At 45.1% G+C, this 72,089-nt stretch overlaps 3 protein-coding genes across 4 annotated transcripts in view; all 3 read right to left on the bottom strand.

The window, feature by feature from the left end:
- The window catches only part of hpx (hemopexin), a 26,779-nt gene extending 5,765 nt beyond the window's left edge, over positions 1 to 21,014 (bottom strand). Inside the window, exons 1-7 of the mRNA XM_062974357.1 lie at positions 20,856 to 21,014; positions 13,010 to 13,095; positions 12,170 to 12,247; positions 7,287 to 7,429; positions 7,017 to 7,170; positions 5,375 to 5,587; positions 625 to 741 (exon numbers count right to left, since the gene is read on the bottom strand). Coding sequence (XP_062830427.1) covers positions 625 to 741; positions 5,375 to 5,587; positions 7,017 to 7,170; positions 7,287 to 7,429; positions 12,170 to 12,247; positions 13,010 to 13,095; positions 20,856 to 20,923 — 859 coding nt within the window. The 5' untranslated portion in view covers positions 20,924 to 21,014. The remainder of the gene's footprint in view (positions 1 to 624; positions 742 to 5,374; positions 5,588 to 7,016; positions 7,171 to 7,286; positions 7,430 to 12,169; positions 12,248 to 13,009; positions 13,096 to 20,855) is intronic.
- A 16,233-nt stretch (positions 21,015 to 37,247) lies between these two features.
- On the bottom strand, positions 37,248 to 63,702 carry trim3 (tripartite motif containing 3). Of its 2 annotated transcripts, none has more exons than XM_062974355.1 (12): positions 63,398 to 63,702; positions 54,287 to 54,485; positions 48,917 to 49,160; positions 48,083 to 48,234; positions 47,781 to 47,961; positions 43,379 to 44,102; positions 42,973 to 43,076; positions 42,700 to 42,867; positions 41,331 to 41,511; positions 40,467 to 40,537; positions 39,400 to 39,540; positions 37,248 to 38,642 (listed from the first exon to the last, which is right to left on the bottom strand). In XM_062974355.1, the coding sequence occupies exons 2-12, from the start codon at positions 54,415 to 54,417 to the stop codon at positions 38,490 to 38,492; spliced, it is 2,250 nt and encodes a 749-aa protein (XP_062830425.1). In that variant the 5' UTR covers positions 54,418 to 54,485; positions 63,398 to 63,702; the 3' UTR covers positions 37,248 to 38,489. The 2 variants fall into 2 exon arrangements, with proteins under 2 accessions (XP_062830425.1, XP_062830426.1); XM_062974356.1 differs by having other exon boundaries at positions 41,343 to 41,511; positions 63,398 to 63,700.
- A 7,068-nt stretch (positions 63,703 to 70,770) lies between these two features.
- LOC103281637 (FH2 domain-containing protein 1) overlaps positions 70,771 to 72,089 on the bottom strand; it is a 14,411-nt gene continuing 13,092 nt past the window's right edge. The window contains exon 10 of the mRNA XM_062974351.1: positions 70,771 to 71,691. Coding sequence (XP_062830421.1) covers positions 70,945 to 71,691 — 747 coding nt within the window. The 3' untranslated portion in view covers positions 70,771 to 70,944. The remainder of the gene's footprint in view (positions 71,692 to 72,089) is intronic.

Here is a 72,089-nt window from a genome sequence, read left to right as displayed (position 1 = left end):
CCTTTCATTCCACCAGAAAGCTCTCTACCAGATGGACGTGAGAGAGAGACTTGGCTCGGAAAGCCCTTGAAAAGTTACCTCTCAGCACCAATTCTGAGGTTCTTACCCTTGAGACCTACGCTTCATGTTCAGGCGCAACCTGAACGACGTTGAGGAGTCTCAAGCGCCTTCAAATCAGTCCTTTGGCAACAGAGGAAGACTGTGTCTTCAAACATAGGTCACTGGACTGAGGCTGAGTTTGCTCCGGCATTCACAGCCAGAGAAAGAGGGAACTGGAAAAGCTTCGCAGCTTCAGAACTCCTTGGACTTAAAACAACCAAAGACTGTAATGTATATTTTCTTTTACCCCTTTGAAACTTCCAGATAACCTTTTGTGAACAATAAAACCAGTTTTTGAGTTATCTACAGTGTTTTGGTCCTTAGGAGTTCCAGTTTCCCTAAAGGAGGGCAAGAAGCAATCCCTTTGGGGAAAGATGTCACGTCCATGCCTCTTCCGCTAAGAGTTATAGCCCCAGGCGCGACAGCACAGCCCCGCCTCTGCCCCATGACACCCCACAGGTGGAGGTCCCATCACTCCTCCTTCAGAGCTCTCTCAAGAGACACCCATGATCCACCATCTCTCACCTCGGAAGGCGTAGATCCGTCCAGCGTCGTCTGAGGAAAAGGCCCGGAAGGGGAGCCCGCTGCAAGGGTCAAGTGTGGCCTGGAGGGTGGCGTTCTTCCGAGCCTCGTGCCCATGGCCTGCCGGGCAGGGGGGGGGAGGGTTCAAATGGAGGACAAACCCTTCCAGACGCTCCCCCACAATCCCCCTCTTCTTAAGATCAAGGCAGTCCCAGAATATGCTTGCAGACCATGCCTTGTGCCCAAAACACGGCCCTGTCCTTCACCCACAGGTGGTGGTGGGGAGTCTGCCTCTCAGGTGAAGGCCAGGGGGGGCTATCAGGTCATGGCCCCACTCTCCACCATATTCCCTTCCACTTGGGTTGAGGTTCCTCCAAGTCCCTGGTTCCCCTCTGAAGCTCTTGACTGAAGTGAAGAACTATCAACACTTGTTGTCAAAGGCTTTCATGACCGAGATCACAGGGTTGTTGTATGTTTTCTGTGCTGTTATGGCCATGTTCCAGAAGCATTCTCTCCTGATGTTTTGCCCACATCTACACTTGTTTAGAGAGCTATTGAGGACAGAGAGAAGCACGTCTGTTTCCTAATTCCATGTAACTCAAGTTGTTTGGCTTCCTTCTAGCATTTTAAATTATTATTATTATTATTATTGTATGACACACCAAACAAGATAGATATGCTGGATTTCGTTTCACAAAATCACAAGTCGAACTCTTCCCAAATGTCTAGGACTGTGTGATGTATTTTCGGATGATGCGCACAGATCCCAGTAGGGTGGCCTTTTGCAGTTGGCAGATCGTGATTTTGTCAATGTCTATTGTTTCCAAATGCCGGCACGGCACCCAATGTGCCCATCACCACCAGGACCACCTGTACTGGTTTCTGCCAGAGTCTTTGCAGTTCAATCTTGAGGTCCTGAGAGCGGCTGAGTTTTTCCTGTTGTTTTTCGTCAATGCGACTGTCACCTGGGATGGCGACATCAATGATCCAAACCTTTTTCTTTTCCACAACTGTGATGTCTGGTGTGTTGTGTTCCAGAACTTTGTCAGTCTGGATTCGGAAGTCCCACAGTATCTTTGCGTGCTCATTTTCCAATACTTTTGCAGGTTTGTGATCCCACCAATTCCTTAATGCTGGGAGGTGGTACTTGAGGTGTAAGTTCCAATGAATCATTTGGGCCACATAGTTGTGCCTCTGTTTGTAGTCTGTCTGTGTGATTTTCTTACAGCAGCTGTTATTATTATTGTTATTATTATTATTATTATTATTATTATTATTATTATTATTAATGAAAAACAACAAGAAAAATTCAACCGTTATCAAGACCTCAAAATCGAATTGCAAAGGCTCTGGTACAGGAGCGTACCGGTGGTCCCAGTGGTGATCGGCACACTGGGGGTGCCATCCCAAAAGATCCCAGTCAGCATTTAAAAACTATAAACATTGACAAAATTATGATCTGTCAACTACAAAAGGATACCTGACTGAGATCTACGCGCATCATCTGAAAATACATCACACAGTCCTAAACGCTTGGGAAGTGTTCGGCTTGTGATTTTGTGATACGAAAGCCAGCATATCTATCTTGTTTGCTGTGTCATACAATAATAATAATAATAATAATAATAATAATAATAATAATAATAGATCTTTATTTGTACCCTGCCACCATCTTCCGATAGGGACTTGAGGGGGCTCACAGAAGCCCTCCAAGTGCCGCAGATAAACAACAATACATAAGTCTATACACAGTGATATAAGTAGAAAAACATCAACAATGCACATAAACTCCCAGCTAATAAAATTGTAAAATTATAAAATTTCCTAAAAAGCAGTAGAACCTGCAAATAAAGCTGGCTATCTATCTGCAGTAACAAATCAAAGTGCAAAGTGACATAATCAGTGGATCATCGGGCTGACTATAGATTATACAATTTTCAGACAAAAGCTTGTCTGGAGAGCCATGTTTTAAAACTCACCCGAAAGGCTTGAAGAGGGGGACTCATCTAAGCTCTTTCGGGAGGGTATTCCAGAGCCAGGGAACCACCACAGAGAAGACCCCCCCCCCTTGTCCTCACCAACCGCATTTGAGATGGTGGTGGGACTGAGAGAAGGGCCTCCTGGACAGATCTCAAAGCCCACAGCAGTTCAGAGAAGGAGATGCGGTCTCAGAGATAGGCTGGGCCTGAAGTGTATAGGGCTTTATAGGTCATCATTTTTAGAGGCCACTTCCTTTACTTCCTCCCAAAGCTCTTTGGGGCTTTTATCTTTGTGTTTACACGGCCTGCCCTTGTTTTACTGTTTCTTTGATTTCCTGATGTAATGTCTATTATCATTTATTGTATTACTTTTAATTGTGCTATGATATGCTGTTTTTATATTTTATTATATTGTATTGCTCTGGGCATAGCCCCATGTTAGCCGCCCCGAGTCCCCGTTGGGGAGATGGTGGTGGGGTATAAATAAAGTTTTATTATTATCAACACAACGACGTTGTATGACACAGCAAACAAGATAGATATGCTGGATTTCGTTTCGCAAAACCACAAGTCGAACACTTCCCAAGTGTCTAGGACTGTGTGATGTATTTTCTGATGATGCATGCAAAAGGGTGGCCTTTTGCAGTTGGCAGATGGTGATTTTGTCAATGTCTATTGTTTCCAAATGCCGGCTGAGATCTCTTGGCACGGCACCCAGTGTGCCCATCACCACCGGGACCGCCTGCACTGGTTTCTGCCAGAGTCTTTGAAGTTCAATCTTGAGGTCCTGAGAGCGGCTGAGTTTTTCCTGTTGTTTTTCGTCAATGCAACTGTCACCTGGGATGGCAACATCAATGATCCAAACCTTGTTCTTTTCCACAACTGTGATGTCTGGTGTGTTGTGTTCCAGAACTTTGTCAGTCTGGATTCGGAAGTCCCACAGTATCTTTGCTGCTCATGTTCCAATACTTTTGCAGATTTGTGGTCCCACCAGTTCTTTGCTGCTGGGAGGTGGTACTTGAGGCATAAGTTCCAATGAATCATTTGGGCCACATAGTTATTATTATTATTATTAATGGCCTTTGTCCTGATGTCTTGCTCCTGGGCTGCAAGGATCAGGCCTTCTGTCTCCTTCTTCAGGTCCCATTCGTGAGCCAGTTTTATTATTATTATTATTATTATTATTATTATTATTATTATTATTATTATTAATTGCCTTTGTTCTGATGGCTTGCTCCTGGGCTGCAAGGATCAGGCCTTCTGTCTCCTTCTTCAGGGTCCCATTCGTGAGCCAGAGCCAGGTCTTCTATTATTATTATTATTATTATTATTATTATTATTATTATTATTATTAATGGCCTTTGTCCTGATGTCTTGCTCCTGGGCTGCAGGGATCAGGCCTTCTGTCTCCTTCTTCAGGGTCCCATTCGTGAGCCAGAGCCAGGTCTTCTATTATTATTATTATTATTATTATTATTATTATTATTATTATTATCATTATTATTATTAATTGCCTTTGTCCTGATGTCTTGCTCCTGGGCTGCAAGGATCAGGCCTTCTGTCTCCTTCCTTCTTCAGGGTCCCATTCGTGAGCCAGAGCCAGGTCTTCTATTATTATTATTATTATTATTATTATTATTATCATTATTATTATTAATTGTCTTTGTCCTGATGTCTTGCTCCTGGGCTGAAAGGATCAGGCCTTCTGTCTCCTTCTTCAGGGTCCCATTCGTGAGCCAGAGCCAGGTCTTCTATTATTATTATTATTATTATTATTATTATTATTAATTGCCTTTGTTCTGATGGCTTGCTCCTGGGCTGCAAGGATCAGGCCTTCTGTCTCCTTCTTCAGGGTCCCATTCGTGAGCCAGAGCCAGGTCTTCTATTATTATTATTATTATTATTATTATTATTATTATTATTATTATTTTTAATTGCCTTTGTCCTGATGGCTTGCTCCTGGGCTGCAAGGATCAGGCCTTCTGTCTCCTTCTTCAGGGTCCCATTCGTGAGCCAGAGCCAGGTCTTCTATTATTATTATTATTATTATTATTATTATTATTATTATTATTATTAATTGCCTTTGTCCTGATGGCTTGCTCCTGGGCTGCAAGGATCAGGCCTTCTGTCTCCTTCTTCAGGGTCCCATTCGTGAGCCAGAGCCAGGTCTTCTATTATTATTATTATTATTATTATTATTATTATTATTATTATTATTAATTGCCTTTGTTCTGATGTCTTGCTCCTGGGCTGCAAGGATCAGGCCTTCTGTCTCCTTCTTCAGGGTCCCATTCGTGAGCCAGAGCCAGGTCTTCTATTATTATTATTATTATTATTATTATTATTATTATTATTAATTGCCTTTGTCCTGATGTCTTGCTCCTGGGCTGCAAGGATCAGGCCTTCTGTCTCCTTCTTCAGGGTCCCATTCGTGAGCCAGAGCCAGGTCTTCTATTATTATTATTATTATTATTATTATTAATGGCCTTTGTCCTGATGGCTTGCTCCTGGGCTGCAAGGATCAGGCCTTCTGTCTCCTTCTTCAGGTCCCATTCGTGAGCCAGTTTTTATTATTATTATTATTATTATTATTATTATTATTATTATTATTATTATTAATTATCCTCCATGAGGCTCACGCCTGCCATAGGGGACAATGGGGTCAGTGGACCCCTTCCTGCCAGTCTGCTGGGGGCAAAACAAAGATGGTGCGAGAGACCCCCCTCCCAATAGGCACACACCCAGAGACACCCAAGGCGGGGGGGGGGGCTCACCTCTGCCCGGGCAGCGCATGAAGTAGTCCCTGGCATCCCGCGGGTAGTTGGGGGGCACCTCCCCAGTGACCGGGTCGAAGCGCAGAAAGCTGACGCCCTGGAAGCAGTAGTAGCGGCCCAGCCAGCGGGCGGCCGCAGAGCAGTTGGACACGGCCGGCCACTCCCGCTGCTTCGCCACCTGGGTCTTCAGGTCATAGGTCACGACGTGAGGGCCTGCGGGGGTGGAAAGGGGTGAAGATGGCACCGGGTCCGGCTCAGGTGTTGTAGTTCAGCCTTTGATTGTGTCTGCACCTGATGTCAGTGGGGATTTTGGACCTGCAAGCCAGCCTGATGTCACTGGGGATTCTGGGACTGCAGACCAGCAAGAGAGTCAGCAAGAGATTTTAAGCCCTGAAGCTGAGCGTTCTCTGTCTGAAGGCCACATTCCAGAAAGGCTGTTTACTAGGGAAGCAAGGTCAGAAGCAGAGATGAGCTCAGAGGAGGAGAGTCCAGGCGCACAGTCTAATGGGCCGGGCTGTGGCGCAGCTGGCTAGTAACCAGCTGCAATAAATCACTACTGACCGAGAGGTCATGAGTTCGAAGCCCGGGTCGGGTTAAGCCCCCGACCATTAAATAGCCCGGCTTACTGTTGACCTATGCAGCCCCGAAAGACAGTTGCATCTGTCAAGTAGGGAAATTTAGGTACGCTTTTTTGCGGGAGGCTAATTTAACTAATTTACAACATCATAAAACTGCCAGCAAAACACGAGGAAAGGAATGAGGAAGTACAGCCACTAGTGGACGATGAAGCAACAGCTCCCCCTGTGGCCGGAATCGTGAAGCTGGAAAAAAAATGTTAGATGCCTCTGTGTCTGTCTATATATGTTGTTTGTCTGTTGGTATTGAATGTTTGCCATATATGTGTTCATTGTAATCCGCCCTGAGTCCCCTTTGGGGTGAAAAAGAAGGGCGGGATATAAATACTGTAAATAAAATAAATAATAAATAAATGAGCAGTTAGATAGGAGAATTACGTTTTGTCAGCACAGTTTGCGAAGGTCAAGATGCTTGTTAGCCAGAAAGTCCTTATCGGTTACCAAGGAGAGAGGGCATGATTATCTATCTATATTATCAAGAAGGCTTTTTTGCCCGTCTGGTCAACGTTGGTGTTTGAGGATACATCTCTTTCCAAGTCAAGCCTGCTAAGGGATATCTAGTTCCATGTTTCCTGTTGCTCATGTTCCATGCTTCCAGGTTTTAAAGATTGCTCCTGATTCTGTTTTGGAATTATTCTGCTTTTGTATTCCTGGTTTTGGATGCTACTCTTGTACTTTGAATTCTGTGGACTACTTCTGACTTTGGTTTTTATACTCTTTGGCTGATCTGCTTCTCGCACATATTCTTCAATAAACTGCTTTGCTGTTTCACCTTGGACTGGAGTGTGGTGTTAAATACAGAGGTGCTTCCCGGCCGTGGAGTACAACACGGGGAAGTTCCGCTGTGGCCTGGCCAGAGGGAGAGCGCAGGCCAAGCGGGTGGGGGGCCAGGCCACTGACCGTCAGGGCAATTCGGTTTCCAGCAGGACTTTTGCAGAGGCCGGAGAGGATCAGACAAGGTTCATGAAGAGGCAGAGGGCAGGGAACCCACCAACCCTTGGCCTCACCCTTGAAGAAGAGGAGGGTCCCGTCCCTGCATTCCTTGGGGTGGCACTCCACGGCCGCGTCCAGGTCCGCCGGGACCCCTTTGAACTCGTCCCCAATGGGCCGCGGGTAGCCATCGCGAAGCCTGCCATTGGCATAGGCCCAGAGGAGATCGCCCTGCAGAGAAAGGAAGGAAGGGCACCGCTGGAAGATCCCTCCGACCAGGCAACCCCCTGCTTCCCAAATAGGTTGGCCATGATGATGCCCCCCCAACTGCCTCCTCTGACACACACCTTGAAGAGGAAGACGTTGTCGTGGACGTCAGGGCGGTCCAGGTGGTGGATCCTCAGGGCGGCATCGATGGGGCCCTGGACCTCCGGCCAGGAGGCGTTGAGGGGCTCGGCCGCCCCACTGAACCCCTTCCAGACCAAATCCCCTGCGGAAGGAAGGAAGGAAAGTGAGCATCCAGCAGATCATAGAATCATAGAATCATAGAATCATAGAATAGTAGAGTTGGAAGAGACCTCATGGGCCATCCAGTCCAACCCCCCGCTAAGAAGCAGGAAATCACATTCAAAGCACCCCCGACAGATGGCCATCCAGCCTCTGCTTAAAAGCCTCCATAAGGCCAGGAAGCAGACTGTACTCAAGGGGGTGGTCTCAAGCGGCACCCCTTCCTATCCAGCTCCGAGGACAACGCTGACCACTTGAGACAAAGGGCAAACACAGTCCCCAATTACAAACTGTTGGAAAAATGTCATCCTGCACTGCTTAAGTCTCTATGGTTAGATAGGAAGCCTAGAAAAGAGTTAGGGACACCTTCCCCAGTTCCATGCGTGCTTTGATTAGGCTTTACTATTGTTTCCTCCTTCCTGTCCTGTTTAGGTCAACCCCACCCTTTGATGCTTTAGAAATGTGATCTCTCCTAGGGCTTTGATGTAACTTCCTCCAATTTGGCTTTTGGAATGTTTATGGCCCTAGAGAAGAACAGACCCACGAGGCTTGGTCGCCATTCCAGCTTCCTGCTTTGTTCCAGAGAGAGGACGCACTTTGTCCCTCTACTAGCAAGATGTAGCTATCTAGATCTTTGTTATTTTAATCCGTCTATGTGTATTAGATCAGATTAGATAAGTTAGTTAGCTCCAAACCTTTTGTTATGGTTGAGCCTTATGGCTCCGCTACTGGGAGACGTGGTTGTAAGACTCCTCGAGAGTCAGACTCTCTTGAGGAGCGAGAAAGGAAACGGCTGCGGGACATATTTGCAGAACCAACAGACGAAGACTCCTTTGAGGGTTTTACCGAGGGAATGGAGGAAGAGGTGGTTAGCTCAGAGGAGGATGACATGGAATGGACTCGTGTGAGGGAGGATTTGGGTGTCACCGGCAATGCTAGTATGGGAGGCGACTGGCGGGTTGCAGGATCGGACCCGTGGACGAGTTGGAGGGATGGAACGAGATCCACAGCTGGGGATGCTGTGGGGCGTAGTCAAAGGTGTGTTAGCTCTGATGAGGATGATGATGATGAGGCACCTGGAATTAGGGTAACAGCTGACAGCGATGAGGAGTTGTAACTGGCATAAAATGGGGTTTAGAATCCAGGGCTAATTGCGTTGGGCAAGGTAATCTGGACGAACGCTTGGGCTCTTGTTGGGAATTTCCTGAAGACGGGTGTGTTTCGTTTGCTGAATACGTAAGTTACCAAGGACACTGGGCATAGACGGCGGGAGGAACTGTGTGGGCTTTTGTTGTGCAACCTGTGTTTAATCTTATTAGCTTGGACCTCCGTCGTCTTCTTGACGGACATTAATTGCCTATTCTGGATTGACGCTGGACTGACTGACTGACTACGACCTCGGACTACCCCTTCTGTGGCTTTCGGTGGAATTGGTGTATCAAAGACATCTGTACCTGGCTTTCGACCTCGGACCGGACTGGGACCCCGCTGACCGCTGCTACTCTACAGAACGCCTGGATCTGGATTCTGTTTGCGGCACGGAGGAGTAACAACCTTAAGTTACTCATTTGCAGCTTTCGAGTAGCAGAGAGGAATCTGCTGCCAGCTGTTTATGTTTCTTTGAATCCTTGTTTATCAACTTTTGTTTGTTTAAATTGCCGGGCTGAAGTAAGCATTTTCTGTTTAACCCGGATTAAACTCCTGTTTAATCCGGTTTATCTTTTGAACCACTTTTGGTATCAGCGGAGTCTTTTTTGTGTATCTTTTTCACTAAAGGCGAGTGTTTGCCTAGCCCTTTGTTTCATACGGGCACTTTTTAGTTCTGTAACTTTAATAAACTGTGTTGAACTTTATCTGGTGGCGTTCTGTCTCTGACACCTTTACTATCCATCAATGTATTTCTTTTTACCTCAATAAATGCTTTTAAACTTTAAAGCTAACTTTGCATCCCTTTTCCTTCCTGAAGACCCAGAGGCCTTCCAAAACTCACACTGCGAGTAAGTCTCACTGCTGCATTCTACTCTGCTATTTTAATGGGAATTTACCTCATAAAGGGGGTGATTAGAGCTTAACGGCTCTTCAATTCCCAACACAAACATCTGTCCTACAAACAACTCCTAGTTAAGAAAGGGGTTAAGACAACAGAAAATGAAAGGAATCTTCCCCTCAAAAGAAAGGGAAATCCACTCCTGGAAGAGTTATTTTTTGTTGGAATTCAACCCCACACTGCCCAAGTCTGTAGTCCTCAATGAGGGTTAGTTAGCTTTAGAATAGACTGGGTGAAATCCCTTCCCCTCTGTCTCCGGAATGAGTTGCGATGCATCTATTTCTTATCTCCTCTCTGTTTCTGCTCTCATTCTGATTGGTTGTGTAGAATGAATACTTTGCAGGTGCATGCCTTTTGCTTCAGACTTTTCTACGTTTACTTCTTGGTGTGTGCTGTGTGCATTCAGATTTGTGTGTCAGGAGAGATGGAGTGTTTGAAGATTTTTCCCTCTCTTTGAACCCTAGAAGAGATGGGGTTAGTTAAGAGTAGCTCAGACCCAGTTCTTTACTATGAAGAAATGTAGATATTGTTTTTGTCAATAAATCTTTTGTCATTTAAAGATTGAACTCTGGATCTTTGCCTCCTAAGATCTAAATTTTTTCCAGTCGCATGGCACTTCACGCTCTGCTTGCTGTGAGCTGAATGCTCAACTATAAGCCTCCTGCTGCTTTTGCGTATTTTGGGTGCTCTGCTGCTTTGGGTAGTTTCTCCTAACACACAAGAAAATTCTAACAATGATCGGGGGGAAAGGTCTCTCCACTGAAGCTTTATCTCTAATCCTTGTTTCCACAAAAAGCCACATTTTCCAAAATCCAATTCTCACAGGGACAGGAAGGGAGGGGAAATGATCTGAAGAAGGGCACAAAACAATTACCTTCCCTATGTGATCCAAAGCTAATATATCTGTGTATGTATGTATGTATGTATGTATGTGTATATATACATATACATATATACAGTAGAGTCTCACTTATCCAACATAAACGGGCCAGCAGTATGTTGGATAAGCGAATATGTTGGATAATAAGGAGGGATTAAGGAAAAGCCTATTAAACATCAAATTAGGTTATGATTTTACAAATTAAGCACCAAAACATCATGTTATACAACAAATTTGACAGAAAAGGTAGTTCAATACGCAGTAATGCTATGTAGTAATTACTGTATTTATGAATCTAGCACCAAAATATCACGATGTATTGAAAACATTGACTACAAAAATGCGTTGGATAATCCAGAACGTTGGATAAGCGAGTGTTGGATAAGTGAGACTCTACTGTGTATATATATATAGTTGGTGTGACACCTAAAAATGTTCTGACTTTTAAACTCAGCTTTAAAAAAAAAACCTACAGAACCTACCTTGTTTGTAACTTCAGCACTGCCTGAATTGCTATCACTTAGTTTTAGTGAAAGATACACACACCACACATACATATATACATACATACATACATCATACATACACACACACACACATATATACTAGCTGTGCCCGGCCACGTGTTGCTGTGGTGTAGTCTGATGATTAGGATCCCTCTGGTTAGGAAGCAGCCTGACTTTGAAGCTGTAAGGCTGTTCCGTGGTATTCAAGGTGGCCAACAGAGGATCCCTATGGACAGGAAGCAGCCTGGCTTTGAAGCTGCAGGGCTGGTCCACCATGGCAACGTTTTTTAAAAGTGCCGTTAGTTCCTCAGGGTGATGTAGTTGCTTCAATTCCCACACGCGTGGTAAGCAATTGGGGGTTTTCTGTTATTTGGACTTAATTTTTCTAGGTGGTTTTGATTGAAAGACATAGATTGGATGACTATGTCTTTTGTGGCCAAATTTGGTGTGATTTGGTCCAGTGGTTTTGTTGTTTACTCCATGGGAAAAACGCACATTGTAGGTTGTGTTGTCAATTTTCTAGGTTGGGGGCCTTTAGTTTGGTTGTTTTGCCCGGTGGAGTGATGCCATTCTCCTTTTATATATATAGACTAGCTGTGCCCGGCCACGTGTTGCTGTGGCAAAGTATGGTGTTATGGGAAATAAAGTCTTGAGGAATTGGTGGTAGTTAAGGTCAAGGGTCAAGGTTTTCTCCTGACATTAAGTCCAGCCGTGTCCGACTGCGCACTGAAGTGGATTATATGGCAGTGTGGAGTCAAGATAATCCAGTTCAAAGCAGATAATATAAAATTATAAATGGGTTATATAGCTGTGTGGAAGGGCCTTGAGTCTGCACTGCCATATAATCCAGTTCAAATCTGATAATCTGTATTTTATAGGCAGTGTGGAAGAGGCCTAAGTGAGGCCTAACTCTGCCTGTCCCCTAGGCTGCATGGGTTGCTAGGAGACCAAGTGGGCGGAGCTTAGCCTTCTAACTGTAAGCAATTGGATAAAAACAATTATTCCTCTCCCTCTAATTAGGACTTTATTTTTCTTTTTGTTGTATGAACGTAGAGGCATGGGTGAGGGGTTGTGCTGCCAAGTTTGGTGTTTCTGGGATGTGTAGTTTTGTTGTTTTGTCCTAGGCCGAAATTTCATTACCCTTTTATATATATAGATATAGGAGAGAAAAATCTGCTTTTTGGCATTATGTTCTGATTTCTGAACAAAAGTTACTAAACAAGGGAAAGGGGTTCCCGGAATCAGGCCCCGCTCTAATCAGAGGACATCCATGCGCAGGAGGCCCCTTACCTTGGAAGAAGAGCATGGTCCCATTTTCATCCAGCGTGATGGCATCGAAGCCTTCTTCGCCGCAGCGGCGTGCAAGCTCTGCAAGGAAGAGCAAGAGAGGGGTCAGGGTTGGTCTGCTTTTCCTTCTTCAGGCTCTATAGCCCAGGCATGGGCCAACTTCGGCCCTCCCTCTGTAGCGGAACCTTTGTGCTACGGTCCTTGTTGAGCGCAGTGGAGGGATTGGAGACGGACAACTGGAGTATTTCCAAGAAAGCAGTTTTATTTGGCAAGTGGCCACTAGGGTTCCCCCTCGCACAAAATAAGTGCTTTCCCAGGGAGAACCCCCAGCGGCGGGCTGAGTAAATATTTATACACACTACAAGGTTCGGGTTATGCCCGCCCACAAGCAAATTCATTGGCTTAGAGTTGTGACGCTGCTTGACTTGCACCCAATCAGCGCTGACCAGTGGCCCGGCCGCACTCTTTCTGTGCCGTGTTCACAATCATTCAGAGCGCCTGCGTGCGCAGGCGCTGTTTGTTTATCTTTAGCTTTCATTTCTTCAGAAACACATGATTTCCCAGAAATCACATGTTTCTGTGAGTTTATGCACCCGGGTCGCTAGCCGTTGCCATCTCTGCCCATATATGGTATTTCCTGGGGTTCTTTAACCTCCCGCCTCACCTCCAGGTGTTTTGGACTTCAACTCCCACCATTCCTAACAGCCTACCGGCTGTTAGGAATGGTGGGAGTTGAAGTCCAAAACACCTGGAGGGAGGGCCAAAGTTGGCCCATGCCTGCCCTAAAGCCTTTGTGGAAGAAGAATGGGGAAGTGAGGAGAGAGGAGGGGGCCAAGTGCTTACCTGGGTCACTGGGACCGGGATGCGGACCCAGATGGTGCCAGCTGCCGCCGCCGCCTCCTGCTCCGGTGCCGTGGGGCTTGCGGTCCCTGAGGAGAAAGCGCCTTGCTTAGCCCCCGGTCCTGCCAACCCTGGGGAAGAAGCCCCAGAAAGCCCCGGAGCCCACCTCCCCACTCTTATGCTTTTCCCTTTCTGCACTGGGACAAGAGCTGCCCTGCATCCTCCTCCTACACAAAATCCCAGAATACTTGTAAAGTATCTATACCAGGGGTCCCCAAACTAAGGCTCGGGGGCCGGATGCGGCCCTCCAAGGTCATTTACCTGGCCCCCACCCTCATTTTAAAACTTCGCCTCACCCAAAGTCTGAAATGACTTGAAGGCACACAATACCAACAATCCTACTTAACTTGACTTATCTCATTGGCCAGAAGCAGGCCCACACTTCCCATTGAAATCCTGGTAGGTTTATGTTGGTTAAAATTGTTTTTATTTTTAAATATTGTATTGTTCTTTCATTTACTGTGGTAATAATTGATATATTGTGTATACATGTAATATTGATACTAATATTATAATGTAATACAATATAATACCAATAATTATACGATATAATAATATCTAACCTAGCAGTTCGAAAACATGCCAATGTGAGTAGATCAATAGGTACCACTCCGGCGGGAAGGTAACGGCGCTCCATGCAGTCATGCCAGTGGCCACATGACCTTGGAGGTGTCTACGGACAACGCCGGCTCTTTGGCTTAGAAACGGAGATGAGCAGCAATCCCCAGAGTGTGAGTAGATCAATAGGTACTGCTCTGGCAGGAAGGTAACGGCGCTCCATGCAGTCATGCCAGTGGCCACATGACCTTGGAGGTGTCTACGGACAACGCCGGCTCTTTGGCTTAGAAACGGAGATGAGCAGCAATCCCCAGAGTGTGAGTAGATCAATAGGTACTGCTCTGGCAGGAAGGTAACGGTGCTCCAGGCAGTCATGCCAGTGGCCACATGACCTTGGAGGTGTCTACGGACAACGCCGGCTCTTTGGCTTAGAAACGGAGATGAGCAGCAATCCCCAGAGTGTGAGTAGATCAATAGGTACTGCTCTGGCAGGAAGGTAACGGCGCTCCATGCAGTCATGCCAGTGGCCACATGACCTTGGAGGTGTCTACGGACAACGCCGGCTCTTTGGCTTAGAAACGGAGATGAGCAGCAATCCCCAGAGTCAGACATGACTGGACTTAACGTCAGGGGAAACTTTTACCTTTACCTATTATATATTAAATGCAATATTACTAATAATATTACAGTATAGTGGTATAGGACAATATACTAATATATAATGCTAATATTGTGCTATGCCAATAATATTATATATTGTATGTACATACAACTTGTAAGCCGCTCTGAGTCCCCTTTGGGGTGAGCAAATAAATAAATAGATGTTGTTGGGGTTTGTTTGTTTTTTTGCACTACAAATAAGACATGTGCACTGTGCATAGGAATTTGTTCGTATTTTTTTTCAAATGATAATTCGCCCCTCAACAGCTTGAGGGATCATGAACCAGCCCTCCACTTAAAAAGTTTGAGGACCCCTGATCTATACAAACACAAGATAGTCTATGTACAAAGAAAATGTGTCCAAATAACATATATTATTAAAGTACAAAGCTCAATTTGGCCGTAGCAGACAAAATGAAAAGGAGCAACAGCTCTAACACAAAAGTTATTCAAGTCTGGTATTGGTTCCAATGTATATAGGCTTCAGGGATACATTCTATATATATATAAAAGAGTGATGGCATCACGGCGACCGACAAAACAACAAAACTACAGCCCCCCCAACCTCGAAATTTGACAACACAACCCATCATCCACGCCTCTAGGTTGATACAACAAAAAGAAAGAAAAATAAAGTCCCAATTAGAGGGAGAGGAATAATTGTTTTTATCCAATTGCTGCCATCTATATCTATATATATAAAAGAGTGATGGCATCAGGGCAGTGGACAAAACAACAAAACTACAGGCCCCCCAACCTCGAAATTTGACAACACAACCCATCATCCACGCCTCTAGGTTGATACAAAAAAAAGAAAAGAAAAATAAAGTCCTAATTAGAGGGAGAGCAATAATTTTTTTTATCCAATTGCTGCCAGTTTAGAGGGCTAATCTCTGCCCACTTGGTTGCCTAGCAACCAGCCAAGGGACAGCCAGGTTTCAGTTAGGGGACAGGCAGATTTAGGCCTCACTTAGGCTTCTTCCACAGATTATCTAATTTGCACTGGATTATATGGCAGTGTAGACTCAAGGCCCTTCCACACAGCTATATAACCCATTTATAATCTTATATTATCTGCTTTGCACTGGATTATCTTGACTCCACACTTCCATATAATCCACTTCAGTGTGCATTTTATACAGCTGTGAAGAAGGGGCCTCATATAATCCAGTTCTAAGCAGATAATATAAGATGATCAATATACAGTCGACTCTCACTTATCCAACATAAACAGGCCGGCAGGATAAGTAAATATATTGGATAATAAGAAGGGATTCAGGAAACGCTGATTAAACATCAAATTAGGTAATCGTTATACAAATTAAGCATCAAAACATCATATTATACAACAAATTTGACAGAAAAGGTAGTTCCATGCGCAGTAATGCTATGTAGTAATTACAGTAGAGTCTCACTTATCCAACACTCGCTTATCCAAAGTTCTGGATTATCCAACGCATTTTTGTAGTCAATGTTTTCAATATATCATGATATATTGCTAAATTCATAAATACAGTAATTACTACATAGCATTACTGCGTATTGAACTACTTTTTCTGCCAAATTTGTTGTCTAACATGATGTTTTGGTGTTTCATTTGTAAAATCATAACCTAATTTGATATTTAATAGGCTTTTCCTTAATGCCTCCTTATTATCCAACATATTCGGTTATCCAACATTTTGCCAGCCCACTTATGTTGGATAAGTGAGACTCTACTGTACTGTATTTACAAATTTACCAGTAAAATATCACAATGAATTTGAAACACTGACTACAAAAACATTGATTATGAAAAGGCAGACTGTGTTGGATAATCCAGAACATTGTATAATCGAATGTTGGATAAGTGAGATTCTACTTTGATATGAAATAATTTCTAGGATAGAATAATGCAGAACAATATAATCTCTAAACCAGGACAGTAATAAAGAAATAAAGAAAGTAAATAAAGCAAGGAAATTGGAAAATCCACAAAGGAAACAATCAGGGCCAGCTAACACCTCCCAAGAAAGGATTCTTCCAGAAAGGAAGCTGAGAAGGCAGTGAAGCACTATGTATTACCAAAGTCATTATTACTATCATTACTATCCTTACTATTATTATTATTATTATTATTATTATTATTATTATTATTATTATTATTATTATTGTGTTGCGGTCAACCGTGAAAATGAATACAATCTGGCTCCAAGTATTCAAAAACACTAAAATCAGAATATATAAAAATTAATGTGGTATAATAAAACAGAACAATACAATCTCTAAAATCAGAACACTAAATAAAGAACAACACTCTGAAAATAGGGGAATTCCACACAGAAAACAATCAGGGCCAGCTAACACCTCCCAACAAAGGATTCCCATCATCAAAGTCTGGCCAATCCTCTGTTTTCTCAGGGCCACAGACAGTAGAAGCATATAAAATATCGCAAACAACACCACTCTGAAAACAAGGTAATTCCAGACAGGAAACAATCAGGGCCAGCTAACACCTCCCAACAAAAAAATCACTCAGGGAGGAAACAGCTAGGCTTTAAATCTGCAAGGCCATTACATCCTAATCATTTTTCCTAATTGCAGCATTCATACTTGCCTCCAACAGACAAAAAAAAAAAACAATCAGAAATATTGTATATTCACAACCTTTAGGAAATAATGTCCCCTGATGGCACAGCGTGTTAAAGCGCTGAGCTGCTGAACTTCTGGACCAAAAGGCCGCAGGTTTGAATTGGGGGAACTGACAGAGCCCCCACTGTTAGCCCCAGCTTCTGCCAACCCAGAAGTTCAAAAACATGTAAATGTGAGTGCATCAATAGGTACTGCTCCGGTGGGAAGGTAACGCTGCTCCATGCAGTCATCCCACATGACCTTGGAGGAGTCTACAGACAACGCCGGCTCTTCGGCTTAGAAATGGAGATGAGCACCAACCCCCAGAGTCAGACATGACTGGACTTAACGTCAGGGGATAACGTTTACCCTTTACCTTAACTACCACCAATTCCTCAATACTTTATTTCCCATACCACCAGACTTCGCCACAGCAACGCGTGGCCGGGCACAGCTAGTCTATATATAAAAGAGTGATGGAATCCTGGCGACCTACAAAACAACAAAATTAAGTACCCCACAACCTCGAAAATTGACAGCACAACCCATCATCCATGCCTCTAGGTTGATACAACAAAAAGAAAAATAAAGTCCTAATTAGAGGGAGAGGAATAATTGTTTTTATCCAATTGCTGCCATCTATATATATAAAAGAGTGATGGAATCCTGGCGACCTACAAAACAACAAAATTAAGTACCCCACAACCTCGAAAATTGACAGCACAACCCATCATCCACGCCTCTAGGTTGATACAACAAAAAGAAAAATAAATTCCTAATTAAAGGGAGAGGAATAATTGTTTTTATCCAATTGCTGCCAGTTAGAAGGCTAAGCTCCGCCCACTTGGTCTCCTAGCAACCCACTCAGCCCAGGGGACAGGCAAAGTTAGGCCTCACGTAGGCCTCTTCCACACTACCTATAAAATACAGACATCACCAGACAACGGCACAGCAATGCGTGGCCGGGCACAGCTAGTAGTCAATGAAAATATCTTCCAAGCAAATTAAACAGATGGTTGGCCGTGTTGCTGTATACTGGAATGAAGAAAATAATGATAGAGCACCACTCTCACAAAAGTCTTCGAAAGTAAAGTCCAAATAAAGTCCCAAGTCTACAGGGGTCCCGGGTATTTTTGTACCCTGTTTCAGGGAGAAAATCCCCTTCTTCAGGAGTTGTTATACTCAGCAACAATGAATTTATATCTAAAACAGAACATAGAGTAACAAGTATTTTATATTTACAGTACCAACAAGTATTTTACCGGTGCCTTCCCTGCTTCCTCAATGAATTTTCAACAACCAGAAACAAGAGGTAGATAAAGTAAGTTATGCACTCGGGAGGCAGGCATAGTTGAATTATGGTTTGTGTTGCTCAAGCAATGATATACATCTCCTCAGACAAATGATAAAGGACTCCGTACCATCATGACGACTTCTGACTCAATGGGTCCACAAGGCATTAAACAAAACATCTGCTTATCGATAAGATCTTACAGAATGAATCCTAGAGTTGGAAGAGACTTCATGGGCCACCCAGTCCAACCCCATTCTGTCAAGAAGCAGGAAAATCGCATTCAAAGCACCCCGACAGATGGCCATCCAGCCTCTGCTTCAAAGCCTTCACCACACTCTAGGGCAGAGAGTTCCACTGCTGAACAGCTCTCACAGTGAGGAAGTTCTTCCTCATGTTCAGGTGGAATCTTGTTTCTTTCCTGTTGTTTGTTCCTAGTCTTCAGGGCAGCAGAAAGGAAGCCTGCTCCCTCCTCCCCATGACTTCCTTCTCCTCACGTCTTGATCCCTGACCCTCATCATGTCTCTTCTCTCTCCGCCTTCTCTTCTGCAGGCTAAATATGCCCAGCTCTCTCAGCCACTCTTCATAGGGATTCTTGTTCTTCAGACCCTTGATCCTTTGAGTCGCTTTCTGTAGACATGTTCCAGCTTAGAGTCAACATCTCCCTTCAACTGCAGTGCCCAGAATGGGATAAAGTGAGATTCCAGGTGTGGCCTGACCATTACAACTTCTGACTCAAGACATTAAACAAAAATCCTGCTCATCGAGAAGAGCTAACAGAATGTGCCACTGACAAAAAGAAGCATATGAATTCACTAATTTACCCTGTTTTCCCGAAAATAAGACATCCCCTGAAAATAAGACCAAGTAGAGGTATTGCTGAATTGCTAAATATAAGACCTCCCCTGAAAGTAAGACCTAGCAAAGTTTTTGTTTGGAAGCATGACCGCCGAACAGAACACCAGAGCAGATAGGATTGGTAAATGTACGTACCATAGAGTGTTGTACATGGAAATAATGGGAGTACAGTAGAGTCTCACTTATCCAAGCCTCTGGATAATCCAAGCCATTTTTGTAGTCAATGTTTTCAATATATCGTGATATTTTGGTGCTAAATTCGTAAATACAGTAATTACAACATAACATTACTACGTATTGAACTACTTTTTCTGTCAAATGTGTTGTATAACATGTTTTGGTGCTTAATTTGTAAAATCATAACCTAATCTGATGTTTAATAGGCTTTTCCTTAATCCCTCCTTATTATCCAAGATATTCGCTTATCCAAGCTTCTGCCGGCCCGTTTAGCTTGGATAAGTGAGACTCTACTGTAACAAGAAATTCTGGATAGGATTCAGTTTGTCTGGTCATGCTGGCTTGTGATGACAACTACTGAACAGTATATAATAAATGCTCATTTTTTTGGTTTAACAATAAATGTGAATTGTTCTTCATGGGAAAATAAGACATCCCCTGAAAATGAGACCTAGCGCACCTTTGGGAGCAAAAATTAATATAAGACAATCTTATTTTCGGGGAAACACGGTATATCAGTGGAAGATCCTGGGTGGGGAAAAGAACTCTTGTCTGTTGGAGGCCAGGGTGAATTTTGTAATTAATCACTTTGATTAGCATTAAATGGCCTTCCCAGCCTCACATCCTGGACTGGGGAAACCCTTTGTTCAGAGTCATTAGCTGCCCCTGATTGATTCCTGTCTGGAATTCTTCTGTTTTCAGAGTGTTGCTCTGAATTATTTACTGTTCTGATTGTGGAGTTTTTTTAATATTGGTAGCCGGAAAACACACAACAACCCTTTATCATTATTATTAGTGTGAGGAGGAGGAGGAGGAGGGGGATGGGACCCCCCCCCCCCCGGTCTTATTTTCAGGGAAACACAGTAGTGCTTCTATTATAACACTTTTTAGTGACCTTACAACAAACACCACCTTATAGTAGAATGAGATTTTGCCGAATCCACTGCAACAATTTAGGACAAATGTTGCTTCAGCTTCCAAACCCTCAGAATGCTGAACCCTTGATGTTGAAAACATTATAATGTTTGCAAAATTATATAGTTCATGTTTAGCCAGTAGGTCTGTACCTTTAACTGGTAATATGCTTGTATTTTGAGCTTTATCAATCAGATACAGCTGGAGCTATGTTTGTCATTTATATATTCTTTGCACTCTGCCTGTATTTTCTCTCTGAGTTTTTTGTTCCTGCATTTTGCTTCTGTTACAGCATTAAAGTAAGTTGACTTTATGCTACAGTGTAGTTTTTTATTTGACCACATTACTTCGGGGCTATGTTTCTGCTGCAGCTTTATTCTATTTTTCTATGATACTCTGCAACCTAAGGTTTTTACCTTTGCTAACATTTCTCACCGCCCCTTTTTTCCTTAGTGTTGATAAATAGGATATTGCCGGTTATGTTCAAAACTTCCCTTAAGAACGACTTATCAGTAACTGGTCATTTTGTCGCCAGCATTCCTCTCCAACTGGGCTGCTCAGATGATTAAAGAGGAGAGGAGACAATGAGACATATCTCCGGATACGCAGCCCTTTTTAGTGCTTGGTAGTGTCTTGCTCATGCTCATGCTACCTGTGGGAAGCATTAAAAAGGGAAGAATGCCCTCCCTGCCCTCCCTGCCCAACCTGTGCCAGACTCACGGTGTGGGGAAGCCTTCCAGGGCCAGGGCCCAGCTGAGCCAGCACAGGGTTCGCAGCAGCACGGCCATCCTGCCAGGAGAGGATCAGGTGGACGCAGTGCCGCTCCAGGCCTTTATGGAGGTGCCCAGAGGGTTTCCCAATCCCTTGCACAATCCGCACCCGCCCCTTAGCCCTTCCCTCTGCCCAGAGGCTGCTCCCCCTTGGACCAAGGCCCAGGACCCCCTTTGGCCCACACGGCCCCCCGCCCTGCCTTTCTGGGGATTCCCACTGGCCCCTTTTCCCAGCAGACAGCACCGAGGAGGGCAAATATTTGAGTGCAAAAGGACACGGAGAACAAAGGCACACAGAGTTCCCAAAAAGTATGTGTGAGAGGGGGAGGCTTCCCTGAGACTATGAGCCGCAAAGACAAGGGGAGGCACAAGGAGGACGGGCTCGCCAAAGGCCAACGTCCAGAGCCATTATTTATTATTATTTACAGTATTTACATTCCACCCTCTTAATAACAACAACAACAACAACAATAATTGTGCTGTTTTCTGGCATTGTGTATTTCTGCCGCTTCTGTGACTGTTCATTTGGGTTTTGATGATTCCGTAGCCCACTTGTCGATGGATGTCCAGAATCAGCAGCATCCACCGCGGTCCTTTTTATCCTGGGCGACGACCGAGCCAGTATAGACTTCGTTTGGGTTTGATTCTCCATAATGCTAATGGTTTAGGTGCTCTTAGTTCTGCTCCTCAGCTGAGGCCTCTCTGGCTTGGTTGGACCTGCCGGTAGTTACACTACCGCCAGCACAGCCCTCAGTCATCATTGGAGCAGCTAAGCCCCCCCCCCACGTCAAGGTGGCACCTTGTCATCAACATCAAGCATGAACATGTGAAGACTGTGGTCAGTAAAGAATACACACAAAGGGTCAGAAAAATTCTCAAAAGCAAGCTCAATGGAGGCAACACCATCAAGGCCATAAACACCTGGGCCATACCTGTCATAAGATATACTGCTGGCATTATAAATTGGACACAGGCAGAACTGGACAATTTGGACAGAAAAACAAGAAAACTCATGATCATTCATCATTCACTGCACCCTCGCAGTGATGTTGACTGGCTATATCTGCCTAGAAGATCAGGGGGCAGAGGACTCTTGCAAGTAAAACAAGCAGTCAAAGAAGAAGAACATGCCCTGGCAGAATATGTAAAACAAAGTGAAGAACCTGCTTTGATTGAAGTCAAAAATCAGAAACTCCTCAAAGCACAGCAGACAAAAAATCAGTACAAGAAAGCCACACTACAAACTAGAGCTGACAGCTGGCACAACAAAACACTGCATGGAAAGTTCCTTGACAAAATTGAAGGAAAAGCTGATAAAGAGAAGACCTGGCTCTGGCTCACGAATGGGACCCTGAAGAAGGAGACAGAAGGCCTGATCCTTGCAGCCCAGGAGCAAGACATCAGGACAAAGGCCATTAATAATAATAATAATAATAATAATAATAATAATAATAATAATAATGCCTGATCCTTGCAGCCCAGAAGCAAGCCATCAGGACAAAGGCAATTCAGGCCAAGATCGAAAAATCAGCTGATGACCCAAAGTGCAGACTGTGCAAGGAAACCGATGAAACCATTGATCATCTCCTCAGCTGCTGTAAGAAAATTGCACAGACAGACTACAAACAGAGGCACAACTATGTGGCCCAAATGATTAATTGGAACCTATGCCTCAAGTACCACCTCCCTGCAGTAAAGAACTGGTGGGATCACAAACCTGCAAAGGTTGTGGAAAATGAACACGCAAAGATACTGTGGGACTTCCGAATCCAGACTGACAAAGTTCTGGAACACAACACACCAGACATCACAGTTGTGGAAAAGAACAAGGTTTGGATCATTGATGTTGCCATCCCAGGTGACAGTCGCATTGAAGAAAAACAACAGGAAAAAATCAGCTGTTATCAGGACCTCAAGATTGAACTTCAAAGACTCTGGCAGAAACCAGTGCAGGTGGTCCCGGTGGTGATGGGCACACTGGGTGCCGTGCCAAAAGATCTCAGCCGGCATTTGGAAACAATAGGCATCGACAAAATTATGATCTGCCAACTGCAAAAGGCCACCTTACTGGGATCTGCGCGCATCATCCGAAAATACATCACACAGTCCTAGACACTTGGGAAGTGTTCGACTTGTGATTTTGTGATACGAAATCCAGCATATCTATCTTGTTTGCTGTGTCATAAAAATAATAATAATAATAAGTTTATTTATATCCCTCCTCCATCTCCCCCGAAGGGGACTCGGGGTGGCTTACAGCAAAATCAGATACAAAACAATGATAAAATAAAATATGAAACATCAAAGAACAGACATATGTTGTATGCACATTAGAAGCACTGAAATGTAGAAAAAAACATGCTCTCTCTCTGTACCAGGCACAGGAAGTGCAAAGGCTCTGTGTAAATGTACAAGCTGGGAGAAGGGGGCCAGTTATCTATACGTTCTATTTAGAGGGAGAGCAGACTTTTGACAAGGCAGAAGTAGGCCTCTTGATGGATTTCTTTTTGTGTCTGTGACTTGCTACACGCTTTTAAGAGTGCTTACGATAGGAAAATGCTGATTGTGCATATTTATGTCCATGTATGTAAGCATGTGAAGTGACGTACTAATGATGAGATGTATGTAGACGCATGTTCTTTGTCTGAAAATGTATAAAAGGCGAGTCCATGCCTTGATCGGGGCTCTGGTTTGCTTTTTGGAACAGATTCCATCCAGAGACTCAGCTGAAATAATAAACCGGACTTTTTGGCCTTTTTAAAAGGATCTCTCTTGGTGTTATCTCCCTTCATCTACAACACCTCCATGACTGGGAGTCAGGGCAACTGCAGAAAACACCTTTGCATGCTGCAGATGAGTGATGGGCCGGCTTCCCTTGCAAAAGACCCACCAGTCCACAATTCCTCTGAAGCCAATAGGCGGATGCATGACACAAGGCACCCCTCCAACCTGAAAAACGAGGTCCAGGGGAGACACAAATATATCCTGCTGGCTTTGGCAAAGGCAGGCATCACAGAACTTCCCAGATTTGGAAGGACTGGCTGGAAGGTCCCTCAAAGGTCAGGTGGTCGAAGCAGAGAAAGGGATGCAGTTGTTTACCTTGTGGAGGGTCAGTGCTGTTAGCAGGTGTGTATAGCGGAACCAGCAGCGTCCAGTTAACACCATGTGCAAAAGACTCAGACCAGGCAGAGGAATTGAAAGAACAAAGGAAAACTTTACTTGTTAAGTTGAAGTTAAATAAACAGTTCAGCAATCGTACAATGACCTTGTAGTTGCATAGGATCAATAACTAATCAATCAGCATTCAATATATCCAGCATAGCATATTTAAACTGCCACTTGACCGCAGCTAGAGAGCCTGTCCTTTCTGTGCTCTCTCTACAATCTCAGATTCCCAACTGACAAACCAAGCCATCTGCCAGCAAACTGATACATTGTTTGAGGTGTGGCTTGCCTCTGCAAAAAGCTTAGCTGAGTTTTGCAGAGATCTCATGCAAGCAACTTTGCAAGGATTTCTTTACACACACACACATAGCAATTTGGCGCAAGAAGTGCCTCTGCCGGGACAGACTCTCCACAGACACACCATGTGCTCCAAGAAATACACATCAGAATTGTATTGGCGGGGAATGACGGGCAGTCAACTGGAAAGAAAACATGGAAGAGGAATGCAATGTGTGATCACTGCAGTGAAAATCACCGAAGCAGAGAAACGGAAAGAACAAGGCAAGAACAATGGCTGACGGGGACCTGCGAAATGGCCGAGACTCACAGACTAATGACGTTGATCAAGGAGACATCTTTGATCAACGTGAAGAAAGATGGGGACTACGATTATTTCCTTTTCACAGCAATGATGGGGGCCAATGTCAACTGTAGGACTCATGAATTAGAAGAGTGTTACGAGAAGTAGAAGTGTACTTATCTAGTACTATCTAAAGCAGGCATGGGCCAACTTTAGCCTTCTGGGGGTTTTGGACTGCAACTCCCACCATTCCTAACAGCCTCAGGCCCTTTCCTTTTCCCCCTCAGCCGCTTAAGCGGCTGAGGGGGAAAAGGAAGGGGCCTGAGGCTGTTAGGAATGGTGGGAGTTGCAGTCCAAAACACCTGGGGAGAGGTCCCAAGCAAAGGCGGCCCAACCACCAGGCAATCTAGGCATTTGCCTGTGGCGCCATCGTCCCGGGGGCGCTGTCGAGGCCCCCGGAAGGGTGGCGCTTCGGGACATGCCTTCCGCAAAAACTCCGTTTGCCTACTCCAGAAAATTACCTAAGGACGGCTCTGGTCCCAAGTTTGCCCAGGCCTGATCTAAAGAACTTAGGATAACAAGGGGTAGAAACCAACCATGAGCATGAGGTTTGCAGAATTGTCTTTGTGTTTGTAGGCCACTACAGTGAGTGCGTGCATGCTAATATAGGTGTTTGGATAGTACGTCTGTTTCTGATTTAGTTCTGTATTGTGTGGTTGTAACTGGTCAGACAGCTGCATAGTTTTAGCAATAGCTATATCACAACAGTCTGTTCTGTTTGACTTATTTCTGTTTTCCTATGCTTTTGCAGTTGTGCTGTTTGTAAGCCGTCCCAAGTCCGTTTTAGGGAGATGGTAGTGGGATATAAATAAAGTTTTCATAGAATCTTAGAATCCTAGAGTTGGAAGAGACCTCATGGGCCGTCCGTCCAACCCCATTCTAACAAAAAGCAGGAAAATAACATTCAAAGCACCCCCCGATAGATGTCCATCCAGCCTCTGTTTAGGGGGGCTTTGAATGCGATGATGATGATGATGATATTATTATTATATTTTATGACACAGCAAACAAGATTGACGTGCTGGATTTCGTATCACAAAACCACAAGTCAAACACTTCCCAAGCATTTAGGACTGTAATAATAATAATAATAAACTTTATTTTTATATCCCACCCCATCTCCCCGATGGGACTTGGGGCGGCTCACAACAGGGACAAGCCCGAACAACAACAACATATTTAACATAAACTTAGAACATTCCAACAATACACAAAATAAAATAATGGACTGTGTGATGTATTTTCGGATGATGCGCGCAGATCCCAGCAGGGTGGCCTTTTGCAGCTGGCAGATCGTAATTTTGTCAATGTCTATTGTTTCCAAATGCCGGCTGAGATCTTTTGGCACGGCACCCAGTGTGCCCATCACCACCGGGACCACCTGCACTGGTTTCTGCCAGAGTCTTTGAAGTTCAAACTCAATCTAGCGGCTGAGTTTTTCCTGTTGTTTTTCATCAATGAGACTGTCACCTGGGATGGCGACATCAATGATCCAAACCTTTTTCTTTTCCACAACTGTGATGTCTGGTGTGTTGTGTTCCAGAACTTTGTCAGTCTGGATTCGGAAGTCCCATAGTATCTTTGCGTGCTCATTCTCCAATACTTTTGCAGGTTTGTGATCCCACCAGTTCTTTGCTGCTCCAATGAATCATTTGGGCTACATAGTTATGCCTCTGTTTGTAGTCTGCCTGTGTGATTTTCTTACAGCAGCTGAGGATATGATCAATGGTTTCGTCGGTTTCCTTGCAGAGTCTGCATTTTGGGTCATCAGCTGATTTTTCGATCTTGGCCTTAATTGCCTTTGTTCTGATGGCTTGCTCCTGGGCTGCAAGGATGATTATTATTATTATTATTATTATTATTATTATTATTATTATTATTATTATTGGCATTGAATGTTTGCTATTTTAGTTGGAAACCACCCTGAGTCCCTCTGGGGAAATAGGGTGTGTTACAAATAAAGAACTATTGTTATTGACACAAAGATATAATATGACACAGCAAACGAGATTCATATGCTGGATCACAAAATCACAAGTCGAACACTTCCCAAATGTTTAGGACTGTGTGATGTATTTTCGGATTATTATTATTATTACTGAATTCCAAATTATTAAACACACCTGAGTCCGTACCCTACCCAAGAAGCTGAGACTGTGATTTGGCCACAAGGCTCTTGGCAGGTAGGTCCTTGTGCTGACCAAAGGTTTCAGCTGAGAGCCAAAAGGACACTCTCCCTGCCAATCTCCACCGCAACCTTTGGGAGTCTTGGGCAAGCGGGGAATTTCAGGCTCCGCCAGAGCGGCCTCCTCCTTCCGCATAGCTTTGCTGGAGAACAAAGCCCCCCTTGTCGCACGCAGCCCTGCTCGGCCAGATTCTTCCCGGAGCTGTGGCCAGTTTCCTTGGCCGGGTGCCACAAGCACCACTTTCAGGGCTTCCTCCCCGCTCTCCAGATTGCTCAACCTGGCACAGTGCGCACCTGCTTGGAACAGAGCTCTCGGTCCCATCCAGACTCTATTGAAAAGCTTCCAGGAAAAGAAAGACACTCCATCAGTCTCCCAATAAGAAGGATAATGTGCTAGCTTTGGAAGAGAACCCCCATAGGCCATGCAGTCCAACACCCTTCTTTTTGTCAAGCAGCATGGCACTATCAAAGCCTTCCCGATAGACGGCCATCCAGCCTCTGCTTAAAATATCGGAAGAAGCTGTACATGAACTTTTATCAACATCATCCAAAGTTTTTTGTATTTCAAATTCAGCCAGTAATTCATCCTGAGGCTCACTAAAACTGCCTGAATCCTAGACTCACAGTTGGAAGGGACCCCCAAAGGCCATCCATTCCAACTCCTTCAGCCAGCCAGGCAGGAAGGCACAATCCAAGCCTACCTGAAAGACGGCCACTCAGCCCCTGCTTCAAAACCTTCAGAAAAGGAGACTCCACTGGACTCCCAGGCAACATCACAATCCAGTTTCTAACAGCTCTAGCCATCAAGACTTTATTTCTAAGGTTTAGAAAGAAACAATCAGGGCCAGATAACATCTCCCAACAAAGGATTCCCCCAAAGCAGGAAGCAGCCAGGCTCTGAAGCTGCAAGGCTTTTCAATGGTAATCATGGTGATCAATTGCAACATTCACACTTCCCTCCAACAGATAAGAGCTCTTTCTTTCTCCCACCCTGGACATGATTCGACAGATATATAAACCCCACCTGCCTAGTTTTCAACAGACCTCACCGCCTCAGAGGATGCCTGCCATAGATGTGGGTGAAACATCAGGAGAGAATGCTTCTGGAACATGGCCATACAGCCTTGAAATCTCACAGCAACCCAGTGATTCTGGCCATGAAAGCCTTTATTATTATTATTATTATTATTATTATTATTATTATTATTATTACAGTAGAGTCTCACTTATCCAACATAAACAGGCTGGCAGAATGTTGGATAAGTGGATATGTTGGATAATAAGGAGGGATTAAGAAAAAGCCTATTAAACATCAAATTAGGTTATGATTTTACAAATTAAGCACCCAAACATCATGTTATACAACAAATTTGACAGAAAAAATAGTTCAATATGAAATAATGCTATGTAGTAATTACTGTATTTACGAATCTAGCACCAAAATATCATGATTTATTGAAAACATCGACTACAAAAATGTGTTGGATAATCCAGAACGTTGGATAAGCGAGTGTTGGATAAGTGAGACTCTACTGTATTGTTATTATTATTACTACTACTACTAGTAGTAGCAGTAGTACTATTTTAGGCTACTTTCATCTGAAAGAAAAGTCTCAAAGCACCTGGAAACTATCAAAATGTGTATATATAGAACTATTACTACCTAGTACTACTATTATTATTACTATTATTGTGATCTTATGTTTAATCTCTCTTTTGTGTACTTTAATGCCATATGTATCTTGTGGAAATATGTTTTTAGCTGAATGTGTGTTTTACAATGTTGTAACCCACCTTGAGCAATGAGGAGAGGCAGGCAAGAAATAAAATTTATTATTATTAAAATTATTATTATTAAAATTATTATTACCCTACTCCTCTCTCTCTTGATTGAGACCACTTAAAAACAATGCAATTTAAAACCTGGGAAATATAAATATTAAAATAGAATTAAAACATACCAATATTAAATTGGACACCAATCCAAATGGTCTACAATAGAAAACGACATGACTGCAAAAAGCACTGAGCCCAATTCATTGGCTAAGGTTCAAATGCAAATGTTTAAAGGTCAGTCAAGCAGGGGAATTCGGGTCCATTGGCCTTTGGGTTAAGACTAAAGATAAAAAGCAGGTTTTTAAAATAATACATATCGCTAAAACTAGGCAGCAAAAGCAAACACACTAACAAAACACATATCTACATAAACATGGGCATACAAGCTAAGTATACAAAATTATAGACCAGGCATGGGCCAACTTTGGCCTTCCCTCCAGGTGCTTTGGACTTCAACTCCCACCATTCCTAACAGCCTACCGGCTGTTAGGAATGGTGGGAGTTGAAGTCCAAAGCACCTGGAGGGAAGGCCAAAGTTGGCCCATGCCTGGTATAGACATGACTACAGAAACAGTTTTACGAACCTCATAGTCATTGTGATTTTTATTAACCTACTCCCTTTTAAATAACAACCTCAGTCCCAACTAATTAGACCCACTGAAGCAATGGGAGCTTATTAAATCGCTCTGTACATAACTTCCATTTGATCCCTGCTCTAGCAGGGAGAAATAATTGGTTTTGGGTCTTGATTCCTCTCCCGGCTCCCATTTGGAAACGGCAATTAATGCTGGGTCTGATCATGCACAACCAGGCTCTAAATTGATGTTTGCCGCCTCGTAAAAGTGAATGGATGCTCCCTCGCTGGCAGCCGTTCCCTCGAGATTCGACTCCTGCGAATGTGGCTCCAGCCTGTCCATCCCTGCACCTTAATTTCCAGATTGCGTTCCGTGCTCTGAGTGTTTTGAGCTCCTTCTGTCAGCTCCAGCTCCATGCCGGAGCACTAACACAATGAAAGGCAAAGAGCACTCCTTAGCTGCCTTGCCATCATCTTCCTCTGAAGGTTTATATGATGTGCCATGACAACCAGGTAGATTACCCTTGGCCATGTCTTACCAGGGAGCCTAGCTTGTTAAAGGTACTTTGGAAAACTATGTCTCTCATGTATATAATTTGCCCTAAACACTCCATGTTTTTTTCCTATGTGTTCCTATTTTGCCTATATAATAATAATAATAATAATAATAATAATAATAATAATAATAATAATAATATAACTTTATTCTTATACCCCGCCCCATCTCGGGGCGGCCTACATGGGGCCAAGCCCGGACGTAACAATATAAAAGCGAACAATGCAATAAAACAAACAATCAACAACAATAAACAACAATATTGATAAAAACAGTAATAAAAAGTCAGCATACAAGATAGATATTAAAAAACATGAATTGAATTTACAAACCTGGGCCAAGGTGCAAAATATGTCGAGGTCATCAGGGAGCTGGCGTAGTCATTGAAGTGCTAAGTGTAATGTTGTGTTAACTCCCGAGATTCCCATTCCTTCCCTTTGAGGGAAACCTTGTTCCTGAACCCAAAGATGTCTTGCCTCCCACACAATTGTATAGCCTGGGGAAAAGAAACTAAGCTGCAAACTTTCTCATCAGGTTCCCAGTTTCACCTATATTTTTGGACTTTACCTGGACATTGCAACATAATACTTCTATTCAGGTAGGGGAAATCATCTCCCTTGCCCTTGGGGAAAAAGCAATTCACCACCTGCACCTTTGATGCCTGGGACCACTCACGTCGGAAGGAATCAGCATTTCTACAGCCAAAACCCATCCTCCATCATTTTTGAATGATTGTAGTAATTTATGAAGATTTGTTTCTCTGGGGTCTGAAATCGCCAGCCCAGCCCTATTAATGGGCCATGTCATGTTCATCCCATAGAACAATAGCCTTCCTGGGTAGGGCCAGAGACGCCCTCAGTCATTTTGTTATTTTTCCTGTTCAATAAAAGGAACCTCATTTATCGACATCTCTTGTGCCTGCCCACGCTGCCCAGTGAGCCAAACCCTCTCTGTGACTGGTGAGAATTAAAGGCTTGGCTGCAGCCTGTGTATAAAAACTCTGTGTAGAGGGAGATGGGGGGGGGGGGGGGGGGGAGAGAAGGGATCTATATGAATTGCTGTAATATGTTTCATACATATGTCTATGTTTAATGTTATTAGTTTTAATTGTTTTAATCTACAGATGTATGTTTTTGATTTAAATATGTGATATATTTTTATATACATGTAAGGCATTGAATTTTGCCATTTATTATGTTGTAATAATAACAACATATTGAGTCCCCCCAGGAAATTTGGGGGTGCTTTGAATGAGATTTCCTGCTTCTTGGCAGGGGGTTGGACTGGATGGCCCATGAGGTCTCTTCCAACTCTACTATTCTATGATTCTAATAAAATCTTAGAATCATAGAATAGTAGAGTTGGAAGAGACCTCATGGGCCATCCAGTCCAACCCCATTCTGCCAAGAAGCAGGAAATCGCATTCCAAGCACCCCCGACAGATGGCCATCCAGCCTCTGCTTAAAAGCCTCCAAAGAAGGAGCCTCCACCACAGTCCGGGAGAGAGTTCCACTGCCAAACAGCTCTTCTCACAGTGAGGAAGTTCTTCCTGATGTTCAGGTGGAATCTCCTTTCCTGTAGTTTGAAGCCATTGTTCCGTGTCCTAGTCTCTAGAGCAGCAGAAAACAAGCTTGCTCCCTCCTCCCTAGGACTTCCCTTCACGTATTTGTACATGGCTATCATGTCTCCTCTCAGCCTTCTCTTCTGCAGGCTAAACATGCCCAGCTCTTTAAGCCGCTCCTCATAGGGCTTGTTCTCCAGACCTTTGATCCTTTGAGTTGCCCTCCTCTGGACGCTTTCCAGCTTGTCAACATCTCCCTTCAACTGTGGTGCCCAGAATTGGATGCAGTGTGATTCCAGGTGTGGTCTGACCAAGGCAGAAGAGAATAAGGGGGAGCAGGACTTCCCTGGATCTAGACGCTATTCCCCTATTGATGCAGGCCAGAATCCCATTGGCTTTTTTAGCAGCCGCATCACATTGTTGGCTCATGTTTGACTTGTTGTCCACGAGGACTCCAAGATCTTTTTCACATGTACTGCTGTCTAGCCAGGCATCCCCCATTCTGTATCTTTGATTTCCATTTTTTCTGCCGAAGTGAAGTATCTTCCTTGGTTGAAAATCACCTTCTCTCCTTGCTTGCTGGCTATTTTCAATTGGGCCTAATCTGTATGCTTGCCACCGCAGGAACTCACTCAAAATGGGCAGCTCAGGTAAATCACTTGCCTGGGTTTCTGCCAACAGGCTTCTCCTTGGTCTCACTGCCAGGGGTTGCATCCTAAAATGGGGCCAACAAGTTCAGTTCAAAACACCTGGAGGGAGGGAGGGCTAAAGTTGGCCCATGCCTGTTTTAGAGTGACAGTCCTCACCTTTGACTTCACAAAGACAGAGGCAGGTGAGCATTTGAATGCCGGCTGTACTTACTTAGGCGATCCCTCATAGTTTGAGGATGATGGTCCTCCATTTCTTGGAAGACGCCTGTGCGTGATTTTTTTAAATGTGTGGAGGTCGGTGCACGGCCGGTAAACGCACAGTCTTCACAAATTGAGATCCCAGGAGCGGTGTGATTAACACGAGAGTGGCTTCTCAGTCTGTTGCAGCCTTCTTCTACTGCCCTGGAGACTAGGACACGGAACAATGGCTTCAAACTACAGGAAAGGAGGTTCCACCTGAACATCAGGAAGAACTTCCTCACTGTGAGAAGGGCTGTTCGGCAGTGGAACTCTCTCCCCTGGGCTGTGGTGGAGGCACCTTCTTTGGAGACTTTTAAGCAGCGGCTGGATGGCCATCTATCAGGGGTGCTTTGAATGCAATTTCCTGCTTCTTGGTGGGGGGTTGGACTGGATGGCCCACGAAGCCTCTTCCAATTCTACTATTCTATAATTCTGTGATTCTTCCACCTTCACAGCCGTTGTAACATGTACCATGTTATCCTCCGCCCGCTCCGCCGTTGAGGTCTTTGGGTTTTCGGATTGTTCTCGATCTGGATCCTCCCCTGTGGCCACTCCTGGGAGTCACTCCCGTGGTTGTGCCCGCAGGTTCACTGGAACACGCAAGCCCCCTCACCACGTCAAGGTGACAATCCATTGAGGGATTTCAGTGGCTTCTCTGTGTAGCCTGGCATGATGGTTGTCCAAGTGGTCCATCGTTTCTTTGCCCAGGCCGGTTCCCCAATGCTCTGCTATGGCTGACTTCTCTGCCTGGATCAGTCTGCAGGGCCTTGAGGCCTACCAAGCCTCCCAGATCCCTCTCACAAGCCCTGCTTTCAAGCCTAGAGTCAACCACATACAGCTTGCTTTTCTCTCTCTGGATTGGTAGAAGCCCAGAAGAGGCCTCACAGCCCTCCTCCATGATGCAGGAAAAGGCGGCGACTACAGCACCCATCATCCCCAAAATCAGCAAGCTGAGGTAAACCAAAGCGAGCGCCATTTTGCCAGGCCGGGCGCCATCTTGCCCCTAATGGCGGGAGACGGAAAAGGAGGAAAATCTTTCAACCCCGCCCCCTGCTGTCGTCATCACTAACTTGGACCAATCGCGCCGCTGTTGCTACGAGGTCAAGCGGCGGAGAAGACGAGGCTGTGCCACGTGATCTCCTTCTCCTCCTCACTCGCCTTCCCGCCCTTTTTAAGGATAATTAGGAGGAGGAGTGTCTGGAATGAATGGCAGCGCGGTCAGCCAATCACCTGCGAAGGAGAGCGCGCGCCGAGTCGCTCTCATTGGCTGGGCGACGTCGTGAGGACGGACGCCTTTCCTTCCCGGCCTCTCTCTCCCTGTTGCTGATGGGCGGCTGTTCCGTCCAATGAGAAGCCGCCACCTCAAGAGGCTCTCTTCCTCTATTGGCTGAGAGGCCTTTTCCTCAGTCTGGGCGTTTACGAGTTAGCTGGAAGGCGGCCCACAAGGCGCAAGGTTTGGTTTAAGCCCGTCTTCCAATACCTTTGGCGGTCCGCCGGCATTCCTAATTGGTTCGGTCATAACAACATGAGGGAAGTGTCTTAACTTTGTCTTCACAGGAGGGATATCGTGCTATAGCAGGCCTGGGCCAACTTGGGCCTTCTCTCCAAGTGTTTTGGACTTCAAGGCCCACCATTCCCAACCGCCTCAGGCCCCTTTCTTTTCCCCCTCAGCCGCTTAAGCGGCTGAGGGGGAAAAGAAAGGGGCCTGAGGCGGTTGGGAATGGTGGGCCTTGAAGTCCAAAACACCTGTCCCAGGACATAGGGTTACAGCCTGTGTTGAATGGGGTGCGTAGGTTCGCTGCTTGGGAGTTCTCCTGGACTCATTGCTGAGCCTGGAATCCTATTTATTTATTTACAGTAGAGTCTCACTTATCCAACATTCGCTTATCCAACATTCTGGGTTATCCAACGCATTTTTGTAGTCAATGTTTTCAATACATCGTGATATTTTGGTGCTAAATTCGTAAATACACTACTTACTTACTTAATATGGAGCCCCCAGATGGCGTAGTGGACTAAGTGACTTGAAGTTTGGGTTGCTGACCTGAAAGCTGCCAGGTTCGAATCCCACCTGGGGAGAGTGTGGATGAGCTCCCTCTATCAGCTCCAGCTCTATGCGGGGACATGAGAGAAGCCTCCCACAAGGATGGTAAAAACATCAAAAACATCCGGGCGTCCCCTGGGCAACGTCCTTGCAGACGGCCAATTCTCTCACTCCAGAAGCAGCTCCGGTTGCTCCTGACACGAAAAAAAAAAAACATTATTATTATTATTATTAAACTTTATTTGTACCCCGCTAGCATCTCCCGAAGGACTCGAAGCGGCTTACAAAGGCCAAGGCCTCAACACACAATATAACAATACAAAACAAAAGGCAAATTAAAAACAATTAAAACAGTATAAACAACAAGCAATAAACAATACGCTAAAACACAATAAAACTTACTTACTTAGGCGAGCCCTCGTAGCTCGAGGACGATTGTCTTCCATTCTTGGTGTCTTGGGGGTGGGTTCTTAGGTGGCTGAAGAGACCTATTCTTGACCCACATGTTCTCCTTTCCGCAGTGAGGACATCGGTTTCCAGGTGGAAGGCGGTCCCGGTCGGGGTTGGCTTGACGCTCTTTCCTCTTGGCACGTTTTTCCCTTAAGCCCTCCATTCGTGCCTCTTCAAACTCCGCAGCACTGCTGGTTACAGCTGACCTCCAATTAGAGCGCTCAAGGGCCAGGGCTTCCCAGTTCTCAGTGTCTATGCCACAGTTTTTAAGGTTGGCTTTGGGTTAGTAATTACTACGTAGCATTACTGCATATTGAACTACTTTTTCTGCCAAATTTGTTGTACAACATGTTTTGGTACTTAATTTGTAAAATCATAACCTAATTTGATGTTTAATAGGCTTCTTCTTAATCTCTCCTTATTATCCAACATATTCGCTTATCCAACGTTCTGCCGGCCCGTTTATGTTGGATAAGTGAGACTCTACTGTACTATTTTTATTTACCCCATTCTTCTCACCCCGAAGGGGACTCGGGTCTCGGCGGTGGCCAAAGGAGCTTTTGCACAATTAAAACTTGTGCACCAGTTGCGCCTGTGCCTTGGGAAGCCTGACTTGGTCATGGTGGTCCATGCTCTAGTTACATCTCGAATAGACTACTGCCACACGCTCTACATGGTGTTGCCTTTGAAGACTGCTCAGAAGCTCCAGCTGGTCCAACGGGCAGCAGCTAAGCGTACGGGGAGCATAGGAGCAACCGGAGTTGCTTCTGGAGTGAGAGAATTGGCCATCTGCAAGGATGTTGCCCAGGGGACATTGCCCAGATGTTTTGATGTTTTACCATCCTTGTGGGAGGCTTCTCTCATGTCCCCGCATGGAGCTGGAGCTGATAGAGGGAGCTCATCCGTGTTCTCCCCGGGTGGGATTCAAACCTGGCAGTCTTCAGGTCAGCAACCCAACCTTCAAGTCACAAGGCTTTTTATCCCCTAGGCCACCGGAGGCTCAATAGGGAGCATACTACTCCCCTGCTATGTCAGCTCCACTGACTGCCAGTCTGCTACCGAGCACAATTCAAAGTGCTGGCTTTAGCCTATAAAGCCCTAAACAGTTCCGGTCGAGTTTACCTTTCCTAACGTATCTCCCCTATGAGCCACTTTGGAGATTAAAATCATCTGGGGAAGCCCTGCTCTCAGTCCTGCCTGTCTCGCAAGTGCGGCTGATGGGGATGAGACAGGGCCTTCTCAGTGATGGCCCCCTCGGCTGTGGAACTCCCTCCCCAGTGATATTAAATCAGCCCCCTCCCTTCTAGCATTCAGAAGGGACCAGGCTTTCGGTGATTAGTACAATGCAATAATAGACTAGGAATTATGGATAATTGATGACAGAACGGCCTTGGGCTATGATTTACGGATGATGCCATTTTAATATTGCATGTAATGTTTTAAATGTTTAATATGTATTGATTTTAAATTTAATTGATTTTAAATTTCTGTTTGTATGTATTTTAAAGCATATAATGGTTGCCATATGTAAGCCGCCTTGAGTCCCCTTCGGGGTAGAGAAAGGCGGGGTAGAAATAAGGTAAATAAATAATAAATATGTGACTTGGTGCTCAAAATCCACTTCAGAAGACATCCTTTTGGGACATTTGAAAACACCTAGGGCTTTGAACAGCATCTATGGTGAAGACTTCCCTTCTGTGAAGAGCAATTGGAATATTCAGTTACAAGGATGGATCAGCTGCAACTGCATGTAGCGTTTCTCCGAAACTGAGACATACCGATAAAATAAGCCGTAGTAAGATTTCTAAGCATTTGTGCAATATAACCCAGATCCCAAAAATAAGACATAGTGATACGCATGGCTATGTAGCTGCTATCTTGGAAGTGACCGGAGAGGTGCGGGCAGCCCCATCAACAAGAAATGACATTACTGACAGTGCTGTTGCCCATGCACTACAAGCAGGTTACATGGAGAAGGGCTGCTCATTTATTAAGAGCTCTATTGCTCGACATGATGGGAGTCGCAAGAAATTCAGGATGGAATTCCGGGTTTGGAGTTATGATGATGTTCCAGAAGAAGATGTTTAACTATATTTGAATAAATGTAGATTTATTGTACCATGCCATAGTGTATCTTCTTGAGGAAAAATAAATATAAGACAGTGTCTTATTTTCAGCGAACATGGTATGTTCAATGTTTTCGGGGAAGTATGGCATGTCCACTGAAAAAGACTGAATCATCCCATTCCTTTTGGGACAGACCTTGTATGCCTGGCAGGAGGGGTTAAAGCAGATGGTCCTTGCCATATCCTTGATTCTATTACAGTATGTAACACGAACAGAACATTTTTCAAATTTTGTCATAGTGTTACAGGTTTTAACTCGTAAATGGACATGGCTGCGGCCCCAGCCGAGCCGTGCCTCCGACAGAAGCAGCAGAATATTTTCAGAATACTTTATTTTGTACATACATATTTGTTAGCACATGGCTGCTGCCTCAGTTCAGCCCAACCAACCAACCAGGAGTGTGTGCAGAAGGAAGGCCTGGGGAGCAGAGGGTTGGGCGCAGGGGTCACCTTGGCGGAAGGGCCTGGCTGAAGCCTCTGCTTGGAGATGCTGCTTGCCCTCAGGTGAAGGCAGCCCATTCGGGCGTCAAGGAGGAGGGCAGATCCCCACACAAGGAGGGAAAGTGGCTGTGGAAGAGAGGCGGGCGTTCTCAACGTGGCCGAAGGAAAGCCGAATGAGCTGCGCCACCCTCCTGGCCACTCCACCCAGTGTACTGTCAAGAGGGAAAGTGGGAGCCAGGTCCAGAGCAAGAAGGCAGGAAGAAACCCCTTTTCAGAAGAGAGCTAGTGGGAAATAGCAGCTCTGTGCAGGTGGAAATGCAACAAGACCGCCCCATATCCCTCCCCCCAGGTCAAGGAAGGAAGGGGCACAGACCTGGTTGAGAAAAAGGTGGCTGAAGATGTTGATTTTGGACCCCTTGCAAAGCTGGCACGAACGAGGCTCTCCCCCATATACACCCCCAGCTATGCAACTCCTAGCAAAGGTGGGACCTCCCCTCCCAGTGAAGCTGATGGCAGCGCAAGGACCCCTCTGCTCCCCAAAGTGCAACCCTTCCCACCCACCCACCCATTTGCAGGCATTTATTTGTCTGCTGAAGCTTGTGCTTCTCACCCCGGCTTCCCAGGAATCATAGAGACAGAAATTGGGAAGGAAAGAAAGGGGAAGCCTCGGCCTCTTCCCTGGACAGTGATAAAGTGCAGAGAGAATCCAGGGAAGTGAGCGAGGGAGATGGAGGGCAAAGAGGGACAGAACAAAGAAGGACAAGAGCGTGGAAGGAGGCAACAAGCGGGACTTGGAGCTGCAGAGCCTACCCCAGAGCCAGTCCCACTTCCCCCGCAGGAAAGGCCAGAAATGTATGGCGGCCCCTTGGAGGAGGAGGAGCTGAGCAAGCCACACTCCTTCACACACTCCAGGACATACCCCGAACGCGTAGCTGCCTCGGTTGGTCGCAATTGGCACCATCACACACAGCTGCCGGAGCCCCACGACCCAGTGCAGGGAGGGAGGGGCCCCATCCAAGGGCCAGCCCTTCCCAAGCGCATCGTCCACCCCTTTCGGGCAGCAGGTGGGCCAGAGGGAAACGCCCCCCCTCTGCCCAGCCCGCCCGGCCCCTGGGGCTACTGCAGGTATCTGTAAGCCTTGAAACAGTGGTTGCCAGAGTCCGCCACCACCACGTGTCCATCAGAGGTCAGGGCCAGGCCCTGCGGCCCATACAGCGGGTCCGCCGTGGTGTTGATGTAGGACAGGAAGGAGCCTGAGCTGTCGAAGACCTGGAACGAGAGGAACAGCAGCTGTAAAGGCAAAGGAGGCAGGCCAAAGGGGATCATGGCATGGCCTAAATGCATGTGTGGCACACCATGCTCACAGGGCTGCAGCCACTAGCACTGAGAAAAACCGGGGCTCTGGCAAGAAAGGTGGGTGCCTGTGTAAGGCACAGTAGCCACCGTTGGGGATCCTGTTTTCCTTGCCCCATTACAAAATGCATATGTGGAGCCAGAAAGGGGGCAGAAAGAAGAGCAAGCAAGATGGAGAATGGACTGGAAAGCAGTCCCCACATACATCTGCCTTGGTGGAGGAAGTGGGGCCATTTAGAACAGGAATGGGCAAACCTCGGCCCTCCTGGTGTTTTGGACTTTGGCATGGGACAAAGTATGCCCATGCCTGCTCAGGGGCATCGCCTTAGGAATCCAAGGCATCTGGAGGATGTGAGGTTCCCAACTGATTCACAGCAGATCAATGGAAATCGAAGCACAACAACCCATAGAGGAGCTGCTGGCGAACTGCAAGGATAAATTCAGGAGCTTCTTCATAGCACGGTCTGCCCAGAACTAGGTAGTTCCAAGGAGGATGGAAGCCTCCAGCTCTCACCTGGGAGTCCTTGTGGGCCTGGTCTGATATGGAAGCCATGGAAGCCAACTGGGGGTTAGGGGCACTGGGTGACCCTCCTATACGTCCCCCTCATTGCCCATCTTCCAACTCTGAGATTGACTTCCCCAACCAGCACAAGCAAGCTGATCCCCCAAATACCTGGATCCGGCTGTTGCCCCAGTCTGCCACAATGATGTTCCCGTTGGAGTCCACAGCCACGCCAGTCGGCGCGTTGAACTGTCCGTTGCCCTCACCATGGGATCCAAACTTGAAGAGGAACTCCCCGTCGGCACTGTACACCTGAGGAAGAAGACACAAGACACACAAAACACACATCTTGGCCGAGTTCCTGGAGACCCAGCATTTCTGTCAGGCCTCACTTGACCTCTTGGACAGTGGAGAGCTTGTCTGGCCTGGCTGGATGTCATTTGCCCAAGGCTGGGAGGCTCACTGCCCCTGCAGTTCCTGCAAAGGATTCTTAGGCTACACCTCAATGTGCAAGAAGATACTAGCATCAGGTGCCAAGAGAAGGGATGGCAACAACTATGACAAAGTGAAGAGCCAGGGAAGCAGGAAGAGAACCACAAGGAAAGCATCATCCAGGCAAGAGCTACGTAACTTAGAGGAGCTGCACTCAGATGACCGCTTGCAAGTCACCCTTGAAAAGTACAGCTGCCCTGAGCTATTGCTTCTGCGTGTTAGGCACACAAAATCTCCCCATGGCTACAAGGGGCTTTGATCCTGGAAGTCTCCTTCCAAACCCTCTCCTCTCTATCAACGGCTGCTGAAGTTGGTCTCAAGTGTCAAGACCGGTAAATGTTATTTCTACTTTATGCAGCCCTGCCATAGAAACAGCCTTATCCGCCAGGACTCTACTCTCAGAGACCTAAAGTGACCGTCCCTCAGGCACACGTCAAAGACAGTGTGACGACTACAGTGCGCGCACATGCCTTTTTTCTCTTCTAGGCCAATCAGTCTAGAATTCGAGAGCAGCCCTTTGGATTTTTCTTGTAAATAGCCCTCCTCCTCCTCCACCTCCTCCACCTCCTCCTCCAACTGGGCCCCAAAATGAGAGCCAAAGCTTCTCGTCCACTCAATTTCCAAGCTGAGGACAGGCTTTGACACACTGAATGGATCATCCAGAGTAAACTTTCCCTCAGAATCAGCCCCAAAGAGAAGGCTAGCCCAGTTTTCGTGCAGCAAGATGGAAGAAGCTCCGTCCTCACCTTCACAGAATGGTTGTGGAAGTCGGTCACCACGATCTCATTCTTGTTGTTGACGGCAACGAAGTGTGGCCCTGAGAAAACAAAAGCAAGAAGACTTATGGGCCCTTTGCATGTCACAGCTGGAGGTTGGAGGAGGAGGTCAAGAACAAAGCCATAGAAACAGTATATACCAGGCCTGGGCAAACTTAGGCCCTCCAGGTGTTTTGGACTTCAACTCCCACAATTTCTAACAGCCTACCAGCTGTTAGTAATTATGGGAGTTGAAGTCCAAACCACCTGGAAGGAGGACCCAAGTTGGCCCATGCCTGCTGTACACCAAAGGCCAGGAGTTAAAGGAAGTCTTGCTTGGAGGGTTATCAGAAGGAACTGGGCAGCTCTGGCCACTCTGAACTGAGGCCGATGGCCATGGTTTTCCTCATTGGCCATAACGTTGCACAGAAGGATCTAGCAATTCCCAGAAAGAACATTTTTAGCCAAATCTGAATGATCAAACCCGCAAAAGTCGGAACCGTAAACGTGGAAGATCCACAGTACATATGTCTTTGCAGAAAAGAATTACAGATATCCGGCAGCAGTCTTCTGCCAAGGAAGCATGCGGAAAGCCCGACCACAGAGGAACACTGACTTTGAAAGTGAGAAGAGCGGCGAAGGACCGACGTTAGTAACCACACCAGCTGCCAGAATGTTAATGGAGAAGAAGTGGAGGAACTGGCCTTCTGGCAGCAGGCCCAGGCGACAGAGCGGAAAGCAAGGCAAGAACCTTCCTGAGGATGCCCAGGGGTTCTGCCTGGAGAGTACTCACCAGCCCGGCCCTGGCAGAAGCCAAAGGCATGCATAACGAGAGGAAACCTGCCTGTGCATTACCATCGAGGGTACCTGCAAACTGGCGCTCCGAGGTGCCGCGGCTGCCAAACTTAGTCACAAGCTTCCCGTTGGACTGGAAGATGAAGACGCAGCAGGCCTTGTTGTCCACCACAATGATGTGTCCGTTGCGGTCCACCGCCACCCCCTTTGGTCCCATCAAGCGGCCAGCCCCGATCTTGGTCTAGGAGGCAAAAGGTCAGAGAAGAACCCCATGGATGTTCAGGACAGAAGGGAGAGGAGCAGGAAGGGAAAGTAGTTTGGCCTGTTGCAAACTGGTTGGAGGGAAGCTTTTCATGATTAAATATGATACAGTGATATATGGTTTGAATGAACTGTATGCAAGACGAATGAATGACACCATTCTAAAAGGAATGAGGCCTGGAAAACAACTACTGTAATCAAAAGTTGATGAACTGCTGACATTGATAAGAACTGTGACATTGATTAACTTTTGGGGAAAAACAACATGTTTACATTTCCCAAGACAACGGTTCTTTTAAGTAAGGAAGTCAACACTGTCCTTACATTACCAACATCACTTAAGGAAATATTTACAAGGTTCCTTATGTTAAGAAGGAAGTCAACACAAGGCTCCTTGAAACTCAGCACCAATCACACAGAGTCAACATCTGCCAGGAAACCGAGATGGAATCAACATGTTCCAGGATGGGAAAAATATATCAGTAATTTACAACTTTGGGACAACATCAGTGAAATATTGCTATATAACAGACCTTATGACAATCCAAAAATTGTGGCAGACCAGAGGAATCTGGCCCATTCACCATGCTCTATGGAAAGAGATTATGTATGCCTCCTTTTCTCAAGGGAAGAGGAAGAAGTGCGTTTTGGAGTCATTTTATGTTGCAGGGAGTCAATTTCTGCTGTAGAGGAAACAGAGATTCTGATCCTTGGCCTTGTTCTTAGGGAAAGGATGCATTTTGGTGTTTTAGAAGTTTCAGAAGCTTTGGTGCGTTGGCAGATTTGCAAGGAAGCAGCCTGGTCTAACAGGTGTTCTTCACGGAGGAAGAATGGAGAAATGGTGATGCATGCATAAGCATGAATGTTTACATGTTTGTGAATGCTGAGTAAAAATGTAAACTCCCCTTTGTTTGTTAGCGAATATAACTTAAGGTTGTAGAATCCAATGTAGTTTTTTAGAATCTGTATGTCTAATGTCATTCTTTGTGTAAAAGTTCTGATATATCCTCTCACACTGGAAATTGCAATAAAAAGAACCTTTGTTTAAAAAAGGATTTATTCATGGCAAGCTCGCTCCTGCCCCACCGGAGATTCCTCAGCATCCTGTCCTTGCATTCCCCATATAAGGAGGCTGTGGAGCTACCTCCCTCCTCCTTGGAGCCCTTACCTTGAACTTGCCTTCAGGGGAGAAGATGCTGACCCAGCGATTGTCATAGTCGGCAATGATGATGTCCCCATTGAGGTCCACAGTGACCCCTGTGGGGCGCTGCAGTTGTCCGGGGGAGCGGCCCCGCACCCCAAAGCGCAGACGGAACTGTCCCTCATTAGAGAAGATCTTAACACAGAAGCCGGAGAAAGAGATGTTGCATCAGAACCTGGGCCAGACAATGCAAGCACAACTAAAGGCACATGGACACACAGATGTATGGATGCTCCCTACCTGCACGCACTGGTTATTGCTGTCGGCCACTACAATGCGGCCACTGCTGGAGGTGGAAATGCCCTGCAGATTGGTGAATTCGCCCTTTTCCCGGCCCCGGGTTCCTGTGGGGAGGTGCATGTCAGTTGGAAGTGGTACAAGAAAGCTCATGCCAATTGACACTATGACCACTCCCACCACCATTCCCCCAACAATGTGTTTGCTGTGGGTCTCTGAGCAACATGTCACCCGCAAACCATAGCCTTTTACTGCACAACCTTCTAGCAATGATTGCCTGATACATAGGTGGAGCAGTGTTAAATAGCATGCATATCTATGGCGCAGGATAAAAGGGCCAGGCCTCAAGGGTATCCTCGGTGCCCCATGACAACCTCCTCCCCTCTTTGGATGCCCTCCTTGGACTGACCGACTCGGAAGATTAGCTCATCCTCGATGGGGTTCTCCTTCTTCTTGCCACTGCTGTACATGCTGGAGGGCCGGCGCACGGCCTTTTGGCGGATGTGGCCGCTGCTGGGAGACTTGACACGGCGCTTGACATCATCTGGGGAGGGCGGCACATCGGAGGCCTTGACAGCCTTGACACGGAAGGGGCTGCCCCGGATTGGCTGCCCATAGAGATGGATGGAGAGAAGGTGGTCACCTTCGTGGCGTGGTGTGTAGACCACCTCATAGGTGCCGTTCTTGTTATCAAGCACCTCGTGGTCCGTGGCAGTGCCATCAGGAGCCGCCACCTCCGCCCGCAGGCAGGCACTCCCACTGCGCACCAGCTCCCCGTCCTTGTCCTTGGTGGTGATGGTGAGGGAGGCCGCCTGGCCTACCACCGCATGGCGCAAGCCCTCCCCGGTAGCCACCGTCTTGTGGGCAATGGCGCTGGTGGTGAGCAGCACGCCCAGGTTGAGGATGGACTTGCGCACGCCCTCCGTCTCCACTACATAGTCCACCTGGGCGTTCTCGTGGGGCCGCTCGGGGAACTCGCGGCCGGCTAGCTCACTCAGCCGCTCACTCATCTGCTTCTTCACCAGCAGCACCTCCGTCTCCGAGCCGTGGTCCAGCGCCTGCTCCGTGAAGCTGCAGCTGCTGAGGATATTCTCCTGGCCCTGGCGCAGGGTGTCCAGCTGGGCCTGCAGCACCTGCAGGTCAGAGAGAGCATCATCATCATAATCATTATATTTGGGGTGCTGTTTGGTTTCCAGGTTGTATGGCCATGTTCTAGCAGCATTTTCTCGTGACGTTTCACCAGCAGGAAGATGAAGGACCTTCAGACAGAAATGGGTATTTCATTGCTGCTTCCCATTTAAGGAGGTTCCCCAAGAAGATGGAGAAGAGGCCTGCTCTGGATACAAGTTCCAGCCACTGCCTGGAGTGGAAGGGGTTGAGTCTTGATCCACGGCCAGATGGCCTGTGCCAGGAGACAAACATACAGAATCATAGAATAACAGAGTTGGAAGAGACCATGTAGGCCAGTGGTTCTCAATCTCTGGGTCCCCAGATGTTTTGGCCTTCAACTCCCAGAAATCCTAACGGCTGGCAAACTGGTTGGGCTATCTGGGAGTTGTAGGTCAAAACACCTGGGGAGAGACCCACAGGTTGAGAACCACTAATGTAGGCCATTTAGTTCAACCCTCTGCCATGTAGAAAAAGCACAGAGTACCCCTGAGAGATGGCCACCCATCTGTCCACTTTCCATAAAGACTTGGGAGACTTTGTTGTTCCAACATGCTTTTGAATAATGGTCTATCTCTCGATCATAACTGCCCTGCTCTAAAATAATGTTTTTTTTCCAGCACTTTATTCCCAGCCCCGGCCCTATTGCCCTGCATTTTGCACAAGCCTTGCCCTCCCTCTCATTCTGAATATGCCCATTTTTCCAGTACTGGTTGTGATGTTGATTGCTGTATTTTTATGATGTTTTTATTGTTTTAATTATATGGCTTGTTTGTTATATGTTTTAATTATCTAACAATTAATTCCTTGTTTTATGCTGGGCTTGATCCCCATGTAAGCCGCCCCGAGTCCCTTTTGGGAGATAGTGGCGGGTTATTAGAATAATTATTATGTCCCATGTGGTCTCTTCCAACTCTTATTATTATTATTCTATGATTCTATGAACTTGGGGAGTGGCTGCGCCTACATTTCTCCCAACATCTTGCAACAACCCAACTGTGATCTATTCGAGCTGCAAGGTATCCAGAGTGGCCTTTCTGCCAGGGCTGGCAACATTATGTGGCACCGGACATCCTGAGGAGTGAGGTTGAATGGGCCTTAAGAAGCATTGCTAATAATAAGGCAGCAGGAGATGACGAGAACCCAGCTGAGTTGTTTAAAATCTTGAAAGATGATGCTGTCAAGGTGATGCATGCCATATGCCAGCAAATATGGAAAACACAAGAATGGCCATCAGATTGGAAAAAATCAATTTATATCCCCAAACGGAAAAAAGGGAAACACCAAAGAATGCTCAAACTTCCGTATAGTGGCACTTATTTCCCATGCCAGGAAGGTAATGCTCAAGATCCTGCAAGGCAGACTCCAGCAAGACATGGAGCGAGAGTTGCCGGATGCCCAAGCTAGGTTTAGAAAAAGCAGAGTAACGAGAGACCAAATTGCCAATATCCTCTGGATAATGGAGGAAGGCAGGGAGTATTAGAAAAACATCTATTTCTGCTTTATTGACTATTCTAAAGCTTTCGACTGTGTGGATCATAATAAACTGTGGCATGTTCTTGGTAGTCTGGGGAGATCAAGTCCCCTTGTCTGTCTCCTGAGGAATCTGTATAAAGACCAAGTAGCCACAGTAAGAACAGACCACAGAACAACAGACGGGTTCAAGATTGGGAAAGGAGTGTGGACATCAGGGCTGTGTCCTCTCACCCTCCCTATTCAACTTGTACGCAGAACACATCACGTGACGTGCGGGGCTTGATGAATCCAAGGCTGGAGTTAAAATTGCTGGAAGAAACATTAACAACCATAGGTATGCAGATGATACCACTCTGATGGCTGAAGGAGCCTTATCACCAAGGTGAAAGAAGAAAGCACAAAAGCCGGGCTGCAGTTAAACATCAAGAAAACCAAGACGCTGGCAACCAGACTGATTGACAACTGGCAAATAGAGGGAGAAAACATGGTGGCAGTGACAGACTAGGAGCGAAGATCACTGCAGATGCAGACTGCAGCCAGAAAATCAGAAGACATTTCCTTCTTGGGAGGAGAGCAATGGCCAACATCAATAAAATAGTGAAGAGTAGAGACATCACACTGGCAACGAAGACCCGCAGAGTTAAAACAATGGTATTCCCCATAGTAACCTATGGATGCGAGAGCTGGACCATAAGGAAGGCTGAGCGAAGGAAGAGAGGCGCTTTTGAATTTTGGTGCTGGAGGAAAATCCTGCGAGTGCCTTGGACCGCAAGAAGGTCCAACCAGTCCATCCTCCAGGAAATAATGCCCGGCTGCTCACTGGAGGGAAGGATATGATGAGAGGCAAAGATGAAGTACTTTGGCCACACAGTGAGAAGACATGAAAGCTTGGAGAAGAGAATGATGCTGGGGAAAACGGAAGGAAAAAGGAAGAGAGGCCGACCAAGAGCAAGATGGATGGACGGTATCCTTGAAGTGACTGGCTTGACCTTGAAGAAACTGGGGGCGGCGACGGCCAACAGGGAGCTCTGGCGTGGACTGGTCCATGAGGCCACAAAGAGTCGGAAACGACTGAGTGAATGAAGAAGGACTTTTCGGAAATAGCTCCTCCCAAAGCTGAGCTCAACAGAGAGGACTGTCAAGAGTCAGATCCCTCCTTCTGGAGCACAGCTGTATTTGAACAGCAGAGGGAGCGCCCTGTGTGACAGAGGTAAGAACTGGCCAATCTCATCAAATTGTTTATAGTCAATCACTGAGGTTGGGCAACGGCCACTTGTGAGCTCTTAAGAAATCCATCGGTGGAAATGGTAAACACTTAACAATTTCATGCATCCAAGGAGGAAGACTGTGTCTGCGGAAGCCTAAGCTACCAACTTTTGTTTGCTTAGTTAGTCTCCAAGATGTCTTTCAACAATGTAATATATAGGAATTATACTAGAGAGGTTTTACTTGTTTTGGCTGCCTTCCAGCAACACCATTAATTACACAAGACTCCAGAAAAGCCAGGGATCAAGCAGTGAATGTTGCTGCCGGACCTTAATTCATATAAATATATGCCGAAGCAAACATCATGGGATGGAAGGAGCACACAAGAAGGGGAGTGATCAAGCCTACAGCTCATTAGTCATCTCAAGAGAAATGGACTCCAGGCTAACAAAGAAGAGAGGGCTTTAACTGTTTTGGACTTTGGACTCCCTCCAGATGTTTTGGACTGCAACTCCCACCATTCCTTTTCCCCCTCCACCGCTTAAGCGGCTGTGAGGAATGGTGGGAGTTGCAATCCAAAACACCTGGAGGGAGGGCCAAAGTTTGCCCATGCCTGTACCTCTTTACAGTGGGAGGAACTGTAGTTATGTGATTGTACTGAGCATGTTTAGACGCAGGACTCCATTTTGTTAGCAGTTTGCATCAGGCCTTGGTGGAGCGGCTAAAGGGGAAAAGGAAGGGGCCTGAGGCTGTTAGGAATGGTGGGACTTGAAGTCCAAAACATCTGGGGGGCCCAAGTTGGCCTATGCCTGTGCTAGAACAGAAAGCCTGGTGTTCCCCTAAAAGAGACTCAGGTGCTTCAGCGAGAGCTTCTGGGATCATCAGGCAGATAGATCACCACCTGTGAGTGAGACCCACTAAGAAGAGTAGGGAAGGGGGTCTTCTCCTCACGGCGACCTCACCTTCTGCTTGGCCCCGCAAAGGGCCTCCAGGTCGCGGACCAACAGCCCCTTCCGCTGGTGGAGGGCCTTCTCCAGCTCGGCAAAGGTGCTCCCAATCTCGGCCACGGCGTCGTTCTTGCGCTCCACCAGCTGCTGGCTGATGTCGGAGACCAGCCCGATGGCAGCGGTCAGCTGGGGCAGCCTGGGAGGGAGGGAGGGAGAGAGCGGGCAGAATTGAGAGAGAGAGCCTTGGAAGGGTGGCCTCCACAAACCAGCCCTGGGGCCACCCTCTTTGGGACTCCCACTGTTGCCTGGGGTCCTACCGGCTCTTGATAGCGTCCAGCTGCTGCCGCAGCGAGGCCTTGTGCTGCTCCACCACGTCCCGCAAGGGCACCGTCACGTGCTCACGGTGCTCAGCGGCCGTGCATTCATGGCACATGGCCGTCTCGCAGGACTCACAGTAAAACTCCATCATCTGCAGGGGAGAAGAAGAAGAAACGGGTGGAAATGGCAGAATTGTGAACAAGCTGGGCTTGTTCAGGACTCAGACTCTATTTTAGAGTAGTATGCTTAGAGGAGCAGTAGGGACAGATGTATGCTTTCAGACTCTCAGACTGTACAGACTTCAGACTTTCAGACTATAGAGACTCTGATCTCAGACCAGAGAGATACTTTGGACTTTGGACTGTTGATTACAATAAACTTAATAAAATAAGTATTATTTATACCCCGCCACCATCACCCGAAGGGACTCAGGGCGGCACACAAAGCACTCAAGGGTGGAAACACACAAAATACAAGAAGTGGAAAGACAATAACATAAAAGCAATAACAACCAGCATAAACATCATAAACTCCCTTGATTAAAATCAGTAAAAGCAACAATAGCTGCAGGTATAAGAAAACTGCAATCAATTTTAGTTTCATAAAGTGCATGGTGAAATAGTCTCTAGGTCCTCAGATACGTTCATTAAGGGGTTCTAAACATGGTCAAAGGCTTGTCAAAATAGCCACGTCTTCAGTTGTATATGGAAGACTTGGGGGGAGGGGTCTACAAGTCCTGTGTTGCCTACACAGAGAAACTACTTCAGATCTACTTGTCACTGGATTGATAGGCAAAGTACCTGTATGCTGAATACATGCGGACGGGCACTGACCTTGCCTTCGTGGTTGGGGCAGGAGAGCGGCTTCCCCGGCACGGCGCTGACCGAGTCCAGCATGGCGGCGGCGGTGTCCTCGTGGCTGGCGCTGTCGGGCTGGCGCTGGAGCACCTCCATGAGGTTGGTGATGAAGAAGTTGTTCTGGAGGGCGGCCACCCCCTTCTCCGGGAGGATGGAGGTCTGGCGGCAGACGGGGCAGGAGAGGGTCAGGCTCTGGGGCGGGATATAGTTCTGGAGGCACCTGGGGGGCAGAGCAGGCAGACCAGACAAGACAAGAGGGGGGGTCAGGCGGCCTAGAGCCCATTGCGGGGGGAGCAGGGCGGGTGGGGGGCACTAGCGCAGAGGCGGGGCAGAGATGAAGCAGGGGGGCAAAGGGGAGGGAGGCAGCCTTGGGAACGAGAGAAAGCATGAGTGGGGACGGGAGAGCGAGGGGAAGGGGAGACAGACACGATGGTGAGATGGCCCCAGGCCAGAGAGCAATGGGGGGGGGGGCAGGTGGGCGCTCCCCAGGGCAGTTTGGCCCCTGACCGACCTCCGCCTGGCATCTCCTCCCGCTGCCATGAGATGACACCTGGCCGTCCTTCTGAGACCCCCGTCTGCAGAAGAGATCTACAGGCTTATCTGCACCCCTGTAGCCCTGTACATTTCAACAAAGGTTAACTCAATTTACAATATAGTTCAATATATTATAGAATACTAATAGTATAATATGCTGATAGTGTATTTTTTATATGTGTGTGTGTGTGTGTGTGTGTGTGTGTGTGTGTGTATATATATATATATATATATATATATATATATATATATATAGTGTGGTATAATAATATAGTACAATACAATAACTTGTAATAATCGGCAGATTGTATATTATATATTACATGGAATATTACTAATGTTGCAGTATTGTGGTATAGTACAATATAATAATATAGAACGTGAATATTGTGCTGTGCTAATAATATATATTATGTATACATATAATACAATAAGACTAATAATCAGTGTAATAATATATAATAATGATATTGTATAATATTGTATATAATACTAATAGTATAACATACTGATAAGTGTATTATATATATTGTGGTATAATAATGTACTACCATATAATAATATGTAGTAATATGCTAATTGTATATTATATATTACATGTAATGTTACTAATAATGTTGCAGTATAGTGGTAAAGTACAATAATATAGAACACTAATATTGGGCTATGCTAATAATATATATATACATATAATATTGATAGTAATATAATGTAATACAATGTAAGACTAATAATAATAATATTGTAATATAATAATACTAATGTATCAAATATCATACTACTGATCATATATAATAATGCATATAATGTCTTATTTATTTATTACATCATTTCTACCCCGCCCTTCTCACCCATCAGGGGACTCAGGGCGGCTTATTATGGCATATTTGTATGTTTGAAGTTGGAATGTTTTTGAGTCTCCGTACGGAGAGATAAAGTGGGATGTAAAGCTGCCGAGGACAACGGGGCAGGGTATGCAGTGTCCCTTGGGCCACCTCCTCCTCGCCCCAAGGCCAGCCTCCCCTTTGACCCTCAGCCGCAGAGCGACCCCCAGCCCACCCCTTACAAAGCCAGGCAGCCTCCCAAAGTGCCAAGAGGCACAGGTGAATACAGCACCTGTCCAGGCAACCGAGCGGGCGTGTCCGGCACCTCTCCCAGCCAGAGAACACAATGCAAGGCGGCTTCTCTCCCGGCCCCTGAGTCATCCTCACTTGCAGCCTCTGCGCAGCTGCCAACTGCTTCTGGCCTCCGGTGAGGTCAGTGCTTTGGCTGCCGCTGAGGCGGGTGCTGCCCTGGGGGACCGCAAGGTTGCACGGACAGCCCAGCAATGATGGTGCCGGCCCAATGTCCATGCCAGCGGCCAGGGAAAGCAAAGGGCAGCAGGGAAGGAGATGCGCCAAGACAGCCTCCCCGGGGGACCTGCCCCTTGGTATTACCAAGAGGGCAGGTTGGACCGTGGGGCTTGTCAGAAATATTAAAAATTAACTAGGCATTTTAATTACAAAAATGTGAGTCAAACACTGAAAAGGTTAAATGGATGCAATGACTCAGCAAAAGCTGCAGTTCTATATCAGTGTTAGTCAGCCTCAGAGTGAAGTAGGCTGCAATGTGAGAGAATGCCTCAGTGTTAGTCAGCCTCAGAGTGAGAGAGGTCTCACTGTGAGGTAGGCCTCAGTGTGAAAGAATGCCTCGGTGTTAACAGCTTCAATGTGAGAGAGGTCTCACTGTGAGAGAATGCCTCAGTGTTAAGTCAGCCTCACAGTGAGGAAGGTCTCACTGTGTAGTAGGTCTCAGTGTGAGAGAAGGCCCAGTGAGAAAAGCCTCAGTGTTAGTAGGCCCCAGGGTGAGAAAGCCTGGTGTGAGAAGCTTCAGTGAGAGAAGCCCCAGGTTGAAGGCCTTATGTGTAAGGCTACTATGTGTAATATAACACTACAGTTATATTAAAATGCCACGTTGCTACCATTTTGGAGCACGTGGGATTTGTCTTTAAGGAAGGATACGTGGAACTCCCCGCAAGAGATGTCTAGTGCCAGGGAGCCATAGGGTCATCAAACCACAACAATAGTAATAAAGACGTTATGTCTTACCTGCCTCTCCTCATGCCTTGAGGTGGGTCACAACATAGTTAAAACCACATCCATAATCTAAACCAGTGGTCGCCAAACTAAGACCCCCCCCCCAAGGCCATTTCCTTTGCCTCGGCCCTAAATATTAGACTGAGTCTGAAACGACTTGAAGGCCCAACAATAACAATAACAACAATATTAATTAACTTGACTCTCTCATCAGCCAACAGCAGGACCAAGCTTCCAATTGAAATACTGGTATGTTTATGTTGGTTGCAACCCCAGTATACATCAGGCATGTGTAAATTTCAGCCCTCCAGGTGTTTTGGACTGCAACTCCCACCATTCTTATTTATTTATTTATTTATTTATTTATTTATTTATTTATTTATTTATTTATTTACAGTAATTATATTCCACCCTTCTCACCCCGAAGGGGGCTCAGGGCGGATCACATTACACATATAAGGCAAACATTCAATGCCTTTAACATAGAACAAAGACAAACACGGGGCTCCGAGCTGGCCTCGAACTCATGACCTCTTGGTCAGAGTGATTTGTTGCACTGGCTGCAGCTGGTTGCTCAACAGCCTGCGCCACAGCCCGGGCCCCTTCTTAACAGCCTCAGGCCCCTTCCTTTTCTCCCTCAGCAGCGCTACCAAGGTCTGATGCAAACTGCTAACAAAATGGAGTCCTGCATCTGAACATGCTCAGTACAATCACATGACTACAGCTCCTCCCATAGTAAAGAGGTACAGGCATGGGCAAACTTTGGCCCTCCCTCCAGGTGTTTTGGACTGCAACTCCCACCATTCCTCACAGCCTCAGGCCCTAGCGGCGGAGGGGGAAAAGGAAGGGGTCTGAGGCTGTGAGGAATGATGGGAGTTGCAGTCCAAAACACCCGGAGGAAGGGCCCAAGTTTGCCCATGAGCCACCGAGCCTTGAGAAAGTTGGTTGTAACCTGCCCTTTGTCCTAAGGGTTGGCTGCCTTCCCAACCAGCAAAATCTATGCAGCTTAAGCATTTTAATCCTCTGGTGCTGAGGTTTCCCCAGCCTCAGGGGTTTTGTGCTGCCTCCTGAAATTTAAGCCAATTTAGAATATTTTTTGGTGCTGGCTGCGCACTTCACTTGGGAAAGGCTTCCATGCTCTTACCAGGAAAACAAAGACCAAGGGATAGAACGTGGTCGCAATTCCATCCCTTCTAGTCCCCCAGCTCGCTCACACACTGTGGCCATTGATCTCGACTGCATTCATACAGAATTCCAAAGTCTACGCAGAGAAAACAATGCACAATGAGAAATGTTTCTGCAAGTAACTGAAGGCCTCCAGGTCACAGCCCTGAAAGCAGAAGTGCGCAGGCTCCACAATATAATCATAATAATATACCAGCGGCAACGGAGCGTCCACACCCTCTAAGAAAGCCTGATCCATTTCACCTGTGTGTGTGAGTGACATGCTTGGGATGAATGAATGAATGAATGAGAGCTCTCTCTTGATGTGATTCTGATGTGATGAAAAGTGTTGAAACCAAATTTGGTCTCTGAAGTGTTTCATTGATCTAATATACAGTAGAGTCTCGGTTATCCGATATAACCGGGCGGGCACAATGTCGGAAAAGTGAAACTGTTGGATAAGAGGGAGGAATAGGCCTCTTCTCGCTCGCTCACTCACCGGGTCCTGGTTCTGCCGCTGCTGTTGCCTTTGCAGCCTACCCTCCCTCCCTCCCTCACTCACTCACCGAGGAGGAGGGAGAGGGAAAAAGAAGGCAGGTGAGTGAGTGAGTGAGAGAGGGAGGACAGGCTGCAAAGGAGCCTGGAAGAGGCGGCCAGGCTCCTGCTTCTATCACTGCTGTCACCTTTGCAGCCTACCCTCCCTCCTTTCTCTCACTCACTGGCTGGGTCTTAGCAAGGAGGAGGGAGAGGGAAAAAGGAGGCAGGTGAGTGAGTGAGTGAGTGAGAGAGGGAGGGAGGAAGGCTGTAAAGGAGCCTGGAAGAGGCAGCCAGGCTCCTGCTTCTACCACCGCTGTCGCCTTTGCAGCCTGCCCTGATTCCCTCTCTTACTCACTGAGGAGGGAGAGGGAAAAAGAAGGTAGGTGAGTGAGTGAGTGGGTGAGTGAGAGAGGGAGGAAGGGCAGGCTGCAAAGGAGCCTGGAAGAGGCAGCCAGGCTCCTGCTTCTACCACTGCTGTCACCATTGTAGCCTGCCTTCCTCCCTCTTTCACTCACTCCCGTACTCTTTTTCTCCCTCCCTCCTCCTCGCTAAGACCCGTCAGATAATACGGAGTGTCGGATGAGCGGAAGTTGGATAACCGGGACTCTACTGTACATCACTCTTCCCTGAACGCTCTGCATCAAAAGAACAGGAACCCATTGGTTTCATAACAGGGAGACAATCCCCAACACACCCATGCACCCAGGAAGGCAGGCGGATGGCTAGACCAGGGGTCCACAAACTAAGGCCCGTGTGCCGGTTGCAGGCCCGCCGTGGTCATTTACCTGGCCACTATCCTAAACTTTAGACTTAGGGTTGACCGAAGTCTGAATCGACTTGAAGGCACACAACAACAAGCCTAATTATGGACTATTTCACCATAGTCTGGCCCCCCGACAGTCAGAATAGTTTTAAGAGTCCACTTTAAAAGTTTGAGGACCCCTGGGCTAGACAGACGGACAGAACACCCCTCATGGCCCCCTTCAGCAGCCGGATGGATGAGGGTCCCGCCGCTCTCTCTCTCTCTGTCTCTCACCTCTCGCAGAAGGTGTGGAGGCAGGGCAGCACCTTGGGGTTGTGGTAGCGGTCCAGGCAGATGCTGCACACCAGGAACTGCTTGTCGATCTGCCGCACCACAGGGCTGGCGCTGGACTCCCGCTTCGCCATGGCTGCGGACGGGGAGGACTGGAGGGCGGCCGGGCTGCAGGAAAGGAAAGGAGGAGGCGGCCTCAGGCCTGGCAGAGAGAGAGAGAGAGAGAGAGAGAGAAGAGGGGTTAGCATCACATGGCCGCAAGAGAGAGACCCCTCCTCGGCCACTCCCGTAGCCCTCCTGGCCATCTCTCCCGGGGGGACGAGACCACAAGGAATGCCCAGCCCAGTCCCCTTCCACCATAAAGGGACACCCACTAAAAGCACCCCCAGCAATCTCCTGCTGGAGAGATAAAGCGGGGTAGAAATAAATATAATAATAATACATTCTAATACTAATAGTAGTATACATGAGTCCTCTTGTGGAGAGAGAAAGCAGGGTATAAATTAATAATAATAATAATAATAATAATAATAATAATAATAATAATATGTTGTTGAAGGCCTTCATGGCCGGAATCACTGGGTTGCTGTGGGTTTTCCAGGCTGTCTGGCCATGTTCCAGAAGCATTCTCTCCTGACGTTTCACCCACATCTATGGCAGGCATCCTCAGAGGTTGTGAGGCATGGAGAAACTAGGCAAGGAAGGTTTATATAATAATAATAATAATAATAATAATAATAATAATAAACAACTTTATTTTTATATCCCGCCCCATCTCCCCGAAGGGACTCGGGGCAGCTCACAACAGGGACAAGCCCAAAACAACACAACATATTTGACAAAAACTTAAAACATTCCAACGATACACAAAATAAAATAATGGACAATACATTAAAATCCAACCAGATAAAATCAGAGTAATTAAAAGCAAACCAGTGGGGACAGGTTTCATAAAGTGCTGTATCATGGACCCTCATCCATATCTGTGGAAAGTCCAGAGTGTGAGAAGAGTTCTTTGTCAGTTGGAAGCCAGCGTGAATGTTGCAGTTAACCACCTTAATTAATTAGAACTGGAAAGGTTCTTCTCTTGCCTGGGGGGCATCCTTTGTTCAGAGTCATTAGCCGTCCTTGGGTCTCCTCTGTCCTCAGTGTTGCTTCCCATCTACTGTTCTGATTTTTGAGTTTTTTAATATTGGTAGCCAGATTTTGTTCATTTTCATGGTTTCCTCCTTTCTGTTTCAAGTTGTCCACATGCTTGTGGATTTCAATGGCTTCTCTGTGCAATCTGACATGATAGTTGTTGGAGTGGTCAAGCATTTCTGTGTTCTCAAATAATATACTGTGTCCAGGTCAACTGTGTCAACCAGAGAAATCAGTCATAGCAGAACACTTGATGAACCAACCCAGACACAGTATATTATTTGTGAGTCAGGGTACTCTTGTTTCCATAGCTGATGCATCCTTTTTTGGTAGGTTCAGAGTTGTAATAGCATTTCGTAACTGTGTGGTTTTCTGGCATTGTGTATTTCTGCCTCTTCCGTGACTGTTCATTTGGATTTTGATTCTGTAGCCCACTTGTTGATGGATGTCCAGAATCAGCAGCATCCACCGCGGTCCTTTTTATCCTGGACGACGACCGAGCCAGTATAGACTTCGTTTGGGTTTGATTCTCCATAATGTTAATGGGTTCGGTGCTCTTAGTTCTGCTCCTCAGCTGAGGCCTCTCTGGCTTGGTTGGACCTGCCGGTAGTTACACTACCGCCAGCACAGCCCTCAGTCCTCATTGGAGTGGTTAAGCCCCCCCCCCCCCCACCACCACCACCACGTCACAGCAACCCAGTGATTCCAGCCATGAAAGCCTTTTACAACACAAAATAATAATAATCCAGTGGGAAAAGGCTCCTGCAGACCACCAGTGGAATGTGAGCCTGCAATGCAAGTCTGCAGCAGCTATAAGGGCCGATGCCATTGCAGGCTGCATCCAAAGGTTATCTTCCCCTATGAGCCCACGAGAACCTTAAGATCATCTGGAGAGGCCCTGCTCTCAGTCCCACCCGCCTCTCAGGCACGGCTGGTGGGAACGAGAGACAGGGCCTTCTCGGTGGTGGCTCCCCGGCTGTGGAACTCCCTCCCCAGTGACATTCGGCAGGCTCCATCCCTTTTGGGGTTCAGAAAAAAAAAACTGAAGACCTGGCTATGTAGGCAGGCATTTGATGAATAAGCATGTGTTGGCTTCGACCCGGTCTGAATTGCGGCTCTTGTATAAGGTCTGGTGGATGAATGGCATAAGCACGTTGCATTGTTTTAAACTTTGTATATGGCATTTTATGACTGTTTAAACTGTTTTAACGTTTTAGTTCATTGTATATCAGTGTAATGGCATCAATTGCCACTTGTAAGCTGCCCTGAGTCCCCTCGGGTGAGAAGGGCGGGGGATAAATAATTGAAATAAATAAATAAATAAATAAATAAAGGAGGAAAGTATGGATATGGATGGAAATAATGATGATGACGATGGTGAAAGTCTGAAGGCTACAAGGCTATAAGGTTCCGTATGGATATGGAGGGAAATAATCATAATAGTGCCCTCCCTTTGCCATTGGAGATTAAAGTGGGGAATGAAGGCAGCAAAAGGAGGCCACGGGGGTCTTTTTTGGGATGGAGGAGGCGGGGCCAACCCCCCCCCCCCTTGTCAAGGCCCCGCCCTCTTCTATTTATTTACAAACATGCATAAATACAGAGGGGTCGGGCAGGGGTCAGCCTTCCCTGGGGGAGACCGGAAGCAGAGGAGAGGGGTGCATCCATTCCTGGCCTTGATTTGGGGGGCGGGGTGGGGTGAGGCTTCTAGGCTTTAAGGTATTATATATCATATCATATCATATCATATTATATTATATGTTGCAGTTTCTCAAGTCACTCCTGACACTAAAAAATGTTATGATTATATGATTATATTATTATTAATATTATATTATATTATTATTACAGTGTGTTGTCGACGGCTTTCATGGCCGGAATCATTGGGTTGCTGTGCATTTTCCGGGCTGTATGCCCATGGTCTAGAACAGGGGTCCTCAAACTTTTTAAGTGGAGGGCCAATTCACAGTCCCTCAGACTCTTGGGCGGCCGGACTATGACGAAATAGTCCCAAATTAGGAGTGTTGTTGTGTGCCTTCAGGTCGTTTCAGACTTAGGTCAACCCTAAGTCTAAAGTTTAGGATGGGGGGGGGCAGGTCAATGACCTTGGAGGGCCTTAGTTTGGGGACCCCTGATCTAGATGATCTCATAAGACCATAGGTAAGGAAAGGGACCCTCAAAGACCATCTAGATGATCTCATAAGGCCATCAGAAGACCATAGATAAGGAAAGGGACTTTCAAAGACCATCTAGATGGTTTCATAAGACCATAGAGAAGGATAGGGCACCCCAAAGGCCATCTAGACAATCTCATAAAACCATAGGTAAAGAAAGGAACCCTCAAAGGCCATCTAGAAGGTCTGATAGGACAATAGGTAAGGGAAGTGACCTCCAAAAGCCATCTAGATGGTCTCATAAGGCCGTAGCTAAGCAAAGAGACCTTCAAAGGCCATCTAGACGATCTCATAAGACCACAGGGAAGCAAAAATACCTCCAAAGACCAGGTAGACTTAGGTCAACCCTAAGTCTAAAGTTTAGGATGGGGGGGGGCAGGTCAATGACCTTGGAGGGCCTTAGTTTGGGGACCCCTGATCTAGATGATCTCATAAGACCATAGGTAAGGAAAGGGACCCTCAAAGACCATCTAGATGATCTCATAAGGCCATCAGAAGACCATAGATAAGGAAAGGGACTTTCAAAGACCATCTAGATGGTTTCATAAGACCATAGAGAAGGATAGGGCACCCCAAAGGCCATCTAGACAATCTCATAAAACCATAGGTAAAGAAAGGAACCCTCAAAGGCCATCTAGAAGGTCTGATAGGACAATAGGTAAGGAAAATGACCTCCAAAAGCCATCTAGATGGTCTCATAAGGCCGTAGCTAAGCAAAGAGACCTTCAAAGGCCATCTAGACGATCTCATAAGACCACAGGGAAGCAAAAATACCTCCAAAGACCAGGTAGACTTAGGTCAACCCTAAGTCTAAAGTTTAGGACAGGGGCCAGGTAAATGAACTTGGAGGGCCGCATCCGGCCCCCGGGCCTTAGTTTGGGGACCCCTGGTCTAGAAGCATTCCCTCCTGATGTTTCGCCCACATTTCCAGCAAGCATCCTCAGAGGTTGGAAGGCATATTGGAAAGTATTTCAGACAAGAGAAGCCATTGAAATCCCCAAGAAGCATGTGGACCATTTCAACAGAAAGGAGGAAGCCATGGAAATGAACCAAATCTGGCTACCAGTATTAAAAAAATTCTAAAATCAGGACAGTAAATAAAGACGCACACTCAGAAAACAGGGGAATTCCAGACAGGAAACAATCAGGGCCAGCTAACATCTCCCAACAAAGGATTCCCGCAGGCAGGGAGTAGCCAGACCTTGAAGCTGCAAGACTATTCAATGCTAATCAAGCTGACCGATGGCAACATTCTTTCTCCCACCCTGGGCATCATTCCACAGGGAAATATATAAACCCCCCTTGCCCAGTTGCCTTTGACAACACTATGGAGAAAGGGGCTGAGATGACAGTGCCGGGTGTCACCCTGGACTCCACAAGTCTCCAGTCCCCAATGAGTAGCTAGACTGGGAAAACAGGATTAGCACGAGGAAACCATGGACATAAACACAATCTGGCTCCCAGTATTAAAGAATGCTTCTGGAACGTGGCCACACTGCCCGAAAAACTCACAGCAACCCAACACCATCATCATCATTATCATCTTTTTGAGGCCTTCCCCCCCTCCTTAAATGGCACATCTTGGCCTTTATTTCGGGGGTGGGTGGGGTAAGGCTTCTAGGCCTTGCAATGGGGGGTAGTATTATATTATAGATTGTATCATATATATAATAAAAAATATTATCATATATCATAAATATATATACAGTAGAGTCTCACTTATCCAACATAAACGGGCCGGCAGAATGTTGGATAAGCGAATATGTTGGATAATAAGGAGGGATTGAGGAAAAGCCTATTAAACATCAAATTAGGTTATGATTTTACAAATTAAGCACCAAAACATCATGTTACACAACAAATTTGACAGAAAAAGTAGTTCAATGCGCAGTAATGCTATGTTGTAATTCCTGTATTTACGAATTTAGCACCAAAATATCACGATGTATCGAAAACATTGACTACAAAAATGCGTTGGATAATCCAGAACGTTGGATAAGCGAGTGCTGGATAAGTGAGACTCTACTGTATACAATACTATCATAAATATATTATTATATTATATATTATGCATTATATTTTATATTATATAATAAATAATATTTATATCATAAGTATATATATATAATAATATATTATTATATCATAAATGTATTATTATATTTTATTATATATTATGCATTATATTGTTATATTATATTATAAATAATTATTATATTATATATCATATCATATTATACTATTATGGGCAGCCTGCAGGCCTGGGCCAACTTGGGCCCTCCCTCCAGGTGTTTTTGGACTACAGCTCCCACAATTCCCCCTGGGAGATGGTGGCAGGATACAAATAAAGTTTTATTATTTATTATATCAAATATATTATTATATTATAGATAAATTATGTATGTGTGTGTGTGTGTGTGTGTGTGGATATAGATATAGATATAGATATAGATATAGATATATAGATATAGATATAGATATAGATATAGATATATAGATATAGATATAGATATAGATATATATATATATATATATATATATATATATATATATATATATATATATATATAAAACAGTATGAGTCCCCTCAGGTGAGAAGGGTGGGATATAAATGTTGGAAATAAATATAACATTTTTCTATTCTATTCTAAATAATAATAATATATTATTATTATATTATTATTGGCACCATGCAGGCCTGGGCCAACTTGGGCCCTCCCTCTAGATGCTTTTGGACTACAGCTCCCACAATTCCCTCTGGGAGATGGCGGAGGGATATAAATAAAGTGTTATTATTTATTATCATTTGTTATATTATATCATAAATATATTATTATATTTTATCATAGATAAAATACATTATTATATTATATTATAAACAATATATATTATATTTTATATAAATAATATATATCATACTATTATTGTATTCTATTATATTTATAAATAATATTTTATATTTTCTATAAGTAATATATATTATACTATCATTGTATTATATAGAAATAATATATATTATATTATTATTGTATTCTATTATATTATAAATAATATTGTATATTATATTTTCTATAAATAATATATATTACACTATCATTGTATTATATATAAATAATATATATCATACTATTATTGTATTATATTATAAATATTATATTTCATATGAATAATATATATTATACTATCATTGTATTATATAGAAATAATATATATTATATTATTATTGTATTCTATATTATAGATATAGAAATATTGTATATTATATTTTCTATAAATAATATATATTACACTATCATTGTATTATATATAAATAATATATATCATACTATTATTGTATTATATTATAAATATTATATTTCATATGAATAATATATATCACACTATTATTGTATTATATTATATATCTATATATATAAAAGAGTGATGGCATCACGGCAGCGGACAAAACAACAAAAGTAAACACCCCACAACCTCGAAAATTGACATCACAACCCCTCACCCATGCCTCTAGGTTGATACAACAAAAAGAAAAGAAAAATAAAGTCCTAATTACAGGGAGAGGAATAATAGTTTTTATCCAATTGCTGCCAGTTACAAGGCTAAGCACCGCCCACTTGGTCTCCTAGCAACCCACTCAGCCCAGTGTTAATAAAATAATGATAAAAAATAAATACAAATAATACAATAAAAAATTATAAAAAACACTAAAATAATTAATACAATAAAATACTATAACAAAATGACTAAAAATAATACAACAAAATAATAAAATATAATAAATAAAAAAGATTAGTGACAGTAAAATTAATTTAAAAAAAATACAAATAACGTCAAATAAAAATTCCACAACAGGTTTTAACCGATACCACCACCACTTTGCCACAGCAACGCGTGGCCGGGCACAGCTAGTAAATAATATATATTACACTGTCATTGTATTATATATAAATAATATATATCATACTATTATTGTATTATATTATAAATATTTTATTTCGTATTAATAATATATATCACACTATTATTGTATTATATTATATATAAATAATATATATTACACTGTCATTGTATTATATATAAATAATATATATCATACTATTATTGTATTATATTATAAATATTATATTTTATATGAATAATATATATCACACTATTATTGTATTATATTATATATAAATAATATATATTACATTGTCATTGTATTATATATAAATAATATATATCACACTATTATTGTATTATATTATAAATATTATATTTCATATGAATAATATATATCATACTATTATTGTATTATATTATAAATAATATAATTGTATTATATTATAAATATTATATTTCACATGAATAATATATATCGTACTATTATTGTATTATATTATAAATATTATATTTCATATGAATAATATATATCACACTATTATTGTATTATATTATAAATATTATATTTCACATGAATAATATATATCATACTATTATTGTATTATATTATAAATATTATATTTCATATGAATAATATATATCATACTATTATTGTATTATATTATAAATAATATAATTGTATTATATTATAAATATTATATTTCATATGTATAATATATATCATACTATTATTGTATTATATTATAAATATTATATTTCACATGAATTATATATATCATACTATTATTGTATTATATTATAAATATTATATTTCACATGAATAATATATATCATACTATTATTGTATTATATTATAAATATTCTATTTCATGTGAATAATATATATCATACTATTATTGTATTATATTATAAATAATATTATATTATATATAAATAATATATATTACACTGTCATTGTATTATATATAAATAATATATATCATACTATTATTGTATTATATTATAAATATATTTCATATGAATAATATATATCACACTATTATTGTATTATATTATATATAAATAATATATATTACACTTTCATTGTATTATATATAAATAATATATATCATACTATTATTGTATATTATAAATATTATATTTCATATGAATAATATATATCATACTATTATTGTATTATATTATAAATAATATAATTGTATTATATTATAAATATTATATTTCACATGAATAATATATATCATACTATTATTGTATTATATTATAAATATTATATTTCATATGAATAATATATATCATACTATTATTGTATTATATTATAAATATTATATTTCACGTGAATAATATATATCATACTATTATTGTATTATATTATAAATATTATATTTCACATGAATAATATATATCATACTATTATTGTATTATATTATAAATATTATATTTCATATGAATAATATATATCATACTATTATTGTATTATATTATAAATAATATTATATTATATATAAATAATATATATTACACTGTCATTGTATTATATATAAATAATATATATCATACTATTATTGTATTATATTATAAATATATTTCATATGAATAATATATATCACACTATTATTGTATTATATTATATATAAATAATATATATTACACTATCATTGTATTATATATAAATAATACTATACTATTATTGCATTATATTATAAATAATGATATATTATATTAATTATATTCTGATTGGCAGCCTGCAGGCCTGGGCCAACCTGGGCCCTCCCTCCAGGGGGTTTGGACTACAGCTCCCACCATTCCTAACAGCCTGCCGGCTGTTAGGAATGGTGGGAGCTGTAGTCCAAACCCCCTGGAGGGAGGGCCCAAGTTGGCCCAGGCCTGCGAGGCATCTTGCCTGTCTTCCTGGACTCACCTTCACCCGGTGGGTCTTCCTCTCATGCATGCCAGTCCCCTGCGTGCACCCCCTCCCCTTAATTGCATTGTATTAATTGCATTCCCATCCAGGGGAGTGGGCGCAATCTCTTCCTTCCTTCCTTCCTGCTGCTGCTGCTGCTGCCTCTGCCTGTGCCGCCGCCTTTGGAGCGAACCACTCCAGCCTCAAGGGGCGGCGAGGATGGAACAGTCCATCACCCGGGATAGGTATGTATAAGGATATAAGAAAGGGGCGCCTGTCTCTCTGCTGCCTCCTCTGTCAATCAATCCACCCCTCCCAGGCTGCGGTCTTGAGGCCCCGCAATCCCCGCCCCTTCTCTCTCCCCCTATTTTTTGCCGCGGAATGGTTTCGCCCTCCTCGCTGCTGCTGCTGCTGCTGCTGCTGCTGCGGCAGCCAAAGGGGGCGCCTCTTGCGCAGTGCCCGCGCGGGGGGGGGGAGGAGTGGGCGTGGCCACAGCAGAGTGCGGGGAAAGGGGCGGGGCCTGCTGTTGCCATGGGAACTGCATCCAGGGCAGAGGGTACCACAGCATCCCTCCCAACCCCCTTTATTATATACTTTATTATAACAGCCAAGGAGTTCCAGTAGGTATATATATATATATACTAGCTGTGCCCGGCCACGCGTTGCTGTGGCAAGGTGGTGGTGGTATTGGTTAAAAATTGTGGTGTAATTTTTATTCGACGTTATTTGCATTTTTTTTAAATTAATTTTATTGCAAGTTATATTTTTATTTATTATATTTTATTATTTTCTTGTATTATTTTTAGTTATTTTCTGTTATCATAGTTTTTTATTGTATTTTAATTTTTTTAGTGTTTTTTATTAAATTTTTTTGGGTTGCTAGGAGACCAAGTTGGAGGAGCCTAGCCTTCTAACTGGCAGCAATTGGATAAAAGCAATTATTCCTCTCTCTCTAATTAGGACTTTATTTTTCCTTTCTTTTTGTTGTATCAACCTAGAGGCGTGGATGATGGGTTGTGTTGTCAAATTTCGAGGTTGGGGGGCCTGTAGTTTTGTTGTTTTGTGGGTCGCCGTGATGCCATCACTCTTTTATATATATAGACTAGCTTGGAGACCCAGCGGTGCCCGGGTCATTTGAGAAAGGCCTTGTTTGCCTGTGTTCCAAGTGTAGGCTATATAATAATAATAATAATAATAATAATAAAACTTTATTTATATCCCGCCACCATCTCGGGGCGGCTTACATGGGGCCATGCCCAGAACAATACAATATAGCAAAATATAAAAACAACATATCATAATACAATTACAACAATACAAAAATAATCATGTACAGTACAACACAAAATCAAAAAAGCAATATAACAGGGCAGGCCGCATGAACACTCAGTTAAAACCTGGGGTGAGAAAAAGATAAGAATAAAACCACGGGGAGCAGAGACATAAGATAGCAAACAGTCTGGAGGATAGATGATGGGGGGAGTAACAAAAAAAGTGTGTAACAGTTACTCTCCGAAAGCACATCGGAAGAGCCATGTTTGTTTTATATCCAATGTCAGGTGGGTTCAGTGGGTGCGGGTGAGCTCCAACTCCCATATGCAAGTCCCATCGTCCAGTGTCCATCCCTCTGCAAACAGAGCCAGTATGTAGAGTAGGTCATGGGGGCTCCATGTACCATGTTTGATCTTGATCAGTCATTTGTGTGGATCGCAGTGCTGTCAGGAAGTGAGTGAAGGTATTGGAAGTCCCATCGTGCATGGTCCATCATCCTCCAAACTGCACCTGGGTGTAGAGTGAGTCCTGGGTGTTGTCTGTGTCAAGTTTGGTCTTGATGAGACATTGATGGGGGTGACAGTGGTCTCGGGAAGTGAGTGAACATATTGCAAGTCCCATCATCCAAGGTCCAAGCTCTTTCAAACCTCACCAAGATGTAGAGTGGGCCATGGTGGCTCTATGTGTCAAGTTTGGTCTTGATCAGTCATTGGTGGGGGTCACAGTAGTCCCAGGAAGTAAGTGAAGATAGTGTAAGTCCCATCATCCACAGTCCCTCCTCCCCAAACTGCACCAGGATGTAAAGTGGGCTACCCTGCACGTCAAGTTTGATACAGTTTTGTCATTCATGGGCATCACAGTGGTTTCTGGGAGGTGAATTGGATGAATGTACTGCAAATCCCATAATCCTTGGTCCACCCTCCGTCAAACTGCTGCAGCATGTGAAGTGTGTCATTTGGGATCTGTGTGCCTGGTTTGGTTCAGTTGTGTGATTTGTGGCAGTTGCTGTGGTCTCAAGAAGTGAGGGAAGGTACTGCAAATTCCATCATCCTTGGTCCATCCTGCCCCAATATACATCAGGATGTCAAGGGGTCGACAGGAGTTCTGTGTGCCAAGTTTGGTCCATTTCTATCATTGGTGGGCATTGCAGTAGTCTGTGGGAGTTTAAGTGTTTGAAAGTACTGCAAATCCCATCATCTGTGGTCCATCCTCCCCCAAATGGCAGCAGGGCATCAAGTGCATCGTGGGGATGAAGTGGGCCAAGTTTGGTCCATTTCTATCATTGCTGGGCATTGCAGTAGTCTGTGGGAGTTAAAGTGTTTGAAAGTACTGCAAATCCCATCATCTGTGGTCCATCCTCCCCCAAATGGCAGCAGGCCATAAAGTGCATCGTGGGGATGAAGTGTGCCAAGTTTGGGCCAGATCCGTCATTCCTGTTGGTCTCAGTGGCCTGGGATAGTGGCGGCCAATCAAAACGCGAGCACATATTCCGCCAGGCCAATCAAAACGCTGATACATACTCCGATTTCACTTTTATTATATATATAGAATAGAATAAGAATATATAGATATAGATATAGATTTTTTTATTTTATTTTATTTTATTACATCACTTCTAACCCGCCCTTCTCACCCATCAGGGGACTCAGGGCGGCTTACAATATAAACATACACATCAAAAAAACAGTTTTCATACCTCACAACCTCTGAGGATGCCTGCCATAGATGTGGGCGAAACGTCAGGAGAGAATACTTCTGGAACATGGCCACACGGCCCGAAAAACATGCAACAACCCTGTGATCCCGGCCATTGAAAGCCTTCGACCACACAGTTTTCATCAAATTTAAAAATCCATCGAGATTAAAAATTACAATAAAATTAAGAATATACATTAAAAATATACATAATTATACATTTCAATATACATTTAAGGCGCTTTCCATGTCCAGGTGGGGTCTGTCAGTAGGTCATATATTCATATTATTATTTAGTCGCATTCAAAGCACCCCCGACAGATGGCCATCCGGCCCGTTTCAAAGCCTTCGGAGAAGGAGACTTCCAATTCACCCCACTGCAGAGAGTTCCAGTGTGGAACAGCTCTTACAATCATGTTTTGTCAAAGGCTTTCATGGCCGGAATCACTGGGTTTGTTTGTTTTTCCTCATCACTTTAAAATGTATTTGTTATGCAATGCTTTTGACACAAAATAAATAAATAACTGGGTTGTTGTGCATTTTTCCAGGCTGTGTGGCTGTGTTCTGGAAGCATTCTCTCCTGATGTTTCGCCCATAACTATGGTAGGCATCCTCAGAGGTTGTGAGGTATATGGGGAAAACTAAGAAAGAAAGGTTTATATACAGTAGAGTCTCGCTTATCCAACGTAAACGGGCCTGCAGAACGTTGGATAAGCGAATATGTTGGATAATAAGGAGGGATTAAGGAAAAGCCTATTAAACATCGAATTAGGTTATGATTTTACAAATTAAGCACCAAAACATCATGTTAGACAACAAATTTGACAGAAAAAGTAGTTCAGTATGCAGTAATGCTATGTAGTAATTACTGTATTTACGAATTTAGCACCAAAATATCATGATGCATTGAAAACATTGGCTACAAAAATGTGTTGGATAATCCAGAACGTTGGATAAGCGAGTGTTGGATAAGTGAGACTCTACTGTATCTGTGGAAGGTCCAGGGTGGGAGAAAGAATTCTTGTCTGTTACAAGGCCAGTGTAAATGTTGTAATTAATTACCTTGATTAACATAAATGACCTTGCCAGTTTCATGTCCTGGCTTCTTCCTGCCTGGGGGAATCCTTTCTTGGGAGGTGTTAGCTGGCCCTGGTTGATTCATGTCTGGAATTGGGCCACAGGGTCTACAGAAAGGCTACACACAGTGAAATCCACAAGAGGCATGTGGACAACTTCAACAGAAAGGAGGAAACCATGAAAATGAACAGTATTAAAAAAAATCCCTCTAGAATCAGAACAGTAAATAAAGAACATTACTCTGAAAACACGGAAATTCGAGACATGAATCAATCAGGGCCAGCTAACACTTCCCAACAAAGGATTCCCACCGGCAGGAAGAAGCCAGGCCTTGAGGCCACAGTGCCATTAAATGCTAATCAAGGTGATTAATTACAACATTCACACTGGCCTCCAACAGACAAGAGTCCTTTCTCCCACCCTGGACCTTCCAGAGATACTTAAACCTTCCTTGCTCAATTTCTCTGTATACCTCACAACCTCTGAGGATGCCTGCCACAGATGTGGGCGAAACGTCAGGAGAGAATGCTTCTGGAGAGAAGCAAGTTGCTTCTTGCAAATGTTGTAATTAATCACCTATGTTAGCATAGAATGGCCTTCCCGGCCTCCCCTCCTGGCCTGGGGAAATCCTTTGTTCAGAGTCGTTAGCTGCCCCCGATTGATTCCTATCTGGAATTCCTCTGTTTTCAGAGCGCTGCTTCTTATTTACTGTTCTGACTTTGGAGTTTTTTAATACTGGGAGGCAGATTTGGTTCATTCCAGAAAGGAATCAATCAGGGGCAGCTAACGACTCTGAACCAAGGATTCCCCCAGGCGAGGATGCGAGGCTGGGAAGGCCATTTAATACTAACCAAGGTGATTAATTACAACACTCACACTGGCCTCCAACAGACAATAGTTCTTTTCCCCACCCAGGACCTTCCACAGATATATAAACCTTCCTTGCTGAGTTTCTCCATATACCTCACAACCTCTGAGGATGCCTGCCATAGATGTGGGCGAAACGTCAGGAGAGAATGCTTTTGGAACATGGCCAGACAGCCTGGAAAACACACAACAACCTGTGATCCCGGCCATGAAAGCCTTCGACAACAGATAAAGGTATGTTGCCATTTTTCCAACTTCAGTGTCCTGGAGGTTGTGCCCGATTCAGGCCACAGGAGGGAGCTGTTGCTCCATCCGCTATGACAGTGAGCCCTTGATCACAGACTTTTCCTCCTGTTCTTTGATTGCTGGTATTTCTGGTATTTTATGGTATCGTAAAATACCTCCGTCCTTAAGCGGTGCTTAATTTCTCTACTCACAGATCACAGCTGTTTTCGAACGTAACAATAAAACAATCAATCAACAATAAAACAAGTCATAGGTCAACATACAATAAATATACTGATAAAATCCTGGGTTGGCTCTAAAAAAAGAACTGGACCAAAAAAAATGCAAATAGTATCAGATTCGATCAGGGTGAGGTAGATCCCAGAACTATTGTCCCGTTAAAGTGCTGGCGAAGGCATACACTATGGCCGGCTAAAGGAATAGGGTATAAGTGAGGTGAGCAACAGGCCGATCCTTTACTATGGAGGCCTGTTGGAAGAGTCAAGTTTTCAGGCTCTTCCGAAAGGTGAGGAGGGTAGGGGCCTGCCTGATCTCCCTGGGGAGCGAGTTCCAGAGCCGGGATGGGAGCCACGTCGGAGAAGGCCCTCTCCTTCGTCCCCACCAACCACGACTGCGAAGGTGGTGGGATCGAGAGAAGGGCCTCCCCCGACGAGCCAAGAGAACGTGCGGGTTCATAGGGGGAAATGTGGTCACGAAGGTAGGTGGGTCCCGAACCGTGTAGGGCTTTGTAGGTGATCACCTGCACCTTGAATTAGGCTTGGAAAATAAATGACAGCCAATGGAGCCCCTTAAACAGAGGCGTTGAATGCGCCCTGTAATTCGCTCCAGTTAGAAGCCTGGCTGCCGAACGCTGGACTAGTTGCAGTTTCCGGGCCGTCTTCAAACACAAGCCCCACGTAGAGCGCATTGCAATAATCCAATCTAGAGGTAACTAAGGCATGGACCAACCTGGTCAGATCAGACTTCTCGAGGTACGGTTGCAGCTGGCGCACAAGTTTTAGTTGTGCAAAGGCCCTCCCGGCCACAGCCGACACCTGGGCCTCAAGTGTCAGCGTTGAGTCCAGGAGGACCCTGTTGGTTTATGGTTGTATGTGTATGAAATGTAAATCAAGTGTTTCTGCTGTTTTGCAAGAGTGTGTGTTTCAGCAATGAAACAGTTAACAGCAGGCTAGGTTGACTGACAGCCTGTTGTGACTGCTGTTGACCTATCAGGCATGGTTTCTGGCTTTGGAGGTCGGGAACTTCCTTCGGACTGAGGAATGTGTTTTCTTATCTCTCTGTGTGTTGAGCTGTGCTTGCTGAGCAAAGAGGCAATAGAAGAATGCCAGCTCAGAGCGATGGCATTTGTAAATATGTATTATAGATATTGAAATGAATGTTTGGACTTCAGACTACGGATGTGTTTGAGTCTGACATTTGAACAGAGGAATTGGTGAGGCAGCCGTTTCACCAATTCATCAGGGTGCTGGTGTGCAGATGATCGATGGTGTTTTTGAAGAAACCCACCCGGCACACACCCTGACCCCACGATGACAGACCCCCAGGCTGCAGACCTGCGCCTTCAGGGGGAGTGCGACCCCGCCAAGCACAGGTTGCCACCCTGTGCCCCGATCGGACATACGACTGACCTGGAGGACCTCTGTCTTGTTGGGATTAAGTTTCAGCTTGTTCACCCTCATCCAGCCCATCACAGCTGCCAAGCACTGGTCCAGTACCTGAGGGGCTTCCTTGGAGTTTGGTGGAAAAGAGTAGTAGAGTTGGGTGTCATCTGTGTAGAGATGGCACCACACTCCAAAACTCCGGATGACCTCTCCCAGCAGTTTCATGTAGATGTTAAAAAGCATGGGGGACAGAATAGAACCTTGCGGGACCCCACAGGTCAATGGCCAGGGGTCCGAGCAGGTGTCCCCCAGCTTCGCCAACTGGGAATGGCCCTCCAGGAAGGACTGGAGCCACTGCAGAGCAGAACCCCCAAGGCCCATCCCAGAGAACCGTCCCAGAAGGAGACCATGGTCAATGGTATTGAAAGCTGCTGAGATGTCCAAGAGAACCAGCAGGGTCACACTCCGCCTGTCCAGCTCCCTGCGGAGGTCATCCACCAAGGTGACCAAAGCCGTCTCAGTACTGTGACCAGTTCTGAAACCAGACTGTGATTGGCCCAGAAAATCAGTATCACCCATCCCGCACATTCTGCCTCCCCCCCCCCCCTCAGGTAAACCCCAGTGTCCACCCAGTGAAGTGTCTCCAGAACAGTTTATTATAAATTGCACAAAAGTTATTAAAAACAAGATTAAGCAGTTAAAAATGGCTCAAAATGCCAGAATGTGCGGGTGAGGGGTCATGGGAGGTCATCAACAAGAGATGGACGGAGGCCTGAGCCCCTAAAGTCATAATCACCCGGGGAGGCCTCAGTTCTGCGGGGGGCGCCGGGGCTTCTCTCCGAGGCTGAGGCGGCGGCGGAAGAAGCCCACCAGGGCCGAGACGTCGTTGAGGGGGTCCTGCGGGGAGGTGGGCTTCCTGGACGCGGAGGGGAAGAGGCTGGAGAGGCGGAAGCCCCCGAGAGACCCGGGCAGAGGAGGAGACCGGGAGGGAGCTCTGGTCCTCAGTGAGGCCTCCCCAAGCCCCTCCCTAGCCTGCTTGCTCCCTTTCTTCTTGGTGGGGGCCACAACCGGGGTCCCAGGGTCTATGGGGGAGTCCTGGGGAGAGGCAGGCTTCTTGGAAGCGGAGGAGAAGAGGCTAGAGAGGCGGAAACCCCCCGGGGACCCCGGCGGAGGGGTGCAAGAGGGAGCTTGCTTGCCCCCTTCCTGCCTGGTGGGGGTCACAACGGGGGTCCCAGGTCCCTCCGCCACCCGGGTCAGGGGTCTCTGGGGGTCAGCCGGAGAGGGCAGGGAAGCAAGCGTGTGTCGCCGGTTGAGGGACTGCGAGGGGGACCCCTCCCCAAACGAGAGTCCTTCAAAGGAGTGCCCCCCCTGCAGAGAGGCCCCCCCACGCGGCCGGTCCCTGGGGTGGAGGGCACCCCCGAGGAGGAGGGCATCCAGCTGCACGGACTCCAGGCCCGGGTCCCGCGAGGAGCAGGTGGCGATGGAGCGGCGCTTGGACTTCCCCACTCGCTGCTGCTGGCTCCGGCGCAAGGCCACCTCCCGGGCACGGTTCTCCTGCAGAAGGAGGGAGGAAAGCAGGGGGTGGGCTCAAGGCAATTGGGGGGGGGGCAAGGGAATGGAGCAGAGTGGGGGTGGGAGGTTCTCCAGCACTTCTGCGACACCCCTCAACAAATTTCTTTCTTCCTTCCTAGTAGTATTGATACTCCACCCTTCTCACCCTGACGTGACTCAGGGCAGATCACAGAACATATATATGTGATTATAACAACGACAATACAGACAACAGAGAGAGGATGCCTTCCAGAGATGTGGGTGAAACGTCAGGAGAGAATGCTTCTGGAACATGGCCATATAGCCTGGAAAACACACAACCACCCTGTGATTCCGGCCATGAAAGCCTTCGACAGCATATATATAAGCTTTCCCATCTTTCGGCATCTTTGGAGGCTGTG

The sequence above is a fragment of the Anolis carolinensis genome, chromosome 3, assembly GCF_035594765.1.
Source record: "Anolis carolinensis isolate JA03-04 chromosome 3, rAnoCar3.1.pri, whole genome shotgun sequence".
NCBI lineage: Eukaryota > Metazoa > Chordata > Lepidosauria > Squamata > Dactyloidae > Anolis > Anolis carolinensis.
The sequence above is the reverse complement of the archived record's forward strand: the minus strand, read 5'-3'. Positions and strand labels throughout refer to the sequence as shown.

What these genes read in the sequence shown, in the direction of transcription:
- trim3 (XM_062974355.1), bottom strand. Translation starts at nt 54,417, where the DNA reads ATGGCGAAGCGGGAGTCCAGCGCCAGCCCTGTGGTGCGGCAGATCGAC. An exon ending in CTGGACGCTATCAAGAGCCG is followed by an intron (nt 47,962 to 48,082) that starts GTAGGACCCCAG and finishes CCTCCCTCCCAG; the next exon opens with GCTGCCCCAGCTGACCGCTG. An exon ending in TCCACAACCATTCTGTGAAG is followed by an intron (nt 39,541 to 40,466) that starts GTGAGGACGGAG and finishes CTTCTTCCTCAG; the next exon opens with GTGTACAGTGCCGACGGGGA.